The 72,089-nt window shown below is 35.4% G+C and overlaps 2 protein-coding genes, 2 long non-coding RNA genes and 1 pseudogene across 5 annotated transcripts; 2 read left to right on the forward strand and 3 right to left on the reverse strand.

The window, feature by feature from the left end:
- Window positions 1-16,539: 16,539 nt before the first annotated feature.
- Window positions 16,540-17,255, forward strand: LOC131607556 (uncharacterized). Its single transcript, XR_009285334.1, has 3 exons — window positions 16,540-16,567; window positions 16,662-16,970; window positions 17,055-17,255. It is a non-coding gene; the product is annotated as an uncharacterized LOC131607556 (long non-coding RNA).
- Window positions 17,256-19,103: 1,848 nt separating this feature from the next.
- Window positions 19,104-19,621, forward strand: LOC131607557 (uncharacterized). The gene is made up of 3 exons (XR_009285335.1): window positions 19,104-19,181; window positions 19,271-19,366; window positions 19,456-19,621. It is a non-coding gene; the product is annotated as an uncharacterized LOC131607557 (long non-coding RNA).
- A 2,720-nt stretch (window positions 19,622-22,341) lies between these two features.
- LOC131605607 (putative F-box/FBD/LRR-repeat protein At4g13965) lies at window positions 22,342-24,216 on the reverse strand (annotated as a pseudogene).
- Window positions 24,217-43,169: 18,953 nt separating this feature from the next.
- Window positions 43,170-45,097, reverse strand: LOC131605608 (putative F-box/FBD/LRR-repeat protein At4g13965). The gene is made up of 3 exons (XM_058877945.1): window positions 44,087-45,097; window positions 43,665-43,967; window positions 43,170-43,548 (listed from the first exon to the last, which is right to left on the reverse strand). The coding sequence occupies exons 1-3, from the start codon at window positions 45,095-45,097 to the stop codon at window positions 43,468-43,470; spliced, it is 1,395 nt and encodes a 464-aa protein (XP_058733928.1). The 3' UTR covers window positions 43,170-43,467.
- A 4,569-nt stretch (window positions 45,098-49,666) lies between these two features.
- LOC131602785 (F-box protein At4g22280-like) lies at window positions 49,667-52,624 on the reverse strand. 2 transcript variants are annotated; one of them, XM_058874974.1, is made up of 5 exons: window positions 52,372-52,624; window positions 51,219-52,183; window positions 50,799-51,101; window positions 50,504-50,679; window positions 49,667-50,225 (listed from the first exon to the last, which is right to left on the reverse strand). In XM_058874974.1, the coding sequence occupies exons 2-4, from the start codon at window positions 52,149-52,151 to the stop codon at window positions 50,575-50,577; spliced, it is 1,341 nt and encodes a 446-aa protein (XP_058730957.1). In that variant the 5' UTR covers window positions 52,152-52,183; window positions 52,372-52,624; the 3' UTR covers window positions 49,667-50,225; window positions 50,504-50,574. The 2 variants fall into 2 exon arrangements, with proteins under 2 accessions (XP_058730957.1, XP_058730956.1); XM_058874973.1 differs by having other exon boundaries at window positions 49,669-50,191.
- Window positions 52,625-72,089: the final 19,465 nt, after the last annotated feature.

The raw sequence follows: 72,089 nt of genomic DNA on the forward strand, positions 1-72,089 counted from the left end.
GTTGGAATACGTTTCCAGAGATGTTTCCATGTGGTGGACAAAACGCAAGTTTGAACTGCAAGTTTTGTGCTCAAAAATGACAAAATGTGAAGGATAATACATTCCGGTAAGTCACTGAGTCTGTCTTTATACAGATCCCCAGAGACACTTGTTCTCCCAAACTTTGTTCGAATCCTGCTATGATAGAGATGATCAGACAAGCCCATAAAATATTTTGAAGTATGAAGAAGAATAATAATTAATTTAGGGCAAAAAAATGAAATTCAGTTAGAGAAGGTAAATTAAATACCGTGCCATTGTCGTTGGTCGATGAGTTGAGACTTGACCGATGAAACGGAACGCTGCAGCACATAGTCACAATTAAATTTGGTTAGTACAAAATTCAGAATCAATCACGAAAACAACAATTGGGATTCAGCATGAATATTCATGTGAAGTGTATCCGAATTCTCCAACCAAAAAACAGTCTGATCATCATTGAGCTCGTCAACAGATTAACAAAAAAATTGAAGTAAAATAAAAATCATATCACAATCAACAAAAAAAGCTCAATCAATTGCAGCATATGAGAGTATATATAACCACCAAGTAAAAGAGCTAAAAAAATGATATAAGAAAATAGGAAATTAAAAATGAAGGATTGAAGAAGTGTACGTACATAAGAGAAGCAAGGAAGAATGTTGGCGAGGATAAGCAAGCAAAACACGAAAACAATGAGGAATGTGTCAGGGGGAATAAGCAGTTTGAGTTCGGCTTTTGTGTTTGTGTTTTACGGACAGTACCTTTTATATTCATTGAATTCAAAGACAAACAACCAACTCAATTAAAATGTATTTTTATTTTGTTAATTCCTGAAATGTCCTTGCGGGCTATGTGAAGAAGCTAGAAATGTTAAAATAGGCTCGCCCATCGGACCCACGAGAATTTACCCTCTCATCCTAAAATTTGAACGACCTCTCAATATTTTTATAATGCCAAAAATCTCCTAATAGAAAAGGATAAAATGATCGAATGAAATTTTTGGTAGCAACTTAAAATGTTTCGGTAAATTACAATTTTATTCAAAAATTTCAAAATGTGCAATTTCATATCGAAAATTTAGCACAAATTGAAATTTCTTGTAGTGTATGTACTCAAGATATTTTAACCTCATTTGGATTTTCCAAACCCATGAGGTTATCCATAATAACCGCGATCATTTGCAAGCACTCTTTGTCATCTTTGCCTGGTGGAGGTGGTGGTGGCGGCACGTCGTCAACCTACATTTCAGCCTTAGAAACCCCAACATGAGAAGGCACCCCGCATCAGAAGGCCTGATAGTAGGCAGTATGATGCGAGAGTATGATATAGTGAGATACCACTCCAGGTAACCATTCCCACATTGCGCAGGATGATGAACCCCCACTACGCTAGCTTTAATGGCCCAAACAGAGCTGATGATGTTACTCTGAAACCATCTGTAAAGGTCCGATGCTTGAGCATCTGAAACTGGTCGTCACATACCCTAGACATAACCATATTGTCGCAGACACCTCTCAGACAAGTGTCTAGCCACTAAGATTTTCCACCTCATATGACCTTGATATAAAGAAGACTCGTCAAACTCATGGCGAACCCAGTGAGCTGTGTATGGTATCCATATGACATCCCATACTCTCAGAGCATCCTTCAACACGCTGTAACACCACCTGGATGCACTTGTTTGGCCTTCAATCTCCTCACCTGTGAGCATCCGCTGAGGCATGTTGCACCCTCCTATCACATATATTGGGGAAATGCTCGTATATCCAGCACTAGAGAAATAAAAATTAATTAATGTCACAAACAACAATTAAATAAGAACAATTAAGAAATACTCGTATACCTGGAATAAACTTAAATAACCAACAAGTTGTCTAGTCCCAAAGACAATCGTAACTCAAAATGTTGTATACAACACGGTTAACGGAGCTACTCCCCAAGTCCAACTACTACTTTCGAGGATCCTGAACAACCATAAGTACCGAGCATTAATATAAATATGAGACTTATCCACAAAGAGAGTACATGCCTCTAGATGTGGCATGCATGCCCTAGCAGCATCCTCATACCTATGTGTCTCCACTAGCTCGTGATACTTATCCCGAAGCCAAGACAATCCGAAGGTGAGTTCCTTTATTAAATTCAAACTCCTCTAGCACAGACTCCTCATTGACTTGCAAATCCTCTACAACCTATAGAAATGTTTTCGCATGGTAAATGACAAGAGAAGTAAAGAATATACCGGTAATGGGGAGATGAAATAAGGAGGAAACATCAACCAAAGTGATAATCATCTTTCCAATTTGAAGATGAAAGGAAGATGTCAGCCCTTAACAAAAGCAGACAGAAGTGAAGCATCGAGCATGGTCAGTGAGCAGTTGGAGAACTCTAGGAGACTAAAATCAGAATTAATACGCCTAACCTACTCAAGCATCCAACTGAGCGGAAAGTTATTTATCTTTGAACCGTGGGATGTCACCTTCAGCGGAAGGCGGTCCTGTAACAAACAAAGTTAAAAATTTATCACCAAATTTTTAACATATCACAAAACAGTAATAAATAATTTGTAGTTACAAAATATAACATATTAACCTCTCACTGCCATAATCTTTATGCGACATGGTCACCATACTCTGTGAGCACTGCTCGGTCCTTGGTTCATCCCGAGAATGCTCCAGCAGTGTGAGCAAAAGCCCCTGTAGAAGTATCATCATCATCATCATCAACATGAGGTATAAGAGCCACCTCATCAGCAACAGGAACCTGTTATGTCGGCAAATGAACCTCCTCATCAGTAACCTCAACAACTTCAGTAACAAGAACCTCCTTAGCAAGAGGTACCTCATAAACAATAGAAACCTCCTCACCAATTTTATGATTGAATTTATTTCGGAAATGCATTTTCAGATAGTCTTCGGAAATGTATTTCCGAAGTCTACTCGAGCATAATGTTTATACTGACCTGCAATTCCCATGCCCACTCCACCTCTCACCAAGTTCAACATTAGCCTCTGTTAACTCTCATTAACCTTCGATAAACATTGAAACATCGCTTACGCTCGCACTACTATCTAAGACGTTGTTGCAAAGGGGGAGAAACTTGTTCTCTTACCTGTAAGCTTCTTTTTCAATGATCGTGTTTATGAAGTGATTTTGAATTTAATTGGTGTTTAGAATTAGGTATTTGTTAGTTGATTTGGAATAGTCTTTATGCGACTGAGAGTTTCCCTATGTATGTTGAGGATATTGATGTGGGTGGTGATGCTTCTCCTTCTACTTCTATGTTGTCTGAACTTGCTCGTTTGTTGAAAATCATTTGGACACACAAAACTAAACATGAACATTAGTAAGTTCCGAAAATGCATTTTCGAAGACTTTCTGGAAATACATTTGCGTAATAAATTTATTCATAAAATTAGGGCGTAATTTAAAAATGAATGAATTGTGTGTATATATGGTGCATCCAAAAATGTATTTCTGGAAACTGAGGGTCATTTTCAGATTTTTATAGGGTTCTTTTCTACCTCATAGGGTGGGATACTAAATTCGCTTAAAAAAAACTCTATCTTTTTGGTCCAACCCATCAGACCTATGTTTTTTATGTATTGGGTCGAGTCGGCCAAACATGCTTCGGGTTGGCCCATTAAAAATAAATTTATATAATAATTTAACTTAATTTAGGAGAAAAAGGTTGAGCTAAGATATGATTGTATAAATGTGTTTCAAGTGAAAAATAAAATTTGATAAGTATTGGAAATAATATTTAGTTACTTTATACTTTTACATAAATACCTTCGTGGTATTCATATATAAGGATTGTTGATTTTATCTATATTTTAAATTTTACTTAAATAAATTTGTTAATTTATGATTATATTCTACATATATTTAGGTAACTTTTATCCATTAAATATTTTTTATAAATTGAAAATTATAATATTAAAATAAGGGTTGACTTGTCCACGGGTGACCCATCGGGCCTTCAGACCTATTAAAAAATGGGTTAAACTCATTTTTTTTAGTCCATGATGTAACCTGATCGATCCACTTCAACCTTTTTATACTTTGGCATTTGGCCAGCCCATTTAACAACTCTAAAAAAATACTAACTGTATGTCCTGACCAACGGCGTCGTTTAGGATGGGTATTAGGATAATTTTGATATTATCTCATGTGAGCAATGTTCTTTGCTAGCCTTTCACTTTTTGAAAGTTGAATTTTTTTTTTATAGAAAACTATCTTCGGTTATTGACCCTTTACCTATTTTTTAAGAGATTGAATTAAATGAGACAATTTTTTTAAAAAAAGAACATATAAATATATATAATTTATTGACTATATAAAACTTTTTACATTTTTGAAAATTAAGGTTTTTTAATATATATATATATATATATATATATATATATATATATATATATATATATATATATATATATATATATATATATATATATATATATATATATATATATATATATATATATATTTTAATTTCAAAGAGTGACAATTATCCTATTATTTTTTATCGTAGTACTTTTTTTGTCTTCCAAGATTAATTTTGAAATTTCTTTTTGGTTTAAATTAAAAAAAAAGTTTTATATTAATCTCTCATCATTTAAAACAAATATTATAATAGTATTTTTACTTAATGACATAAAAAGTCTAAAAAAGTCCTTAAATTCCTCAATAATAAAAGAAAAAGAATAAAATATCTACTATCTACCTATAAAAAACAATTGTATGTTCTTCCTATTTTACCCTTTCTAGTCAAAATATTTACACTATACATAAAGAACTAATGAGTAATTAACAAATGTATCAATTAATTCACCATACCAAACATTCTAGCAATTTTGCAATTTTTTATTCAAGAGAGGCAAACATCTAAAACTTTATATTTTCCTTCTCTTTTGCAATTCACTTATTTTCAAATCTCTCTCACATTTTCTCACTTTCATTTTAATTTTTTTCATATTTATTTATTATCACTAAAAATATTAATAATATGTTTTTTATTTTAATATAATTAAAAAATTATTTATCTCACGAGTCATTATCAATACAATATTTATTTTATTTTAATCAACTATTATCTTAATTTGAGAGACAAATTCCTTATTTTTAAATATTCATTTTTTTTCATTTTATTAACTAAATCATTTCATATTTTGCATTTGAATCTAAATACATTTTATATCGCATCAAATAATTTTTTTATCTCACGGGTCATTATCAACACAATATCTATTTTATTTTAATCAAAAACTACCTCTATTTGAATGAAAATTTTTATTTTCAAATGTTAAATTTTTATATATTTCTCCATCTCACGAGTCTTTTTTATAAACATTAATATTTTTAATACATTAAATCTATTGTTTAAGTTTATATAAGTTTTTTTTTGTGTAAGCAAGATGGTATTAATAGGAGAACTAAGGGTTCTCAAACCTGTTACACAAAAGGCGGATAAAAACAAAAACCCACCGGAAAGAGATTACAAACCAAAATACAGTTAAGAGAGAAACAACAAAGGGTCTTTTGTAAACTCATAGAAACTATATATTGGATGCGTAATTTCTCCGCAAAATGACCACTTCCATAACAAAGATTTAATATTCCAAACCGTATTATCCACAACCCAACCTTCATTTCGGAAACAAAAACCGTTCCTAGTCAACCAAAATATCCACAAAATAGCCAACCATATCACACCACATTTTCCATCTTTGACTTTCTTTTTTTTACAAAAGAGGTACCAATCCATAAAGCTAGCTAAGCATTCTTCTTCCACGCCATTCTCCGGTTTCCCAATCCACACCGCTATTTCTCTCCAAACCACCCTCGCCTTGTCACACTTGAAAAAAGAATGATCACAACTTTCCGGAATAACCCCACAAAACGCACATAAAGAATTATCTATAGACAAAATAACGCCCCTATACGCCAATAAATCCTTAGTTGGTAGCCTATTAATTAAAAGCCTCCAACCAAACGCCTTAATTTTGAAAGGCACTTGAATCTTCCAAATTAAATCCTTTTCTCCCTCAAATCTATTGAGAGGACCACGTGGGTATGAATAACCGGCTATAAAATCATAACAAGAAGCCACGGAAAACATACCCTCAACCGTCCCACTCCACTTAACCTTGTCTCTACCTTCCTTCGGACCCTCACGGCCTAACAACAAAGAAAGAAGCAAGTCGAGCTCGGACCCCACTTCCGGATCAGTGTCCTCTCCCATACTCACCCCGAAATTCCCCCACTTCCAAAGACCGTCTACCCAACCACCCATACAAGCCACCGCCACCCTCTTCAAAGAGGAAACCGAATAAAGCTTAGGAAAACGAACCTTTAGGGTGAGATCGTCTAACCAACACGATTCCCAAAACGGGGTGGTACACCCGTTCCCAATCACTATTCTACACTTCACCTCTATCGGATCCTCCGCCGAAATGTTACCGATCGAAATAAGATCTTTCCACCACACCGAAGAAGAAGAAGAAGAAGAAGAAGATGGAATAGAAGAAGAGTTAATAGAAGAAGACATACCTCCACAAAAGGAATTCATAACCAAGTCACCATACCGAGCTTTTAAAACATTGTACCAAGGCGCTTCTTCACCTACTAAAATTCTCCACCTCCATTTGTTAAGAAGAGCAAGGTTAAAAACGCCAACATCTTTAATACCGAGACCTCCTAACGAAGTCGGAAGACAAACATTCTTCCAACTAACCCAATGAATCTTTCTTCTCTCTCCCGTGCCACCACCCCACAAGAAATTGTTTTGAATCCTCCCCACTTCCTTAATCACCGAAGAGGGCATCTTGTAAAAAGACATAGTGAAAATCGAAAGAGAGCTAAGGATCGATTTCACCAAAGTGATTCTTCCTCCCAAGCTAAGGAAACGGTTCTTCCAACCCGCTAATCTCCTTCTAATCTTCGTAACAAGATGGGCCCAAGATTCTTTCTTCCTCGGATTGCACCCTACCCTTATTCCAAGGAAAGTGAATACGCTCCCTTCCTCCTTACAAGACAAAACAAAGGAAGCCGCCTCCAAAAAGTATGCACTAACATTGATTCCGATCAACTTACTTTTGTGATAATTTATTCCAAGACCCGACACCAACTCGAAAGCCCGAAGCGCCACCTTAATCGCCCACACTTGTCTCCAAGAGCTTTCCCCCACTAAAAGAGTGTCGTCCGCAAATTGTAAAATATCTATAGTACAACCCCCACGAAAATCCAAGCCTTTGAATTCGCCTACTTCACTCGATTTCTTTATAAGACCCGCTAAACCCTCCGCCACCAAAACAAAGAGAAACGGGGATAATGGATCTCCTTGCCTCAAACCCTTCTCCACCACAAACTCCTTCGTCGGACTACCATTCACCAAAACGGACATAAAACTACGAAAAATCAACATCTCCATCCATCTTTGCCACTTTCCTCCGAACCCCATCCTCACCAACATATATCTAAGGAAATTCCAAGAAACCCTATCGTATGCCTTTTCAAAATCAACCTTGAATAACAAGCATCCTCTACCTTCTTGCTTCGCAAAATCAACTACCTCATTTGCCACCAAAACCCCATCTAGAAGTTGTCTTCCCGGAACAAACGCACTTTGGCACGAAGATATAATAGAGTTCAACACTTTCTTCAATCTCCCCGCTAAGAGTTTTGAAATAGCCTTATACAAACAACCTACCAAACAAATGGGCCTATAATCATCCAACCCCACCGAATTTGGAGATTTCGGAATCAAAGTCAAGAAAGAAGAAGAGATAGCCTTCGATAGTGTTCCACCCCCATGAAAATGATTGAAGAAACGCACAAAATCCTCCTTCAGAAAAAACCAACATCTCTTAATGAATAAGAAAGAAAAGCCATCGGGACCCGGACTTTTATCACTCCCACATCCCCAAATAGCCTCCTTGATCTCCTCTTCTTCAAAAGGCCTTTCTAGGGATGCTCTATCTTCATTGCTAATGCTCTTTAAAGGAATACCGTCTAAATTCAATCTATCTTCATCAAACTCGATGAATTTAGAAGCAAAATGATTATGAACCTCCTCCTTCACCTCCTCCACCTTCTCAACCACCCCTCCTTGGCTCACTATAGGACCAATATGGTTACGACTCCTTTTCTCTCTAACCACATTATGAAAGAACCGAGAATTAGAATCCCCATCGATCATCCATTTGAGCCTTGCTTTTTGGACAAGCATGTTTTCCTTGACTCTAAGATTTAACCACAACCTCTTGTTCGCCTTGCTTCTACCATTTAAAGTGTCTAGAAAATCCTCATCCGCCACTTCCTCCAACAACCCATCGCCCTTGTTCATCTCCTTCATACTCTCCTCCACATTCAAATTAATCTTGCCAAAAATCGAAGCATTCCACCATCTAAGTCTCTCCTTTAATCTTTTTAATTTTTCAACAAGAACGAAGTCGGCTCTACCTACCACCACCATCTCCTTCCATTTCGATTCTACAAAAGGGATAAAGGAAGACAAAGAGAACCATTCATTGTTAAACTTGAATGGTTTTGGACCCCAATTAGAGTTATCTTTCAACAACCAAACTGGGCAATGATCCGAAATGTCTCTACACCCAATCATTTGACCAACCAAACCCCATCTATCCACCACCACATTTGACACCAAGAAACGATCTATTCTACTCATTACTCTCCCACATCCACTATACCACGAAAACTTCTTCCCTTTACAAGGAATGTCCACCAAACCAATGTCTTCTATAAACTTCCCAAACAACTCCACTCCACTAGAAGATTCACTCTCCCTTCTTCCCTTCCTCTCCCTTGGATTTCTAATTGAATTAAAATCCCCGCCTATAATCCATTCACCATCACAAAAAGAATTCTTCAACAACACAATTTTAGCCCATATTTCTTTCTTTTTAGCTAGTAAACAAGATGAATAAACATTTAGAATATAATATATGTCACCCTTCCAAATAACTTTAATACCCAAAAAACCATCTCCTTTAAAACTAAGCAAAACCTCCACCGTATCCACCTTCCAAAGAGAAATCATACCTCCCGAAATGCCGACCGAATTCATGAAAGAAAATCCTAAATCCGTATTACTCCATAAACTATTGACTAACCCTTCCGTCGTATTAGAGAACTTTGTTTCTTGAATCAAAAGATATCCGCCTCCCCTTTTTTAATAATATCACTAATCCTCCTTCTTTTCAAAGCGTTACCTCCCCCTCTTATATTTAAGGTACCAATGATCATTTCGACACTATAGATATCTCCTTCTTAGACAACACTTTACACACCTCCATACTTTTTAATTCATCCATTTTCCTCGCAAAATGTTCCCTCCCTTTTGAACTACCCACCCCTAAAGCTTCGATCGCTATCCTCAATTTTGTATCATCCTCTACATTCACATGATCCCAATTTCTCGCATTATTTGCCGCAATAACGTCATTCTCGGAATGGTTTCCAAGAGACACCAAAACTCCCTCCTGGAGAGACTCTCCCCCCCTCTTACTGTCTTCCCGCCTCTGCCCTTTAAAAGTTGATTCCACCATTGGCTCGGATTCCACTCTCCTTCTTGGCTTAGAAGCTTTTTTCGGTTTCCCTTTCCTACATACAACCTTCATACGCTTCAGCAAATGATTTTTAGAGCAGCCCCCTAAATCTGCCAAGCCCCTGTATTTCACCTTCTTAGAATTTAAATCCTGCTTGTTGCACAAAGAACAGGGCACAACCGACTATGCCTCTTCCAGCAAACCCGGAGTAACAGCCACCGTCAAACCCTCTGCCCCATCTTCCTTTCCGCCAGCATTAACCGACTGCACAGCCCTATCAAAAGACCCACCATGTACACCTTCTTCTTTCCCAGAACCTACACCAGACTCTGCCACTGATGCTGCACCCACACGGCCCAAAGAAAAATCCCTACGCAACTCTGCAGAAGCAGAGACAGGGGCCAAAACTGCGCCCTCCGTAACCAGACGCTCAGACTCGAACTCCTCTATAGAGTCCCTAGGCTCACTACAACTACCTTCCTTCAACGATTGCTCTTCCCACGATTCAAAATCTTCAGAATTTAAAGATTCTGAAGAAGCAGACCATTCAGACCGAAAAGAAGAACCAGACAGAGATGAGACAGGCTGATGATCCACATAGATTACCAAATTAAAAAGGCTTACCGTCGAGCATCAGCACCACTGACTTAGGAACGGGAGTTTTGAAATCGACGCTAACCTGGATTCTAGCTACCTCGAATTGACACCCATTCGCCGTTGAATCGTCCACACTAATGAACTTGCCGAAACTGTTAGCCACTGACGAGAAAACAGACGAGTTCCACCCAAGGCAAGGGATCCCGAACACCCGGAGCCAAACTGTTCTCGACCCGTCAACGACGTCCTCACTCCACCTCTTCAACACTGTGAACCAGTCCTTCCACCACCCATCCTTCTCCCCCAAAAACTCAGCCAAAGCCCCTTCTATATCTTCTTCCACTAGACACAAATTGGCACCTAGAGGCGACGCCACGATGCCATAGAAACCCGCCTTAGAGATACTCTTTTGAATGCCGTGACCTGAACCGGGAACCCTCAGTTCCCCTATCCAAGCTTTAGCAAATCTACGTTTATCCTCCTCTTATGACAAACAACAAACTGGTTCAAGTATACCCACTACCTCTTCCCTCCTAGCCGATGATTTCAATACCTCCGCAAATGATCTGTCTCTTCCTGATGCACCAACATTGAATCTGTTCACACGACCGTTACCAGTGACAACGCGCGGACCAGCGTTTGAAAACCTCCCCCGTTGTCCTGACTTGCCATCTACAAAACTCTTCCTCTCAAATCTAGGTAAATTAGCATGAATCTTCTTCCCTTCGAAAGCCACGTTATCCAACTTCACCCCCAAAACCCTCGCATCTTCAACATCGGAAAACCTAGCGAAACCAAAACGCTTCCCATGCTTGTTCCTCCTAGGCGCTATTGATACCTCCACCGTATTTCCAATGCAACCGAACAACACAAAAAGATCCTCCGCCTTGCAGTTTTCGGGGAACTCAGAAATGTAGTAAGAAGTTACCCCTTCGACAGCCTTACCACTAGCTGGAAATACTTCCCATTGAGGGACCCAGTTCTGAACGGGCGGCGCACAGCTTGAATCCACCCTCCCTCTCGGTGGACGCCTCTACCCACCATAGGGGGCACCAGAAACCCAGATGAACGGTAGGGTAACAGGAGCGATCTGAAACAAAAGGAGACGAACCACTCCCAGCCAAAGAAAGCAGAAACACGAAGCAGCACCAATCTAACAGAAACAACAGACCAAAACGCAGAGAAAACAAGAGCCGACACAGCGAAAAGGGCTTAGGTATAAAAAGCCCCAAATCTACTCCTCTACCAAGGTCCCTGATCCTAAGATCAGGAGTTTAAACCGAAGATAGAGTAGAAGAAATGAGGAAACTAAAAATACATACGCCACCACAAACGACGGTCGCCCTAAAGAGGGGCAGCCACCGCAGAAGACACCGGCTCAGGGACCTCTACTGTCATGCTCAAATTTGATAGAGATATTTGGAAATGATACTACCTACTTTGAGGTTGATGGTTTCATCGAAAGTTTATATAAGTTATACTACATTTAACATGTGTAATTTAGTGGATAAATTTCTATTTTAAGTAATGAGATAAACTTAATTGTTATATCCTCCTTTCTAAAACAAGTGTAATATTTACAATTTTAAGAAAATATAATAAATGAACAAGAGAAAGAATATTTTTTGATAATAAGTTGATTTGGATTTATTTTGAGATCTATTTATAGGTAACTCGTAATTATGTCATTTGACAGTTACTATGGAAAATAATTTGTAATGTCTTCCCCGTAACAGGTGAGGACGTGTAAGAAGATTCTTATAAATCTCGTTTTTTCTTTTTTACAAACTATAACGTTAAGGAGATTAGCTTTCCTAATTGGATAGGCTAACAACTTTGCATGGGGCACTGTGTTAAGTTAAGACTTATGTTGTGTGAGTACAAGCTTGTGGCCCTTTAGGTTTATTATTGGTTCGTTGAAAATATTCTCATATGTTGTCTAGATTTTTTGTCATTGAAAAGATTTTCATGTTGCCTTTATGGTTTTCACGTCATTTAAAAAATTCTCATTGAAAAGACTCTCTCATCATAGAAAAGATTCTCATGTTGCCTAATTTTCATTTTTCACTTTTATGGTCATGTGTAGAATGAGTTTATTAAATGCATTTTGAAGACCATATTCTTTGTTAGTATATGATTTTCTCGTTACTTTTTATGAGGAGGCTTAAAATAGTATGCACTATTTTCTTGTTGTCCAAATTATGTATTGAAGGAAATTTATTGTACCATCATGATTGTGTGCGCCATGTCCTTTCCGTGATGTGAATGCTTGAGTCTCATTTCATTAGGGATGACAATTGAATCCATTAGAATAAAATTCATTTAATCAATTAATAAAAAATTCATCCAATTCATCCATCACTTAAAAAGTAAGTTAATGGATTGGACAAAATCAATCCATTTATTTATTTATATGGATTGATCCGATTCATCCATCATATTTTGATGATCCAATGGATTATTGTTATTATATATTTTAAATCCATTACATCATTTAAAAACTTGGTTTTAGTGTAATTTGTTTTAAAATCCAATTTCACTGTATTTTCAAAAAACTAGATTTTACTATATTTTTAGAAGAACTCGATTTTACGGTATTTTTGGAAAAAACAGATTTTACTGTATTTTTTTTTTTTTGAAAAACTCGATTTTAATGTAATTTCAAAAAACTTGATTTTACCATTTTTTCAAAAAAACTAGATTTCAATGAATTTTGTTTAAAAACCCCGATTTTACTGTGTTTTTAGAAAAAACACGATTTTATTGTATTAACTTTACTGTATTTTGGAAAAAATAATTTTTACTGTATTTTGGAAAAACACTATTTTACTGTATTTTTGAAAAATCAATTTTACTTTATTTTTTGAAAATAGATTTTTTCTAAAAATACATTAAAATCAAGTTTTCCCCCAAATGCGATAAAATCGTATCTTTACAAAAATAAAGTAAAATCATGTTTTTTTAGAAAATACAGTAAAATCAGGTTTTTTGAAAATACATAAAATCATATATATTTTTTAAAACAGTAAGATCGAGTTTTTTGAAAATACACTAAATTCGTGTTTTTTGAAAATATAGTAAAATCGAGTTTTCCCAAAATTACAATAAAATCAAGTTTTACCAAAACTATAGTAATATCAAGTTTTTCCAAAAATACAATAAAATCGAGTTTTTTTGAAAATTCAGTAAAATAAAATTTTTTCAAAAATACAGTAAAATCGAGTTCTTTTAAAATACAGTAACATCGAGTTGTATGGAAATACTGTAAAATCAAGTATTTCCATAATTAGAAAAAATTATTTTTTTTGAAAATACAATAAAATTAAGTTATCTGAAAATACAGTAAAATCTTGTTTTTTTTTTAAAATACAATAAAATTGAGTTTTCCTAAAATAAAGTAAAATCAATTTTTTTGAAAATTATAGTAAAACCAGGTTTTCTAGAAATACAGTAAAATTGAATTTTTTTACAAAGTTACAGTAAAATCTAGAAATTTTTCCAAAATAACTTTAAAATCAAGTTTTTTAAAAATATAATAAAGTCAAGGTTTTCAGGAAATTTAGGTAAAATCTAGTTTTTCCAATGTCACAGTAAAAAATAGTTTTTTGAAAATACAGTAAAATCAATTTTTTTCAAAATGACTGTAAAATCAAGTTTTTCCAAAATTAAAGTAAAATCAAGTTTTTTGGAAATATAGTAACATCGAGTTTTTTAAAAATACAGTATAATCGAGTTTTTTGAGAATACAATAAGATTGAGTTTTTCCAATAAATACAATAAAATCTTGTTTTTTGAAAAACGGTAAAATTGAGTTTTTCCAAAAATACAATAAAATCCAGTTTTTTTAAAATACAGTAAAATTGAGTTTTTCTAAAATTAAAGTAAAATCAAAATTCTCCAAAATTACAGAAAAATCAAGTTTTTTGAAAACGCTGTAAATCAAGTTTTTTAAAATATATTTAACTAAAATGATAATTTTAGTGGATGGATTAAATATATTTTTAGATACATCCACTAAAATGATCAAAATGGATGGATTGGATGGATTTTATTCTTAATGGATGGATTGAATTGGATATTTTTAAGAAAGTTTAAGTGGATTGTTAATGGACTAATGGATTGCTTTGATCCATCCATTAACAATTCAATCCATATCCATCTAATCCATTCATTTTGCCACCCCTACCTTTCACCCTTCTTCTAATATGAACGATTTTTAAATCACTACCTATTAGAATAAATGAACTCAGGTAATCTGTTGAGATGTTAACTTCAGTCGAAGGCGAGTTTTGTAGCAAAAAGTCAAATATTCCATAAGGGTGTATATTTAAATGCCTTTCTTAATTTTGCAAAGTTTATGTGACTTAGAATCGTCTTTCATTAAAATGTCATGTTTCATTAATCGTAATAGACACCCTTAATAAATTGGTATCAATTATATTTTCAATTACTTCAAGATATACAGTGAAGGGAGTTTAATCTCCAATAAATCAAGAACTAAGGGTTTGTTTGGTTCAAATGAGGAGGAGGGGAGGGATTTTAATGAAGAGAATGAGAGGGGAGGGAAGGGGAAGGATTTTTATTAATTATATGTATGTTTGGTTCAAACGAGGGGAGGAGAGGGGAGGGAAGAGATTTGGTTTAAAATGTGTTTGGTTCACGAGGGGAGGAGTCACTACTACAAATTTGTAATTTAGCAGCGCATCTACGAAAGCGCTTTTGAGAAAAGCGCTGCTATAGGTTGCGCAAAAAACAAAAATAAAAAACAAGGAAAAAAAGCGTTGGCAAGGGGGGGTACGAGAGAGCTTTCTAGAAAGTGCTGGTAAGGGGGGGTACGAGAGCGCTTTATAGAAAGCGCTGGTAAAGGGGGGTACCAGAGCGCTTTCTAAAAAGCGCTGGTAAAGGGTGGATACGAGAGCGCTTTCCAAAAGCGCTGGTATAGGGAAAATTAGGTATATGGTACGAAAGCGCTTTTAGAGAAAAAGCGCCGGTATAGGTATACCTATGAAAGCGCTTTTGAAAAGCGCTCTAGTAGCTCATTTTAAAATTAAATTTTTTAAAACAAATTAAAACAAACGCGCGTTCTGTATTTCATTCTTCATCGTTTCTTCATTGTTTCTTCACTGTTTCTCTTCACAAAGACAGTACCGTCGCCGCCAACCTCCACAGGGCCGTCATCGTTTTTCTTGCCAACCGCCGCCGCCGTCGCCGTTCGTTCTTCTGCTTCGTTCACAGCCGGCATCGTTCTTCTGATTCGTTCACAGCCGTTCCTTCTCAACATCTCCTCTCAGCAACAACAACTCTGAATTCGTTTGCAAGTAAATCTTCTACCATCTTTCACTATTTTGTTGTTTCTTGAAACCCTAATTCTGGAAATGTGAGGTTGAAGATGAAAGTGAGTTAGCAAGAATGAGAGTGTGAGGTTTCAAACTCGGTCCTGTTTTGCTTTGTTTGTATATTAGGGTCTGTGGCATATGTGAGTGAGGATTGAGCGGATTTAATGGGATTCCAAGGGTGGAAATTGTGTGCACCATGTGAGATGCTTAGTAATTCTTTATGGCCATGTACATACATATTGAATATGAATGTTAATGAATTCATTTGTTTTTTCAATTCAAATTTGTTTTATCTTGCTTTCAATTGTGATATAAAACTATGCAAATTGTGTGGACGCTAATGCCATGGATGGATATGTAGTAGTGATCATGTAATGGTGAATCATAAATGAATAAAGTTACATGTGTTTGGTGTGAATCAAATTCTACATTTTATTATCTTGTTTTATGTATGGAAATGTATGCATGTGATTTCATTATGCTATTCCCAAATGCTAGTTCACTTATGTCATGTGAATAAGTAAAAATAAATGAGCTATTAGAGTTAGTTAAAAGTGGTTCTGATAAATAGAGTTTGTTAGTATGAAAATATATTGTGTTAGTAGTGGTGTATTTAATTAACTGCATCGTGTGTGTTTAATTTTACAGTTACTTTGATAATGTACTAATGTGCTTTAGTTTGTTTGATACAGGTTCAATGGCTCCGGATAGAGATGCTCCACCTGAAAACTCACAAGAAAACTCACAAGAAAGAGATGCTCAAGAAAGAGATGCTCCGGATACAAATGTTCCACCTGATACTGAAGCAAAAGAGGTTGCACGAGGCATCACCATTATGAAGGGAATCATTCAACATAGAGACCAAGGATTAGTATACCGATTGGAATGGAATTCTGAAAATCAAGCAATTGGTCCTAATTCTGCAAAGTTGACAAGTTATATTGGTACACTTGTTCGTATGCATATTCCGGTCTCCGTAGCTAAATGGAATCTGAAAAGTTTAGAGTTGGATGCGGAAAAAAAGCGATTTGGGACGAGCTTCAGGTATATATCATATATGGTTAATTGTTGTTATTATCTTGACGATGAATTGTTTAAATTACTTATACTAACACACTATGCGTACGTTTTTTTGCAGAGGACTTTTGAGATACCAGATGATCGTAGACGCTACATACTTGGTTTGGCCGGCAAAAGATATAGAGGGTGGAAAGCTTTTTTGACAAACACCTACCTTAAGGATAAAGATGGAAACTTTCTTGAAGAGGCACCGGGACGGCCAAAAAAGTATGAGATCTTCATTGATGAAGAAGATTGGGCTGAGTTTGTAAAGCAAAGAGATGAAGATTTTCGGAAAAGGAGTGCCACGAATAGTGCGAGAGCATCCAAACCCGTGTATCCATACAAAAAAGGGCGTTTGGGATATGCACGCTTAGAGGATAAAATTGTAAGTAAATAGAAATGTGTTTTAATTAATTGTCTAAATGTGCATGTTTTATTTGACGATTTTATCATTTGTGTCAGTGCATAGTTAGAGGAGACTAAAAGTGAGGAAACTTCACTTCCTGTACATGTGTTGTGGAAGGAAGCTCGTGTGGGCAAGAATCAAGCTGTCGATCCCGATGTTCAGAGAGTTTATACTGAATGTGTAAGTATAATACTGTGTCTTTAATTAAATCAAATGTTTTTTAATATATAAATGATTTTTTATCTCCACTAATAATTATTGAAATGTAAATGAATTACAGGAGACCTTGTCGCAATCGGTATCCACCGGTGAGGGGAGCGTACTTAGTAGAGCACTAGATGCTCCTGAGTATCCCGGTCGGGTGAGGGGTAAGGGTCATGGTGTGACTCCAACCTCTTTTTACAAGAGTCCTAGGAGAAGATCAAATCTTACCAATGAAGAAGTGTTGCAAAAGTTGCAGGAATTGCAAGCACAAGTCTCTGAATTGCAAAGAGATAAAGATATGTATATGAGAGAAAAGTGCAACACTTCATCGGTGAAAGAAACTAGTGATAAGGCTAGTATCAACTGTCAAAGGAAATTTCCCGAGGTAATTATAAATTTTTTTCCTTACAAATTGTTCTATTTTATTAATGATAATGACTTTATATTTACTATTGGTTTAGGGCATTTCATCTTGCCAACTATACTTATCGTCACCGAATTATCGACTAGTTGGCAAAGGAAAAGTGCACAACACTTTGGGAGATTTACTTCACCATAGACCGCTCCCGGATGGACACCTGAAAGTATCGGTGGATGTTGTATTAGATCATGATGCGATGCTACCGGTACCTGACATGGTCTCAGAGACGACATTGCTGCGAGATGCAATAGGATCATTTGTTGCATGGCCCTCGGAGCTCATTACCATTAGTGATGAGGTATATTGAAAACGATTATGAATCATTTAGTTTTCGAATGTCAATTCTAAACCGTTTATTAATTATTTTTTACATTTAAATTTTAGACTGCTCCTATAAAACCCGCAATTAAGGGTAAAGGGATTTTACAGGAGGAGGAGTCTGTTGCATCACTAAAAGAGGTACATTTAAAGTGTTAATATATAATCTGAATCTAAATCTGCATGATTTTATATTTTACCTAACTTATATGATTTTTAGGCATCCGCTCGGGAGTCACAACAAGTGACGCAGCAAGTTCGTAGCGTACCACCCATTGGTCCTCCGAAGCCAGCGGCAAAAAAGGCGGTGCTTTTTTGCCTCGATACCGGGCGACGCTGGCAACAATGGTTGATATGTCCGATTTGAAGGATGGTGCTTTACGTGAAATCAATATGGATGAAAGTGTCTTCGGTATTGAATTCAAGTCACTTATTACAATTGATGACTTGGAAGAGATTTTTAGGCATGATCAACTAGGCGTCGGTAATATGCACTCATACATCCGGTAATATTCACTCATCCGATATATTATTTAATTAGTCCCACAATATAATTTATTTACACATTTCAATGAAAATAATCTAATGTTTATTATGTTTTTATTTAAGGTTGTTGTATGACAGAGTGTTGCGCGGGACTGCATTGTCTAACAGATTCCGTTTCGTGTCTTCCGCCCATTGCAGCGGAATGGCAATTGCTTCGGAACCGGAATCAGTTAGACAACGCTTAGTCGATAGATTCATGTCCACCGGCAATACAGAAAGTCTGCATCTTTGGGCGTATAATACCCGACCAGTAGGGTTAGTTTCTCATTCTTGGTTCATCTAATCTCTGTTTCTTTTGTGTATAGCAAAATTTTCATATAACCTATTGTTTTAATTTATAGAGCACACTGGTTGCTGCTTGCTATCAACCCTATAAGAGAAGTCGTGTATTATCTGAATTCGGTAAATGGTGAATGGACCAATTATCCGGCTATGAAGGAAATCGTTGATTTGTAAGTGGGATCGTTCTAAATATATATATATATATATATATATATATATATATATATATATATATATATATATATATATATATATATATATATATTCGTGTATATTTATATATTTACTTATTTGTGGGATTGATCTAAACATATGCTTTTATATATTTGTTAATTAGATCAATACAAGTGTTCCGAAGTCAACGGGACGCACAGGTATCCCGGACTAAATCAAACAACATTACTTGGATCCAAGTGCAGGTACATTATTTTTCACAATTTTGCTTATAATATTTATGCTACTTGATAAAACAAGACAACTATAGAATCTTATTTGTTTTTCTATGTAGTGTCCGCAACAGCGAAACAGTTACGATTGCGGATACTTTGTTTTGAGGTTTATGAAAGAAATCCTTCAGGCGAATCAATTAGAGATTCCGCTCACGGTATGAATTTATAACTTAATTAAGATAATTTCACATAATTTATTACATTTAACTAAATATATCATTCATATTATGTTTTTGTTTTGTAGTACCTTGACGAATTCCGTGCTGCTGGGTACCCGAAGCTTAAGTTGGAAGAAATCAAAGAGGATTTGTGTCAATTTTATATTAAGCAATTTTTCATGTAGGATTTGTGTCGATTTGAACTATAATATTATTGATGTTGTAATGATGTATATATATAATTTTGGATATTATAATGGTATTATATTAGTATATATATTGTCTTACTGATGGCTGAAATAATATCGTCGAAAATATATTACAGGTCGAAAATATTACAGGTTGAAAACATATTACAGGTCGAAAATATTACAGGTCGACTGAGAGGATTAAATTACAGGCTGCACATTAAAATACCTCATTTAGCAACGACAGCGCTTTTAAAAAGCGCTCTTAAAGGTCCACCTACTAAAGCGCTTCTTAGCAAAAGCGCTGCCAAAGATTAATAAAAAAGCATAAAAAATAAAAAAAACGCAACATACGAAAGCGCTTTTGGAAAAGCGCTCTTATAGGGGGGGCCTACCAGAGCGCTTTTTCCAGGAAAGCGCTCTTATAGGGGGGGCCTACCAGAGCGCTTTTTCCAGAAAAGCGCTCTTATAGGGGGGTCTACAAGAGCGCTTTCAGAAGCGCTTTTGTTACCTACGCCAGCGCCAGCTTTTACAGCGCTTTTAAGCGCTTTAAAAGCCCAAAATAAGCGCTTTTAAAGCTCCAGCGTGTTGTAGTGAGTGTTATTAATAATTTACATTTTTAAAGGTGGAAATTTTTAATGAAATTCAAAGTGAAAATTTCATAAAAAATTTTTTGGAAATGATATTTGTAATATTGAGTAATTAAAAATTCATAACTTACTACGTAACGTTAAAAAAATTGAATACACTTGATATGTATTATAACTTTCGGCGCAAAGGTGTCTATCTGTTGATAACAACTTTTGAATACATAATATATATATATATATATATATATATATATATATATATATATATATATATATATATATATATATATATATATATAATAAGCAAAATAAATGAATGGTTTAATTTTTTTTAATATATATATATATATATATATATATATATATATATATATATATATATATATATATATATATATATATATATATATATATATATATATATATATATATATATATATATATATATATATATATATATATATATATATATATATATATATATATTAGAATATATAATAAAATTAGAAAAAAATTAATATAAAAAAATAAAAAAATAAATATTATAATAAAATATTAAAAATTGTAGTCATTATAATTTTTATTAAATAAAAATAATAATTTTAAGGTAAAAATAATTATAATAATTTGATATAAGCAATAGAGAAAAATCATCAAAAAAGAAAAAGCAAGCGAAAGAAAGTAATATTTTTGAAATGATAAAATAAAATTGAGGGTATTTTAGTAAATAAATAAATTTATTAAACATCAACGGTCACATTCCCCCCTCCCCTCCGAATCCCTCTGATTCGGAGGGACGCAAAAAGTGTGATTTTGAGGGATTTTGCTTCCCTCCCCTAAAAGTTGAACCAAACAATTTATTATAAACATTTCCTCCCCTCCCCTCCCCTCCCCTCCTCTCCATTTACCTCGAACCAAACAACAATGCTGTTGTTGAGCATGGATGAAATTCTACAGAGTGTGAAGATGTTGTCGTGGTGGTGGTTGGTGATTGGAAACAAAAAGAAGGTTTCATACAATTTCTATGAATGGACTCATAGTCCTTTAGATTTCATGTAATTTTTGTGTTTGTAGATCTGTTGGTTTGGTGTATTCCACCATGTATATTATTCTGTTCTTGAGCATTTTCTGTGCTCAGCTATAATATTAATCTTACGAAATTGTGTTTTATAGGAGAAATTACGCACCCCATTTGTAATTTCTCTTTTTATTGGCGGCTTTACCCCGTTTATGTGTAAACAGATTTAGAGAACCCTCAGTTCTCTATATTAATATATTCTTTTATTTTTTTGACTGATGTTTAAGTAGGTACTTTCCCTTTCAAAGAAAGTTTCTTTGAATCTGTTTGAAATGTCGCTGCAAGTTTACTATGCAATTTTAAATATATGAATAAGTTCTTTAAGGATTTTGTAAATTCAAGTATTTCATTAAGTAATTTTGCTACACAATGCCAAGACTTTTTATTCTAAAGAAGTTTCAAAAAGTTATACGAAAAATGAGCTGTTTGGTTCTCTAATATATGATCTTCTATTGATGTTTCAACATACCTGGTTTACCACATTTCCAAAGAGAAACCTACCTACTATGTAACTCTTTCATATCACATCAAAAAAAAAAAATTGGAGTTTCACATGGTTGTATCTTCCATTTTTTATATTTTACAGTGCTGGAATATTTATGAAAAACAAATGAAAAAGTTATAGAATTGATGAGCGAAGAATTTACAAAAAGGACGCAATAGATTTTCTAGCACTTTTGGTTCATTCTATAGAAGTATTTGAAAGAAAATCACATGTACAAAATCTATGTGAGAATCGTGAAGATAAACCGAGACGAAGATGGAACAAAATCCTTCCATGACAAGAATGAAGAATAAATTTAGGGCAAAGAAAGAAATCAATCAATAAACACAGCCTATTTAACAACTTCCTTAATGCAAACATTGGTGGCATCATTGCAAACAATCGTGTTAATATGTTCCGCATGAAATCGAAGTGCTGTGGTTTGTTTGTTTTTAGAGAAAGAAAACCATTAAATTGTCAGGATCAGAAAACAAGATCCAGTAGCAATAAAATGATTCATAGAGTGAAAACACACATAAAAAAGGCAGATAATATGATTTTCATACAATACAATATGGCTTCAAAATGAAGAGTTCACAGAGAAAGTATACATGTAGCAAATCAAACAACACATTTCAATAAAGTCTGTCAAACTGATATTTTCAGTCACTTTTCTAACATCTTACAACAAAGGTTCATTCACAGAGAAGGCATTATAACTGAGAAGTCTCCACTGTCCATTATCATTTCGCCGAGACAGAGATGAAGATTGGGAGATGCAGCAGTGGCAGGCTCGGCGGCAGAAGCAGGAGCAGCATCAGAAGTAGACTGGGCAGCGCAGAGAGAGTCACGGAAGTCCGGAGGAGGAAGGCACAGAGAATCGCGAACGATAATTGTTAATCTTCGCACCCTTTATAGATTCTTCAATCTGTATAGCAACAACCAATTGCAAACTCTTATGGTTGTTTTATTTAAAACTATCTAAACCTAGATTCTCAAAAAAAATTACCACACACGACTCACTCATAGTTTTAAAATTACTACCTGCTTCAAATTAAAAGAACTCGGATATTTTGTTGTGATGTTAACTTCAGCCGATGGAGAATTCTGTCGCAAGAAGTCAACTATTCCATCAGGTATGGCGGGTGGTTCCAAACATGTTTCAAATGCCTCTCTTAACTTTGCAACTTCTTCAGGAGACTTGGCAGCAGCTTTCTTTAACATGGCATCTTCTATTAATTCTAATAAAGATCCTTCCTGAATTTCTATCAGTTTTACTTTCAATGTCTTCAAGTTATGCAAAGAACGGAGCTTAACCTCGAATAAATCAGGAACTAAGGAGAGAATCTAAGAAATGATGGTGAATTAAGATCAGCCTTAGGCAAGTCATTTGAATTTTAACAAAATTTAAGATACATAAAATCATTCTAAGAAAGTAAAAATAAAGACGAAAACATGATAAGTACCTGAAGAACAGTTGAAGTGACAGTCAATGACTCTATATTGACAAAGTTTAGCAGCCAGTTAAATAGAACCAAAGCATCCTCCATCGAAGCTGAAAATCGCCGTGATTTGATATTTACTTTTTTAACCAAAGAAAATCCGCTCCCACTAATTTCGTGAAAATGGTGGCTACCGGTATAATCAAAGGTACAAAGATTTGGAGCATATAGCTTGATTTTGGCAAGGAGAGATGAATTATAATTCATAGTTAAATTGACAAGTGTCTCGCTTGATATGGTGAGGATTTGTGCATCGATTACCTTACAATCATAAATGACCAAACTATTTAGCTTGGTAAACTCCAAAAAGGGCTCAGCACAACCACTTTCATCACCGCAAAAGGCAAAATGTGCTAGATCCAAGCTGGTTAGTAAAGGCAAATTCAAAGATTTTGGAAATAATATTTCTGTAGGATCACTCCATTTAGAGCGAAGTGAAAGCTTAAGAGATGTAAGAGCCCGGCATGAAGAAACACAGTTCAAAATGAGACCGGTATCACCATTGAGAGAGATTCGTAATTGTTGGAGATGGGTGTTATGGGAAGAAACATATTTTAAAAACTTTTTAAGCAGTCGAGGCTCAATATTACGACTACGTCTAAGATCAAATGCATGCAGTGCAGTTGAGGTATCACGGAGAGACAAAACCTTAGACAAAAATACAGAAAATATCTTCAGAGTGCTAAATTCAAAAGAATTCAACGTAAGAGTTGGAATTCGTTTCCAGAGATGCTTCCATCTGGTGGACAAAACACATGTTCGAACTGCAAGTTTTGTGCTCAAAAATGACAAAATGTGAAGGATAATACATTCCGGTAAGTCACTGAGTCTGTCTTTATACAGATCCCCAGAGACACTTGTTCTCCCAAACTTTGTTCGAATCCTGCTATGATAAAAATGATCAGACAAGCCCGTAAAGTATTTTGAAGTATGAAGAAGAATAATAATTAATTTAGGGCAAAAAATGAAATTCATTTAAAGAATGTAAATAAAATACCGTGCCATTGTCGTTGGTGGACGAGTTGAGACTTGTCCAATGAAACGGAACGCTGCAGCACACAGTCATAATTAAATTCGGTTAGTACAAAATTCAGAATCAGTCACGAAAATAACAATTGAGATTGAACATTAGTATTCATATTTATTCATGCGGTCTGTATCAGAATTCTCCAACCAAAAAACAGTCTCATTGAGCTCGTCAACAGATTAACCAAAAAAATTGAAGTAAAATAAAAATCATATAAGAAAATATGAAATTAAAAATGAAAATACGAAGTGTACGTACATAAAAGAGAAGCAAGGAAGAATGTTGGCGAGGATGAGCAAGCAAAACACGAAAACACTGAGGAATGTGTCAGAGAGAATAAGCAGTTTGAGTTCGGCTTTTGTGTTTGTGTTTTACGGACCGTACCTTTTATGTTCATTGAATTCAAAGACAAACAACACGCAATTTTTTGTTAATTCCTTAAATGTCCTTGCGGGATTTCAGAAGAAAATAGTTTTTTGGTCCAACCAACGGGCGTTTATAATGGTTTTAGAGTAATTTTGGTATTATATGATGTCAGTATTTTTCTTTGGTTATTGACCCTTTACCTTTTCTTTAAGAGACTGATATAACATTTTGGTTTAAATAAGAATCTAATTTCAAATTGATTAAAAATATGATTTTTTAACGTATATGCCACATTTTGAAATCAAAAATACTCAAATGCCATCTTTTGAATTTTATTAACAAAAATGTCATGTTTTTGCTGCACGCTCGGCACTCATTGGCCGAGCCATTGAAGTAGTTATTTTTTCTATTTTTATTATAATTTAAATATATTAATTAATCTAATTGAATTAACTAATATAATATAATTTTAAAATGTTTTTAATATTTTAAAAATATTAATATGATTCAAAAAATATGTTAATTAATATTTTAATTAATGTTTTTAATTTTCTTATTATGTGAATATTTTAATTAATAATATTTATTTTAACTTTTCTTAAATAATAAATAAAAAATGTTTGGAATGAACCAAAGATGAATTAAATCGGATGCATATTAAACTGAAAAATAAAAACCCTCACATCAAAATGAGCGGTGCATCAAAAAGTTCAATAAAAATATTTGAAAATATTCGAAATCGCGAATAAAAATGTATGGATAAACAAGCTATGACTGTACAAAAAGCGACTTCAAACGGAATCGAAAAAATAAAATAAACACACTTAACCTACGTGTAACGTAGATTCGTAACCCATTTAGATAAAAATCAAAAGTCAAAAGATTTTACCGGCTAATCTTGCGCACGTGAAGAATCGTCTTTACCGATCAGTCTATATTAATTAATATTCTATTCATATTAATTAATACATTTTATTTAAAGGTGATTTTATTTAAATTGCATATTAATTAATATAGACTGACCAGTAAAGACAATTCGTTAGGCGCGCAAGATTAGTGGGCAAAATATTTTGATTCTTGATCTTTACCGGATTGTTTTACGAATTTACATTTTGTGTAGGTCGTGTCGGCATGTTCATTTTATTTTTTATTCCATTTGCAATCACTTTTGTAAAATTATAGCTTGTTTATCAGGGCATTTTTATTTGCGATTATGAAACCCACTGCTCATTTTAATGTGTGCGTTTTTATTTTTCAGTTTAATACATGTCCGATTTAATTCATCTTTGTTTCATTCCTGTCCTTTTTTATTTATTATTCTTTATTTAAAAAAGTTAAAATAAATAATATTAATTAAAATATTTACATAATAAATAAAATTAAAAACATTAATTAAAATACTATATTAAAATATTAATTAATATATTTATTGAATCATATTAGTATTTTTAAAATATTCAAAACATATTTAATTTATATTATATTAATTAATATTCATTTATATTAATTAAAATATTTAAGTTATAACAAAAACAGAAGAGAAAAAAACCAGTGTTTTAAAAACCGGACCGGTCATCGAACCGGTGAGGGTATTGGGTCACTGGTTTATCTGTCGAACCATTGGGTCACTGGTCGAACCGCACGACCAAACCGGATTAAACCAGATAACTCGGTTGAATAGACCTGTCATTATATAGGTATAAAACCGGTCGAACCAGATGATTCAGTTTCTAAAAAAATATAACTAGCTTTTAAATTTTTAAAAAATATCATATCATAAATTCACAATTTCATAACTTAAATTCAAATTTTAAACAAATGTATCACACATAACAAAATAATAAAAAATTACAAAGTCTGATTACAAACAAAGCCTAATTACATTATAATATAAACAAAGTCTAATTACAACATAATCTAATTGAATAGTTTATAACAAAATAACTACAATGTGTACCAAATTTAATTCAAAATAGGATCCTCCTAAAAAGAAAATCAAATAAAATTCAATATATTTATCCTATTTAAGAAAATTTATTAGCAGAGATAACAAATACACAATAAAGTTTTTAATTGTACTAACGAAAAAAAACTATGTGAGAATGCTATTTAAGTAATACACTACTAAATATATTTAAAAAAAAGTTTAAAAAAAAAAAGTTTAAAAGAAATGTTAAAAAAAAAAGTTTAAAAAAAAAACAAAAGAAAAAGCAATTAAACCGTCGGTTTTTCGATTTTCCCGATTTTTCCGGTTTTCACCGATTCCCACCGATTTGATGACATATCCGATCTGACTATTGAACCAGACCGATTACCTGATCGGTTTCCAGTTCGATTGATCTGACCGGCCGGTCCGGTCCGGTTTTTAAAACACTGAAAAAAACTACTTCAATGGCTCGCCCAATGAGTGGCCGAGCGTGCAGCATGTGGCATTTTGGTTAGTAAAATTCAAAAGGGATTTGCGTACTTTTGATTTTAAAATGTGGTATACATGTAAAAAAATCTAAAAATATAGTAGAGAATTTTTTAATCTATTCCTTGATATTCTTAGATATCTGAGGCAATTAGATTAACGTCTCCCCGCTTCTAGAGATACATATCAAAAAGTATTTGTTTTCAAAATTTATTTTGTTTGTAACTATATCTACGAAAGAATTTTAAAATAATAAATGATAAAAAAATTTCAATTTAATTCAGTTCAAATTAAAGAATATATGCTGAAATTCATCATTAATATATAAAAAAGAATAATATAGTCTATTTTAAACCGTTAATATTCAATGATAATTTTGAAGTTAAGAGACAAAATTAATTCCAAATTTAAATATATAAAACAATGACTAATTTTTTTTTTTACAATGATGTATAAAAATTAATATTTTTAATCCATTCATTCTATTCTTTTAAGTTTATATAAGTTATACTAAATTTATGTAAAACATGTGTAATTTAGTGGATAAGTTTATATTCAGAGGAACAACAATGGTACGTGTACACCAATTCTTACACCTAATGTTGTTTACTATATTTAAATAGTTAACAGTGTTTTATATTAAAATAATATTAATTTAAAAAATTATTTTACAACATAATTATAAGGTTGTGTCATTAACCAACTTCACAATTATATCAACCACAAAAAATGTACGTGATTAATCCATTATTTTTTTATAATTTATTAACCACTTTCACTATTTTGTTAACTAATCGAATACTTACTATTATAATATTAGAAAATTTCTTCACCCACCTCCCAACCTTCTTGCCCACCCCTGGTGAATTTACCACAATACCCCTTGTTTCGGAAGTTCATTTCCGAAACTGTACTTTTTTTCTAAAAAAAGGTGTTTTCGGAAATGTATCTCCGAAAACGTGTTTTTTTTAATATAAAATATTGATTTCGGAGATGCATCTCCGAAATAAAGTTACTTTTTCAGAAAATGTGGTGTTTCGGAAGTTCATCTCCGAACGCACCCCCCTTGGGGAATTCGGAAATGAACTTCCGAAAATATGTCTGGACAGAAGAAAATGAAAAACAACAACAACTCGCTTTATTTAATCGGGTGAAGATTACAACGATAATATTACATATAATTAAAGTTACATATTGTTGATCACAGGTAGGTGGGGATGAGTCAACATTTTGATAACATCGTCCGCCGATCTTTGAAGTTTCGCGTCCAACTCGATCGGGCCTTTCGAAGAAAATCGGTCGAACGTTGTCCACAAAACCGCCAAATCTTCGTCGTTCTTGATCTCAAAAGGTGTGAACTTAATGCCTCCCTCGTCGTTAAGCGATGGCGAGCGGTACTCGAGCTTGACAACCTTTCAATTCTCGGGATAGTGCAAAAGCGTGTTGAGCGACGGTATCAACTCCGCAAACGGCGTGTCGCGCGAGAAGCAAAATTGGAACGGCATTGGATAGCCGGTTTCAAAGTAGACAAATGCTAGGTGGGGGTAGGTTTGTGTCATTTGTGTTTTGTGGTGTGGAGAGGATGAAGAAGAGTGTGTATTTATAGACTTATTGGAGCATTGATGGCCTAACAAACTGTATCCTGCCTCAGGGGACATTTCGGAAATGAACTTCCGAAAATAGGAGGCAGACTAGCATATTTCGGAAGTTCATTTCCGAATTATGCAGAAACAGACATAAATTTTGCATTTTGTTGATTGCTTAGTGTGTTGTCTAAATTGAACATATGGAATTGACATTAACCATAAATTAGACAAGCAAGTCATAAAACATAATTATATTATAAATGTATTGAATCGGTCCGATTTTACATGATAAACAACAATACATACAAAAAACGATCCGGAACAAACTAAAATTCACCGAACCAATCGGTGGATCCTAAGTCCAAAATAGGCTCATTCTTCGACCGCTCTCTATTTTGCTCGCGCTCTTGGCTCATCATTTCTTCAAACTCCGCCATTCTTGAAACAAAAGGATCCGGCCAAGTCTCCGCCTCATTTGAACGATGTGCGGTCCATTGACAACAAGTAGCCGGTATAGGACACCCCGGTTTCAAAAACACTTGGACGAAGTACCGCGATCGTAGATACCCGATGCATATGATTCGGCCCGACGAGTCCAATGGCGGTCGACTATGAAGTGGAAAGAAAGTCTCACATAGTCCAAACCTCGTCAAATCGACGCATACAATATCATATGCACTTGCTATGAGATGACCCATATCGGGGAATGACATCCACTTCGAGACCGGAGCGATACCGGTAAGTGGTGGAACAAGTGAATCATGAATTTTTGCAAACTTTTCTTGATTTTCATATAGTCGGCCGTAGATGTCCCGATACGAAGTCAACTCCGCAAGAAGTTCCCGTCGGACTAAAGTGTGATTATTTTCCCCTTTACCGAGCAAACCCGCAACGGCCCGATATCCACAATTGCCGTCTCCTCCAACATCAACGATGTTATCGATATATTTGTGCATAAAAAGTGGCATCTCATCAATGTAGACAATGGGTGATTTTTTTATCGGCGGTGTGCGAGGTGGCTTCGAAATACGGGCACCTTTGTTACCACTACACTTGGACTTAGGTGTCTCATGAATTTCCGGTAACGATGCATCAACATGTTCAAAGTAGGAAGGAGATCGTTTTGTTGATGTGTCATCTTGTGTAATTTTGGACTTTTTCGGTGCACCTTTAGTCTTAACCGGTTGAGATGGCGGTTTCAAATCGGTGGTCTCCGGAAATGCGATCTTTCGCAATTGTTCTTTTATATGCATTTTTGTTGTGTCGTCCGCTTTAGCAAACTTCTCCAATATCACTTCCAACTCGTCGGAGATGGTGATTTTGGAGTCATTTTCTTTCGGCGGGTCAAAATCATCAAAACGAAGTTTCTTCCAATGGTCGGCTACCTCATCCATGCGTATGGGTGAATTCAAATTCTTTTTTTTTTGCAAGTATACAAGCACATGGTAGGCCGTATGTCTTTCTAATCGTGCACCCACATAATGAACTATCCGGCCCCGTCGTCTCCGACCGCTTAGCTTCATGAAACAAAAAATTCAAACTCGTTCGAGATATGTTGTAAATCAATTGGGAGAATAGAATTTGCCCTTTAAACCGGTGTTCCATAACCGTCTTGCTCCGACCGAACGATGTTTGAATTTCATTGTGTTGATTTTCAAGCATTTGGTTCACGGTGTCCCATCCCCGACACAAATCTCCCTTGCTATCACCCAACCACCTCTTGAAGACCGCATGTGCGGATTCAACTCGGTTAGTCGTGGTGCAACCAAGATGTCTAACTCGATTTGTCCAAGCGCACACGACTTTTTCTCTAACTTTGTCAAGAATGGTGGATTCGACATAATGACAAAAAGTCTTAAGGGAACCACACAATGACCTAAAGTGTACCAATTTATCGGTATACACATCTTCGGAGTAGGCATCCAAAATTTCCCTCCATGCCGCCATTATCCTATCAACCACAACACCGGCTTTAACAACTTTACCGTTTTCATCCGGCCTATCTTTTGTCCCAACCGCGGGTTTCAACTTGCTTCTCACGTTGCAAGTTATGTGATACCGGCAAAGTAAAGCGGTAGATGTCGGGAAGACGGTATCGACCGCATTCATCAAAGCATTGTCCCGGTCGGTGACAATGACGTTTAGCATAATCGCTTGATCAACTAACAAAGACTTGCAAATTCCCAAGGCCCACGTAAAGTTGTCTTCTTCTTCACACTCCAAAAAAGCAAACCCCACCGAATAAGTCTTGTCCGTCGAGGTAACACCGACTATCTCTAGAAGCGGAAGCCTATACTTGTTGGTCTTGTACGTCGAATCCATCACAAGAACGGTTGGAAATGTGTTGAATAATTTGATACTTTCGGGATGAGACCAAAAAATATCACGCACCGTAACTTTGTCCTCGGAGGTTCGGAAGCTTGAAACATATTTGTTATCGCCTAGTAGTTTCAAAAGTTGTTGCATTTCCGACCGAGGACCCATATTCAACACTTTGAGATTGTGCCGTTCATTGTAAACTTGCTTGATATTTGAAACGCTATCCGGTTTCTTACGCTTCATATCGGCAAGTATGTTGCGAGGCGCCACTTTGACTATCGTTAAGTCGGATATCACATTCCTCTCTTCGCGGGACAAACGACACGCCATTGGATGTCCGTGTAACTTGACATCCAAGGCATGATTATGAATTCCACAAATTACGGTTAACCGCCACAAATCATCAACCCTCCGAGTAGCACGCAACTTAAAGGGACACCCGCACTTTCTCGACCCCGTGTCCTCGTGTTTTAGCACCCGGTTTGATTGTACATAACTACCACCCCGTTCGCAATTCAAAACAACGAAAGCTTTCCGCCTACTATTTCCGTTGTCCGACCTTAAAATAACAATTGCAAATCCATTTTTGTTAGCTTCCTTCCGAACCCAATCAAGCAATTGTTCGCGACCGCCGAAGCTCCGATCAATTGTAAAATGTTGCCGAACATCGACCGCATTGATCATAGGAGTAACGTCAATAACCGGATCGTTATTATCGTTGACAATTTCTGGAACTAATACTCCATCGTCTTGCACAATGTTGTCCGGATGCACCATACCTAACAAATGAATAAATTATCAAAAGTTGGCCAAAACTGTTTTTTTTTACTGTCAGGCCTATTTTCGGAAGTTCATTTCCGAAATATGTTAGGTAACATATTTCGGAAATGAACTTCCGAATTATATCAGTGTTCAGCAGAATTTTGTTAAATCAATGTAGTGAAATAGGGAATGAAATAAGTGATGTTTACCTGAAATTGTAGCTTTCTATGCTCCCTTTAACGTGATCAACGGTTTGAAACTTGATTTTAGGACGAAAAATGGATGGAGATTGATTGGGTTTTGGAGAGGGTTTGGAAAAGTGTTGGAGAAAAATGATGAAATAGTGAAGGAGGGAAATTTGTATATGCAGAAATATTTTCGAAAATGAACTTCCGAAAATATTAACGGTTTTGACATTTTCGGAGTTTCATTTCCGAAGACAAAAAAAATTCAAAAAAAAAAGCGCTTCGGAAGTTCATTTCCGAAGCAGGGGTAGTTTTGGTTTTTCGCTGGGGGTGACCCCCATAGGGAGGTGGCTAAAGAAATTTTCTAATATTATTCATATTCTGACGCTAAATTATAAATGTATTAACTAACTAACTTCTTTACTCTATTAACAAACTTTATTTTACTATTTAATTTTTTTTATATTTGAGAACTCATTTACTAAGGTATAAATTGTATTAACCAACTTTATACATAATATTAACCAAAGTCTGAATTGTATATACATTAATTTTTTTTTATTCTTTCTTTGTTAGAATATATATTAACTAAACTTTAAACTATATTAACTAAATTTTAATATTTCATTGACCAAAATAGTTTTAAAAAAAGATATTAAAAAATTAAAATAATATAAAAATATTGTTCACATATTTATAGATAGTGTATACAATCTGCCGTCAACGCCGGTTGAGCTTCGACAGAGACCTTAACAATAGAAACTCAGAACGGAAACTTTAAACGTGTAGTGTATTTTTCTTCTTTAAATGCCTTTCTTAACACAAAATCTTTACGTGACTTGGCATTGTCTTTCTTTAACATAGCATCTTTCATTAATAGTAATAAAGATCCTTCATAAATTGATATCAATATTATATTTTCAATTACTTCAAGTTATACAGTGAAAGGAATTTAATTTCGAATAAATTACTCCTTCCGTTTTTTATTATAAGTCGTTTTAGACTTTTCACATAGATTAAGAAAAATAATAATTGTTGTATGAAAATGAGAAATTATGAAGGCTTTTATAAAATTATCCTTCATTAATGACATGTGGAAGATAAATTTATATAATTGAAAGGAGAGAGAATAATAAATATTTAAGGATATAATAAAAAAAATAACATTAATTATTCATTGGAATTATAAAGCGACTTATATTAAAATACAATTTTTTTTCCCAAAACGATTTATAATAAAAAACGGAGAGAGTAGAAACTAAAAAGACAATCTAAAAAATGAGAGTGGATTAAGATCAAATTTATGCAAGCTATTTAATTTGAATAAAATTTTAAATAATTACCCAAAGAAGAAAGTAAAAATAAATTCTGAAAATATGGCAATACCTAAAATAGAGTTAAAGTCAGAATCCATGATTCTATATTGCCAAAATCTAGAACCAATTAAGGGTATTCACAGTGCAGTTTTGACGCTAAAAATCATCCGAACCGCAAAAGAAAATAACGTACAGTTCGATTGACTTTCAAAAATATAATCGAATCAAACCAAACCAAACCAAACTAATGCGATTTGAATTGGTTCAGTTTAAGGGTGACAATAAAATCCATTAAGAGAATATCCATCCAATCCATCCAATAATTTATCCATCCAATTCATCCATTTAACAAAAAGCAAATTTAATGGATTAATTCAATCCATCCATGAAATTACATGGATAGATTCAATTCATCCATCTCACTTTATAAATCCATTGGATTTTAGTTTATTATTTATTGTATTAATTTTTTACTAAAATATATGAAAAATCTAAAATTAAACAATTTCTTAACATTTTTGTTTCTCACACTATTCACAGCCATTGATTTTCTTTCCTTTATCATAATGTTAAAATAAAAAATATTGTTGTTTGTGATGTAAACATGAGATAAGGACATAAAACATCTGTTGTTTGTAATATAAACATGAGATCAGGACATAAAACTTGTTTCTTTATCAACAATTTTACTATTTTAGATACTAGTATACTATGTACATTTAATTTAATATGTAGAGAGTGGTTTGTTTTCTCCTTGAAAAAAAATAATGATGCTCAGAGTTATATGACCTTGTTTATATTTAATTTAATATTAACGTTAAAATTAGTTAATTGTTACGCATTGAATTTATTTAATTTTCTACCATTCAGTGTAACTGGTATGCATTGTGTTAATTTTCTTTTCAATAGAATTAGTTTATGGAGAAGTTAGTTGGTTCGAATTAGAAAGTTAATTAAAAAGTAAAGTTAATTAAGACATTAGAATAAGATACAAATATAAATATTTATAATTTAAAAATTTTAAAAAAAGTTTCATAAAAAAATTGTTTTTGTAAAATTAAAAAAAAAAATATTTAAGTTAATTTTACGGACGGATGGATGAATATCCATCCATTAGAAATACCTTAATGGATGGATTGGATGGATTATATTCCTTGGTGGATGAATTGGATTGGATTTTTCAAAAGAAAGTTTAATGGATTGTTAATGGATTAATGGATCGTTTTGATCCATCCGTTAACAATCCAATCCAAATCCATCCAATCCGTCCATTTTGCCACCCCTAGTTCAGTTGGTCGGTTTTTAAAAAAAAAAATATTGAGCCATATATATATATATATATATATATATATATATATATATATATATATATATATATATATATATATATATATATATATATATATATATATATATATATATTTGGGTTTAGTAGTTCATACATTACCATAAAAAAGTTTATAATTGTCAAAATAAGTTTATAATTTGATACATAAAAATGCGTCTTACAATTTTATCTTAAATCTAAAGAATGACATACATGAAATTGCATTCGTAAATAAATATTTTACAAAGAAAACGATTATTAGAAGATGAAGTTTTTATACTCTCAATATATGTAATATTTTGTTACCAAGTTTGATAGGTAGTTAATATAAGTTTGTTACACTTTCTGTTAGTACCTAAGTGCACTATATATAGTTGTAGCGGTTATGTTGTAAGTGTGGAATATTATTACACAAAGTGTATTTGAAATGAAATGCAGAGCATTCTATAATTCCAATATGGTATCAATCACCTTCGATCCTTTTTCTCTTCTGCTACTCTTCTTTTTCACCATTATAATCGTTTCTTGAACTCCGAGCTTTAGAGAAACTCTGTTCTTGATTCTGCAACCTCTTCCTTCGTCATCCATGGCGACTCCACCTGAACCAACCATAGTCCTTGGATCGTTCCCAAATTCCACAAATCACAGCATCTTCAGACCAAAATTATCCATCAAGCTTCAGGAGAACAACTTTCTTCTATGGAATCAACAAGTTGAGGGTATTATCCTCTCCCACAAACTTCACAAATTCGTTGCAAATCCACAGATCCCTCCGATTTTCAAATCCGATGAAGATCGTCTTGCTAACAAAGTTTCTGAGGAATATGAAACTTGGATTGTCCAAGATCAAGCTCTTTTCTCCTGGCTTCTTTCCACAATTTCTGAATCGGTGCTGCCTAGGGTTCTTTCTTGCAAGCACTTGTATCAAATTTGGGACCAAATCCACAAACATTTCAATACAGTGATGAAAGATAGGGTTCATCAACTCAGGGATGAATTGAATACAACAAAGAAAGCAAATCGATCGGTCTCTAAGTATGTGCTACGAATTCGCGCAATTGCTGATGCGCTTCTTGCAATTGGTGATCCTATCTCTGATAGAGATCAAATTGATGCGATTCTGCAAGGTCTCCCAGAAGAATATAATCCCTTTGTAATGATGACCTATGGAAAAGGTGATGTCTCCTCCATCTATGATATTGAAGCTCTGCTCTATGTTTAGGAAACTCAGTTGGACAAATATCGCCAAGAACTTGCTCTCACCACTGTTGAAAGTATTTGTGGGTAAATATTTTTCGGTAATATATCGTATCCACAGGGATTGGTTAATATCACTGTCGTTCTATAGTTGTTTATTTTGAGTGAGAAAACTATTTGAGTTTGTTGGTTTATTCTCAAGGTGCATATAGCAGAATAATAATTAAGCGATAAAAAAACGTTAAGATGATTAACAATGGTAAACGAATATGTTGAGTTCTAGGGTTCATCAACCTATTCCTATACAATTTATTGATTAAACCTTATTCGAACAATCATTTGAATTATTATCTTCACTTATCCTCAAATATGATTCCATGTCTGCAAACCAAATTAGATAAACTTTTACCGGTATGAGATTCGATCTCTCCAAATATCAATATCGATAACAGTAATTAAGAACGATAATTATGAAAACCCAATCACAATTCCATCTCTGCAAATTGAGATTGAATCAATATAGTAACCTAGGGCAAAAGTTAGAATCCTTTATTTCGATCAAAGACTCCACAATGATTTAATATAAAAACAAGGTTTCTTATTGATAATAAATTCAAACAATTGTTCATAAGAATCAATCAACGGTATTGTATATTCATAAGTTAACTACTACCTTAAACTCAACAAGAAGAATTTAGCTCTCCATAGACATGAAGAACAAACAAGGTTTCATGGATAGATTCATCTTCATCAAGGGAATGTCTTTGATTGATGTTGAATTCTCCGTCGGAAGTTGTTTGCTGTTCTTGATTAGGATTGCTCTCTGAATTTCTCTCACAATAAGTCTCTCTCCCCAAAAGTTCTGGTTTATGAGGATTAGGGCTTGTATTTATAGCCTTTTTCTTTATAACGCAATCACTGCGGCGCAACACGGGCTGGCGCGGCGCGAACCCAAGTCAGAAGGTTCTCGCGCGTCTCGCCCATGATTGGCGCGGCTCGCTGCTTGTTTTAGCTCAACTCTTGTGACCCCTCTTCTTCAGAGCTTCTCCACTTGCGTGTTCCTTCGTCTTTGCTTCTTAACTTCAATATCTGCACAATTAACACCCAAAGTGACGCAAGTCGTTCTACAATTAACATCGAACCTCGAAAGTTCAATTCTAACCATAAAACCCTTAAAAATTATAAGATATATTCATTTTTAGCTCAAAAGGTAGTTAATGTAACACGTGAAAATACCATTAATTCACTCCTAACAAACTCTCCCCAACTTAGAGTTTTGTTTGTCCCTAAACAAAATTACTTACCTCAACAAAACAACAAAAACATACCAACAATCATGCCACAAGTTTTTCAAAAAGGTTTTTCAAATGGCTCAATTCAGCAGCCAAATTAGCTATTCCTCATCTCCCTGCAACTCAGAACACATACATGAAACAGATTTTGAAAGAAAATTACCTCTAGAAGTTCAAAACACTACACAATTGCAATTGAATCAGCACTAATCACTCTCATCAAAAAGTATGATGAATAATAGAGAGGTTAAACACTCATCCAAACAATTAAATCAACAAAAATCCATATCATACGTTCACCATATTGTTAGCATCAAGTTCTATGGAATCTGAGAATCAGAAGGTCTTTCCAGGGTTGTAGTATGGTTTAAGATTCAAAGAAAAGAAGACAAACGAGGGTTGTTCCTATTCTAGGAAAGCATCCGAATCATAACTCCTCTCATTTTCCTTTATTCCTTTAACTTTTTCACCCCTTCTTCTTTTTCGTTCGTAGCTTGACATTTCCTCTTTTTTTTTTCAACAATTGTTTTCTTTCAAACATTGTTTTTCTTTTGTTGTTGTTTTTTTTTCTTTCAAGCTACGAATTTCTTTCGTTCTTTGCAAATTACCACCTACAGACTTACTCTTCTTTTAATTATGACTCTCCCCAACTTGGAGGTCAACCTGTATTCAAATTCTATGAATGCTCCCCTACTTTCTATGAAGGTAAAAAAAAAAGAAAACACATCACCAAATATTGTGGTTGATGGTCCAAAACAAATTTTTTATTGAGATCAAAACTCACCAGGTTTTTTTCTTGGTGTGTATGATGAAATTTACCTTGACCTCGGGCTCAAAGAATGGTTAGCAAAGGATCACACTCTCACAGAAGAAAATAAGTTTTAAAATGGAATCGGCTCAAAGAAACTCTCAGATTCAAACAATTGCCTAAATCCCTTTCACAGATTTCCACAGACGATGTGACAAACGGTTTAGGATGATACAAACAAGTTAAAACAATTGATGGTCTCCTGCATATAGTAAACAATGGAAGACTTTCCTCACAATGGTTAAGGCTAAACCGATCCAACAGAAATAATGTACCATAAAGAACTTCTGCCAGGTATTTACTAACAACCTATGTTTCATGCACACACTAGGAGTTTGAGTTCGAAAATTCATACCTGACTTGTCACTTATTGAAAAAGAAAGTGAAAACTGAATTTTTTTTTTGAACATTCACTCACTACCATTTTCACATGTTGCTCCATTGTTGGTACTTTCATTATCTTGCTTGGGATTTTCGTTTTGCTGTGGGATTACTCATTCTAAATTGGAAACATCATAAATAACTAAAATAAAATAATTTGCAAAATCAAGATCAACGATAAGCAAACAATATCACCATATCCGTTAACAAACATAGAATCAATCACTTCCGCTATCTCTTGTGCTGAGTTATTGGTTTCAACACCTGCACCCCCCTTACTAGACAAAGGTTGGATTCCAGCCAACCACAATATGTGCCTTTGCTTTCCCATGACGGGAGACTTCTTGCCTTAGGTGCAGCAGATTCACTAGTGCTGAATTTTCTACTGCCGTGGCTCGCATAGTTACACTCGTGGCGCGCCAAACTCTCTGTTTGGCCTCGCGGTGTGCCCCTTACTCACAGAGCGGTTTTGCGAATCAAAACTTATTTGCAAAGATATGATGATACATAAAATTAATAAAAGAAAAAAACGTTGGGTTGCCTCCCAACAAGCGCTGCGTTTAACTTCGCATGGCTCGACGGTCGAGATCTTTCTCTTATGTGCTCAAAAGTGAGATTGTGCACACCTCTCTATCAAATTCTCCCCCAAGGTAGTTCTTTAACCTTCTCCATTAACGGTCCAACTTTCTTTAGTCTTACTATCCTCAATAGTAATGGCACCATATGATTTGACTTCCTTGATTACGAACGGTCCAGACAATTTCGACTTTAGTTTTCCTGGGAAAAGCTTGAGTCTAGAGTTAAATAGTAGAACAAGGTCTCCCACTTTAAATTCTTTCTTCTTGATTTTCTTGTCGTGATACCTCTTCATATTTTCTTTGTACATCTTATTAGACTCATATGCTAGGTACCTGAATTCCTCAAGTTCATGGATTTGATTCCTCCTTTTCTTATAAGCCAAGCTATCATCTCTATTGAAGAATCGTAAGGCCCATAATGCTTTGTGTTCCACCTCTACCGGGAGGTGACATGCTTTACCATAAACCATTTGAAACGGAGATGCACCAGTCGGTGCTTTGTATGCTGTCCTATAGGCCCGCAATGCATCATCAATTCTTACCGACCAGTCTTTTCGGGATTCTGACACAGTCTTCTCTTGAATATTCTTGATTGCTTTGTTTGAGATCTCTGCTTGCCCGTTGATTTGGGGATGATATGGTGATGCTATATTATGGTTGATATGATACTTGTCCAACACTTTAGCTACCTGCTCGTTAACAAAGTGAGATCCACCGTCGCTTATAATCACTCTAGGCATCCCAAAACGTGTGAATATGTTTCGATTTAAAAATTTTAGCACAGTTTTGGCATCCGCCTTTGGTGTGGCGATGGCTTCTACCCACTTGGAAACATAATCTACTGCAACTAGAATATATTCATTAGCAAAAGATGGAAGAAAATGCCCCATGAAATCTATGCCCCAACAATCAAAAACTTCTACTTCAATAATGGTTTGAAGTGGCATCTCATCACGTTTACTTATCCCTCCAACTCTTTGACATTTGTCACAATTCTTTGCATGATGGTGGGCGTCTTTGAAAATAGTAGGCCAGAAAAATCCGGATTGGAGAACTTTTGTTGCCGTCCTCCATCCGTTGAAATGCCCACCACTAGGTGAGTTATGACAGTGCCACAAAACATAACAATAATGGCTTTATAAGAAGTCAGTAGTTATAGAAGTAGAAGTACACGACAAGACACAAACATTAAAAAGAATATCTCCTACAAGACACAAACACTAATATTGGCTTTATAGCTCACAAACACACATAGATATTTTAATCAAAAGCTAACCCAAAACACACATAACAAACTAAAGTTTGAACCAGATATACTAAAATTTGAGTTACTCACCTATATAGAATAACCGATTAAAGTTTCACGAGCTAGTTGGAAATTCAAAGATCGTAGCAATATACCTAGAAAACATCAGCCTGAAAAGACAAACACATCAAACAAAGCTAACAAATATTACTTAGATTGTAATGCAGTATAATTTATAAAAGTGAGAAAAGTTGACAGCACCTTGTGTTTATAACCAGAGTTATGCTGCTTTCTAACAGATGACTGCAACATTACCTAAAGTTAGCAACATTTGCATTGTCCGCTGTGGCTTACAATGAAAATTATAGTGAGTGAAACTCTCATTTATCAGAAAATAACTTACAAAATCGTGAGTCAAATAGGTATCGCAATAGTCACGGTAGTACCTGCAAGGGAAATTGAACAAAAATGAATGAAATGATGTGAATTGGATGAAAAGTGAAACATGAAGGTTTGATATTTTTGTTTGAGGGAGTGAATTGCATAACTGAGGCATTGGTGTTTCAGTGTTTCGTCGGCGAACTGAGTGGTGGCGTCGTCTTAGAGGAAAAGAACGAAATATTTCAAGGAGATATCCAAAAGGGTACGCAGATCTGACTCTGCTTTTTGAATAATGGAAAGAAATTCTTTACCTATGTGACTCATTTCCATCACGCTCATACCAGATCCACGCCAGTTGTAGAGCTCCGATTGGGCCTTATGGTGGACGTTTTCAGGGAGGACGGCAGGTCCGGCAGCAAAGTTGAAGACGCGATTTCAGGATTGAGGTTGGGTTTGGGTTTGTGGCTCGGCTTGGTTCGTGGCGGCGCTTTTGACGGAGATGGGTTGGTGTGTTGCAGAGAGAGAATGTTGGGGGATGGGGTTTTTGAGGACAAAATTAGGTTAAGAAGTACCAATGACACTTGTATCGTTTTCAATTCTTTTTCTTTTTTTAATTAAAAAATAGAAAATAAAATAATTAACGAGGGAGAATATAAAAAAAAAGAGGGAAGTTCTGGCGGACTATATTTTTTGGGCTTAGGCCACAGTTTGAAGTAAAAATTATAATGCCGCGGTTTTTATTTGCGGCTTAAAATATCTACAGCTTATTAACCGTGGCAAATGAAGAAAAGGCCACAGTTTCACACTCCAGATTCAATGTTTCAAAACATATGTCTACGATTTGAAAACTCTGACCAAAGCTAATATGTGGCCACAGTTTTTGAGTTGTGGAAAAATTTTGTGTGGCCGTAGGCCAAAAATGTTGTAGTGAGGAAAATCAAGTTTTTTTCAAAATTAATGTAAAATCAAGTTTTTCCAAAATTAAAGTAAAATCAAGTGTTTTTTTGAAAATATAGTAACATCGAGTTTTTAAAAAATACAGTAAAATTGAGTTTTTTTGAAAATACATAAGATTGAGTTTTTCCAAAAATTTCAATAAATTCTTGTTTGCTGAGAAACAATAAAATTGAGTTTTTCCAAAATTACTATAAAATCAAGTTTTTTGAAAACACAATAAAATCAAGTTTTCTAGAAACATATTTAACTAAAATGATCATTTTAGTGGATGGATTAAATATATTTTTAGTTTCATCCACTAAAATGATCTAATTGGATGGATTTGATGAATTTTATTCTTAATGGATGGATTGGATTGAGTATTTTTAAGGAAGTTTAAGTGGATTGTTAATGGACTAATGGATTGCTTTGATCCATCCATTAACAATCCAATCCACATCCATCTAATCCATCCATTTTGCCACCCCTACCTTTCACCCTTCTTCTAATATGAACGATTTTTAAATAACTACCTATCATAATAAATGAATTCAGGTAATCTGTTGAGATCTTAACTTCAGCCGAAGGCGAATTTTGTAGCAAAAAGTCAAATATTCCATAAGGGTGTTTATTTAAATGCCTTTCTTAATTTTGCAAACTTTATGTGACTTAGAATCGTCTTTCATTAACACTAGTAAGATACCCGTGCTATCGCACGGGTCTCATCGGGATTCTCATTACACGGCTATCAATTATAATTGATAGTGAATTTAAAAACTAATGCATTAAGTGTTTCTCTATCTATCATTATTGAAGATTTTGTATTTGAATGGAAAGCAATGATAGATCACTATGGGTTATGAGATAATAAGCCGTTAATATGGGGAGGATTACTGTTCTTTCTTACTCATATGCATGATGGAAAATTATTAATGATTAGGGTCAATGTCAAGTCGAGAATTAAATTGGATTTTGAGAAATTTCATAAAACATGTTGGCAACCAGGTTTATATTTATTTTTTGACTGATGTTTGAGTAGGTATTTTCCCTTTTAAAGAAAGTTTTTTTGCATCTGTTTGAAGTGTCGCTGCAAGTTTACTATGCAATTTTAAATATATAAGTTCTTTAAGGATTTTTTAAAAAGTTATACGAAAAATGAGTTGTTTGGTTCTCTAGTATATGATCTTCTATTGATGTTTCAACATACCTGGTTTACCACTTTTGCAAGGAGAAACCTACCTACTATGTAACTCTTTCATATCAAGTCAAAAAAGAAAATTGGAGTTTCACATGGTTGTATCTTCCATCATTTATATTTTACATTGCTGAAATATTTATGCAAAACAAATGAAAAAGTTATAAAATTGATGAGCGAAGAATTTACAAAGAGGATGCAATAAATTTTCTAGCACTTTTGGTTCATTCTATAGAAGTATTTGAAAGAAAAACACATGTACAAAATCTATGTGAGAATCATGAAGATAAACCGAGACGAAGATGGAACAAAATCCTTCCATGACGAGAATGAAAAATAAATTTAGGGCAAAGAAAGAAATCAATCAATAAACACAGCCTATTTAACAACTTCCTTAATGCAAGCATTGGTTGCATCATTGTGCAAACAATCATGTTAATATGTTCCGAATGAAGTAGAACTGCTGTGGTTTGTTTGTTTTTAGAGAAAGAAAACCATTAAATTGTCAGGATCAGAAAACAAGATCCAGTAGCAATAAAATGATTCATAGAGTGAAAACACACATATAAAAGGCAGATAATATGATTTTCATACAATACAATATGGCTTCAAAATGAAGAGTTCACAGAGAAAGTATACATGTACCAAATCAAACAGCACTTTCACAGAGAAGGCATTATAACCCTATAGGTGTGTCCACCAAATGCTTGTGAAATCAAACAACACATTTCAGTAAAGTCTGTCAAACTGATATTTTCAGTCACTTTTCTAACATCTTACAACAAAGGTACATTCACAGAGAAGGCATTATAACTGAGAAATCTCCACTGTCCATTACCATTTCGCCGAGACAGAGATGAAGATTGGGAGATGCAGCAGTGGCAGGCTCGGCGGCAGAAGCAGGAGCAGCATCAGAAGTAGACTGGGCAGCGCAGAGAGAGTCACGGAAGTCCGGAGGAGGAAGGCACAGAGAATCGCGAACGATAATTGTTAATCTTCGCACCCTTTATAGATTCTTCAATCTGTATAGCAACAACCAATTGCAAACTCTTATGGTTGTTTCATTTAAAACTATCTAAACCTAGATTCTCAAAAAAAATTACCACACACGACTCACTCATAGTTTTAAAATTACTACCTGCTTCAAATTAAAAGAACTCGGATATTTTGTTGTGATGTTAACTTCAGCCGATGGAGAATTCTGTCGCAAGAAGTCAACTATTCCATCAGGTATGGCGGGTGGTTCCAAACATGTTTCAAATGCCTCTCTTAACTTTGCAACTTCTTCAGGAGACTTGGCAGCAGCTTTCTTTAACATGTCGTCTTCTATTAATTCTAATAAAGATCCTTCCTGAATTCCTATCAGTTTTACTTTCAATGACTTCAAGTTATGCAAAGAACGGAGCTTAACCTCGAATAAATCAGGAACTAAGGAGAGAATCTAAGAAATGATGGTGAATTAAGATCAGCCTTAGGCAAGTCATTTGAATTTTAACAAAATTTAAGATACATAAAATCATTCTAAGAAAGTAAAAATAAAGACGAAAACATGATAAGTACCTGAAGAACAGTTGAAGTGACAGTCAATGACTCTATATTGACAAAGTTTAGCAGCCAGTTAAATAGAACCAAAGCATCCTCCATCGAAGCTGAAAATCGCCGTGATTTGATATTTACTTTTTTAACCAAAGAAAATCCGCTCCCACTAATTTCGTGAAAATGGTGGCTACCGGTATAATCAAAGGTACAAAGATTTGGAGCATATAGCTTGATTTTGGCAAGGAGAGATGAATTATAATTCATAGTTAAATTGACAAGTGTCTCGCTTGATATGGTGAGGATTTGTGCATCGATTACCTTACAATCATAAATGACCAAACTATTTAGCTTGGTAAACTCCAAAAAGGGCTCAGCACAACCACTTTCATCACCGCAAAAGGCAAAATGTGCTAGATCCAAGCTGGTTAGTAAAGGCAAATTCAAAGATTTTGGAAATAATATTTCTGTAGGATCACTCCATTTAGAGCGAAGTGAAAGCTTAAGAGATGTAAGAGCCCGGCATGAAGAAACACATTTCAAAATGAGACCGGTATCACCATTGAGAGAGATTCCTAATCGCTGGAGATGGGTGCTATGGGAAGAAACACATTTTAAAAACTTTTTAAGCAGTCGAGGCTCAATATTACGACCACGTCTAAGGTCAAATGCATGCAGTGCAGTTGAGGTATCACGGAGTGACAAAATCTTAGACAGGAATACAGAAAATATCTTCAAAGTGCTAAATTCAAAAGAATTCAACGTAAGAGTTGGAATTCGTTTCCAGAGATGTTTCCATCTGGTGGACAAAACACATGTTCGAACTGCAAGTTTTGTGCCCAAAAACGACAAAATATGAAGGATAATACATTCCGGTAAGTCACTCAGTCTGTCTTTATACAGATCCCCAGCGACACTTGTTCTCCCAAACTTTGTTCGAATCCTGCTATGATAGAGATGATCAGACAAGCCTATAAAATATTTTGAAGTATGAAGAAGGATAATAATTAATTTAGGGCAAAAATTGAAATTCATTTAGAGAATGTAAATAAAATACCGTGCCATTGTTGTTGGTGGACGAGTTGAGACTTATCCAATGAAACGGAACGCTGCAGCACAATTAAATTCGGTTAGTACTGACACCTAAAGGCACCAAGTACAAAATTCAGAATCAATCAAGAAAACAACAACTGAGATTCAACATGAATATTCATATTTATTGCCATAAGTTCATGTGAAGTGTATCAGAATTCTCCAAACAAAAAACAGTCTCATCATCATTGAGCTCGTCAACAGATTATCAAAAAAATTGAACTAAAATAAAAATCATATCACAATCAACAAAAAAAAACCTCAATCAATTGCAGCATATAAGAGTATAAATAACCACCAAGTCAAAGAGCTAAAAAATTATATGAGAAAATATGAAATTAAAAATGAAGGATTGAAGAAGTGTACGTACATAAGAGAAGCAGCGAAGAATGTTGGTGAGGATGAGCAAGCAAAACACGAAAACAATGAGGAATGTGTCAGAGAGAATAAGCAGTTTGAGTTCGGCTTTTGTGTTTGTGTTTTACGGACCGTACCTTTTATATTCATTGAATTCAAAGACAAACAGCCAACGCAATTTTTTGTTAATTCCTTAAATGTCCTTGCGGGATCTCAGAAGAAAATAATTGTTTGGTCCAACCAACGGCGTCGTTTATGATGGTTTTAGGGTAATTTTGGTATTGTATGATAGCATTTTTCTTTGTTTTCTTCGGTTATTCACCCTTTACCTTTTTTTAAGAGAGTGAATTAAAAGAGACAAATATTTCTTTTAGTAATATTTTTAATCCATTCATTCTATTCTTAAAAAAGTTTTTTTTTTTTATAAAAAATTAATTGCATTCAATGCATCGAACATTGAAATAATTGATTTTTCTAAAAAATACAAATGCATATTTTCTTAGATATACTTGTATTCAGTGCATCCAAAAATAAAAATAATTAGTTTATTTTAAAAATACTTTATTTGTTTGGATAAATTTAATAGTCATTTCCTCCATTCTAAAACAAGTGTAATATTTGCAATTTTAAGGCAGATTAAAAAAAATGGAATAAATGAAAAAGAGAAAAAAATTGAAAATGAGTTAATTTGTATTTATTTTAAGCTTTCATTTATAGATAACTCATAGTTATGTCATTTGACCGTTATTATGGAAAATGATTTGTAATGTCTTCCCCGTAATTCTTATAGTTTTTTTTTTTTTTTGACAAACTATAACATGGAGGTGGTTAGCTTTCCTATTTGGATAGGGTAGTCACTTAGGATGGGGAACTGAAGTTAGGTTATGGCTTATGTTGTGTGAGTACAAGCATCACACTCCTTCTAATATGAACGGTTTTAAAATAATTACCTATCTCAAATTAAAAGAATTCAAGTATTTCTTTAAATGCCTTTCTTAACTTTGCAAAATCTTTACGTGACTTGGCATCGTCTTTCTTTAACATGGCATCTTCATTAACAGTGATGAAGATCCTTCATAAATTGGTATCAATTATATTTTCAATTACTTCAAGTTATACCGTGAAAGAAATTTAATTTCGAATAAATCAGGAACTAAAAAATAAATCTAAGAAATGAGAGTGGATTAAGATCAAATTTATGCAAGCTATTTAAATTTGAATAAAATTTTAAATAATCACCCAAAAAAGAAAGTAAAAATAAATTATGAAAATATGATAATACCTAAAGTATTGTTGAAGTGCCGATCAATGATTCTATATTCGCAAAGTCTAGAACCAATTATGTAGAGTCAAAAGCATCAACCTCTGAAGTTGAAAATTGTGATGAATTGATACCAGATATATTGTGAATATGGTGGTCACGATATAATTTAAGGTACAAACACTTGAGCTTATAGCTCCATTTTTGCAAGGAGAGCTAAACTATTATGCATAACTAAATTGTCAAGTGTCTTGCTTGATATGATGAGGATTTGGGCTTCCATTACCTTACAATTATAAATTACCAAACTATTCAACTTGGTAATAGCTAAGAAGGGCTCAATACTATCATTTTCACCACCAAAAAATTCCAAATTCGTTAGATCTAACCTAGTTGTTGCTGGCAAATTCAAAATTTTTATAAATAATGTTTATGTATATTTTTAACCACTAATAGAAAAAATTGTGAGCTTAAGAGATGTAAGAGCTTGGCAAGAAAAAACACAACTCAAAATGAGATCAATATCACCAGTGACAACGATTGGTAATTCTTGTAAGTAGGTGTTATGGGAGCAAACATAATTTAAAATCCATCAATCCATCAATCCATCAAGCATGGGTTTTGCTCTAAATGTTGATTATGAGTTGTTTTAATAATATTAACTTCCTTTTTTTACAGGAATATTAACTAACTTTTTTAGTAAGAAATGAAAATTTAACAAACAAGTGTACATTTTCTTTGAACCAAAGTCTTTGATACCATTAGAATCTCTTAAAGAACCATCTATATCAACACTAGGAGGAGATAGTAACATTTACATATAAAAAAACTTAGTAGGTAAATACTACATGATGAGGGTTGAGAGATATGTATAAACATTTTCTCAAAAAATGGCTGAAGAACCTTAATCTTAAACTTTTTGCTTTGAACGATAGAAGTATTTTGCCTAACTTATGGTGTTTTTTTAGAACTGAGCTCCATCCCAATGTCTTATTAGGAGATCATTGGTAAATTATGTCATAAATGTTAGGAGATCATTGGTAAATTATGATCTATTTTCTATCAGACTTATTAGGAGATCATTGGTAAATTATGTCATAAATGTTGTCAACCAGTTTTTCAAGGGGGATTGGATTTTGCCTAACCACAATTCAAACACCATTGAGTTATTCCAAAGACAGCTAATGCTAGCAAAATTGAACACTAAAGACCCAATGCTCTTGCCAATCTCAAGCATAAAATCATCACCAAAATTCTTGCTGATAAATTGGCTTGCATCCTTCGAAACATTATTTCCAATGAGAAAAATGGCTTTATCCATGGTAGGAAAATCAGTGACTGCATTTTCCTTGCATCTAAAGCCATTAACCTTCCCAGCAAGAAAGCCTGTGCTGGTAATGTTGCTCTTAAAATTGACATCTCTAAAGCTTTTGACTATTATTATGTTAATTTGAAGGTCTTACAGACCAGCTCTTTAGGAATTATTTTAATAATGGTTACTTCCAAAATTCCATTGTTGAATCTTCTATTTCGTTTGAATCATGGGTAACAATATTATCATTTTATTTGCAATACTTTTTAAATTAAGAAGCATAATTTTATTTGCAATCTTATTTATATATTTTTTATATTAGGAAGCATAATAAATTAGAAGAGAGTGAATCTAGCCCTTGGTCTGGCTTTATTTGTAAAGAAAATTCTCTTCCAAGCAACATGTTTTTTCTCCCTTCTTGATTTCTCCTTTTCCCATTCTTGATTTTGCATGACAAGATGTTTATTTTTCAGAATTTGCTTGAGCATCCAGGGGATTCATCGATCCATTTCACCCAAAATTTGTCAGCTTTGGCTTGGAAATTCCAGAGCAATTTTAGCATAGTGGCTTTGTTCCATTCGATCAGGGAAGTAATATTCAGTCCTGCATTTTTTGGATCACAAATTTTGTCCCAGACCACAGATGCCTTCCTACTGCCCACCTCTTTGCCACTCCAAGGGAACATTCTGCATATGGCTTCAACTTGCTTTATCACTTTCTTTGGCATGGGAAACACTTGCATCCAATATGCAGTTACAGCAAACAAAACATACTCGACCAGTTGACATCTACATGCATAGCTTAGGAGCTTTGTTGACCAATGTTATATCTTAGCCACAATTCTATCGATCAGAGGTTGGCACTGATGGTTCCAAGGTATTTGAAAGGGAGGTGGCCCTCATCAAAATCAGTTGCACTTCGAATTTTCCTTTGATCCTGCAGATTAGTACCTCCAAAATAAACCTTGCATTTAGCACAGTTAGTTCTTAGGTCAGTTGAATCAGAAAATTGCTTGAAACCCCTCATTATAAGTTGCACAGATGTATCATCCCCTTGAAACCCCTCATAATGAGTTGCACAGATGTATCATCCCCTTTTGAAAACATAAGAAGATCATCTGCAAAACAAATGTTAGTAATCTTTTATTTGACACACTTGGGTGATAGTTGAAAATTGGATTATCTTGCAATTTTGCTAGTTGAAATTTGTACCTTTTTCGTCATTGGGATTTCATGATTATTTAAGATTAGATTCCATCATTTTTTTTTATAGTACATGATGATATTAGTGACTTGTTATATGAGTTTTGACAGTGCAAATCAAATCTTGATTTTGGTTTGCTTTTGTAATATGCATTTTAAGCATGAATAATTAGGAACCAAATTGTTTGATCAAAATTGGATTTTTTTTTTTAGAAAAATAAATATTGGTTACTTATAGTATTACCACACAACATATAGAAAAAGAAGGAAAAGAAAGAAATCAATTAATAAACACCACATATATAATAACATCCTTAATGCAAATATTGGTTGCATTATTATGCAAATAATCAAGTTAATATATGCAACGTGAAGTGGAACTGCAGTTTGTTTTTGTCTTTTGAGAAATTGTACACAAACTACGAGACTGTGACTTAAAAACGTAAGTATGATAATCGCATAAGTTCCGAATTTGCTACAAGTTATATTAAAGTCAAAAACAAATTTATATTAAAGAAAAACCTTGGAAGTGTCATGATCAGAAAACAAATTTATAGCAAAAAGTAAAAGGTGTCGTTAAACAAGATCCAGTAGCAACTAAATGATTCATAGTGACAGTCACACATTTAAGTGGCAGATAATATGATTTGTATATTACAGTATGGCTTCAAAATGAAGAGTTCATATGATTTGACCAAATGCTTGTTAAATTAAACAACACTTTCAGTAAAGTCAGCCAAACTGATATTTTCAGTCACTTATCTAACAGCTTACAACAAAGGTACACAGAGAAGGCCTTGTAACTTGTAGGCAATATGAGAACTCTTCACAGCCCATTATCAAAAACTGGAGAGTTGGTGTTAAGGTTGGTTCTCCACCATATCTACATTTGATGATTTATTATCCTAAAGGCAGGAAAAGTAACACTATCAATTGTCACTGCGGAAAAGTTTACAACTGGTATAAGAAAACAAAAACGAACAATAACTGAATAGAAAAGATTCAAAACTGATTAAAATATAAATGCCTCTGTCTTTCATTCTCGAATAATTTCTACTCAAGTAAATTGCAGACAACAGTTCCTAGTTATCTAATATGCTATCTCACTTTGAAATATCACAAAAAATGGAAACCTCAACATGAAAGCAAATGGCTCCCAAAAATTTAGTAATAGAAAGTCAAAGGGGAACCATCAAAATGCATGTCAGGAATGTTACCTTTTCCGTGAGACAGATGAAGATTGGGAGATGCAGCAGTGGCAAGCTCGGCGGAAGAAGCAGGAGCAGCATCAGAAAGCAGACTTGGCAGCCGAAGCAGATGCGACAGAGGAGGAAGGCACAGAGAATCGTGAACAATATTTGATAATCTTCGCACCCTTTATAGATTCTTCAACCTGTTTATTAACAACCAATCACAAACTCTTATTATGGTTGTTTCATTTAAAATTATCTAAGCTCAGATTCTCAACAAAAATGACCACAATCAGCTCACTTATGGTTTTAAAATAACTACCTGCTTCAGATTAAAAGAACTCGGGTAATTTGTTGTGATGTTAACTTCAGCCGACGGCGAGTTTTGCCGCAAGAAGTCAACTATTCCATCAGGTATGGCTGGTGGTTCCAAACGTGCTTTAAATGCCTTTTTTAACTTAAAAACTTCTTTACTTGACTTGGCAGCAGCTTTTTTTAGCATGTTTTCTTTCATTAATAGTCTTAAAAGCCCATCATCAAGTGGTATCAGTTCTACTTTCAATGACTTCAGGTTATACAAAGAAGGGAGCTTAACCTCCAACATAGCAGGAACTAAGGAGAGAATCTAAGAAACAAGGGCAATTTAAGATCAGTTTTATGCAAGTCAATTGAATAACTTTAAAAATCTAAAATGTTATCTTAGAAGAAAGTAAAAATAAAGCCTGAAAACATGACACGGTACCTGAAGAATAGTAGAAGTGACTGTCAATGATTCTACATTTGAAAGGTCTAGCAACCAGCTAAATAGAATTAAAGCATCCCCCGAACAAGCTAAAATATTTTGTGAATCAATATTTACTTGTTTAACAGATGAAAGTCCACCCTCGCATAATTTCGGAATAATGTCACCGGTAAATTCAAAGGTACACAGATTTGGAGTAGAAAGCTTGATTTGAATAACAGCATACGAATTACTATGCAAAGCTAAATTGACAAGTGTATCACTTGAAATGCTGAAAAATTGTGCATTCCCTCCTATCCTACAACTACGAAGGACCAAACTATTCAACTTGGTATAGGCCAAAAAGGGCTCATGACAGTTTTCACCACCACAAAAGTCGAAATTTGTTAGATCTAAGCTGGTCAATAAAGGCAGATTCAAAGATTTTGGAAATAATGTTTCTGCATAAACATTATCATTAACTCTAGGGTAAGCTTTAAGCCTAAGAGATGTAAGCGCTCGACAAGAAGAAACACAGCTGAAAATGAGAGAAATATCACCACGAAGAGAGATTCCTAAATCCCGGAGGTGGGTATCATGGGAGCTAACATAGTTTGCAATCTTTTTAAGGAGTTGTGGCTCAATATTACCACGATGTTCAATGTCAAGGTCGAAAGCGTGAAGTTCAGTTGAGCTATCACGCAGAATAAAAATGTTAGACACAAATGTGTCAAATTTCTTTAAAGAGGTAAATCTTGAAGAATGCAAGATAAGAGTTGGAATACATTTCCAGAGATGTTTCCATCTCGTGGATAAAACGCAAGTTTGAACAACATGTTTGGTATTCAGAAATGATAAAATGTGAAGGATAATACAGTCTGGTAAGTCACTCAGCCTATCTTCATTTTCATCAGTTTCTTCATTTTCATTCTCACTAGGCCTTCTTTTCTTCATCTTTTCGCGAATCGTGGTTTCTTCAAGATAATCTAAACAAGAAACAAATGAACAATTATAAAGCAAGATCTTTACCAAAAATAGAATAATAAAGCAAAATTTGAAGCCAAAGCAAAGTTGCATTCGATTTCAAATGGAAACAATTGGGGAAATCTGAAGCAGGATAGTAATTTAGGTAAATAGAAAAATGAAATTCAGTCGGAGAATGTAAATAAAAAACCTCGCCGCCGCCGCCGTCAAGTTGTGAGTTTTCCGGTGATTTGGAACGCCGGGAAGATCAGAAAAATGGATTGAAAGGTGTATATTTATAGTTTCTAGGGTTCGTTATTTCAATTTTGTACGAAGGAACGAAAATTTGACGATGAAAAAACTGGTGCGAACTGCTACTGTTTGTTGGTGGGAACTGCTTTCTTCTCTTAACTTATGGTGCGAACTGCTTTCGTTCCTTAACGAAGGGTTTAGTTAATTTGTTTTAAATTAATTTAGTTTTTTCCATTATTTTTTTCAACCATCAGTATGGTTCACTGAATTTAGTTTCTTCTGTTTACTTTTTTTATTTCTTTTCCTCACTAGTATCTGCCTATCCGGTGTAATTAATTTTTTTTCCTCACTAGTATTTGCCTATCCGGTGTAATTAATCTTCTAATTTGATTTAAAATTAAACTTTGATACCAAGTAGTTTCAATTATCTCATAGTTACAATTTTAACTTCAGGTGATTTTAGTTTTCTCCAAATCACAAGTACATAGATCTAACACTCATCTTCTTATCAAATCCAACGATTTACCATCACTTTTATGAACCTTCGTGATTTAAAATCCAACGATTTCACTTTTATTATACACAGAAAATAAATTATAATTGAAAGTTCTTTTGATAATTTACTAATACATGTGTTTGATTGGAAAAGCTTAAAAATGAAAAGAACAATTATAAGACATGTAAATTATTAAGTTGTCAATACATTAGCTCACATGTTTTCTTTAGATATAGACGTGTGACAAATCTAAGATTTAGCTATTAAGGAATAAGTCAATATAAGAATACATATGATGTAAACAGGGAGAAATCATTGTGTGTCTGGTGTAAATTCTGAATTAGGTTCTTTTAGTAATTAGTTTTTAAATAGGAATATGATGATATGTATTTGTTTATTTATTTGGATACGTTTTTTTTATTGTGCTTGAGTTTATTCGTTGGTCTTTATTTATTTGCAAAATATCCTTTTTCGTCTTCTAACTTTCACTCGGGTCCATTTTGGTCCCATAATTTTTAAAAAGTTCAAATAACTCGTTTATCTATTAAAAACGTAGCACGTAAGTCCTTTCCGTCTATTTCAGGGAAACGAATGTTTGTAGATGCTTGTGTGGCATCTTACGCGGACGTTGATACTCATATCCTTCGTTAAAAGGGAAAAAGATTCGTTAAACCAAATTCTTCACAAATTGGGGGCTAGGGTTTGTTTGATTCCAGAAATTTGAGCTTGGGAAGAAATTAGGGGCTAGGGTTTTGTAGAAAGACACATTCACAAAGTCGTCTCAATGTTCGTCATCTATGTTACAAGGTAGCCATGAAAGTTTGAATTATGAGAATTGTAGCAATGCGAGTCTGCTATGTAATGTTGTGGTTTTCCATTGTGGAGCTAAAGCCATTCTACGAAAGTCAAAGACAGCTAAGAGTTTTGGAAGACAATTTTGGGGATGTCCTCATTTTAAGGTATGTTATGTCTTTAGAGATTGTTAGTTTTCTGAGTTAATGGTAATTTAACATTAATCTATGGCACATGTAAGGACCTGTGCATCCTTGGTGTGGATTTTTCGATTGGTATTTGGAGGAAGCGAAAGATAAGGACGGGCATAGTATGCAGCCTATGGTGGAAAAGCTTGGAAAGAAATTTGAAGACTTACAAATGGATGTTGTCAAAGTTAGATTGTCAATTGAAGAGATAAAGAAGGAGACTGATCAAATTCAAAGGCAGTTGAAAAAGATGATGAAATTGGAAAAATATTGTAGCTTGCTGATTGTGATCATGTTATTGGTTATGTGTTATTTTAAGGTTTAGGTGTTATTTTAATGTTTAGGTCTTATTTTATGGTTTAGGATATATTTTGTTACTTAGTTGATGTACCTTTGAACAGTAATGAAAGCAGTGGTTTGGTTAGTTTTGATGAAAGCAGTGGTTTGCGTCATTTTGTTTTGTTATAATGCACTAAAGTTGTAGTCATTTATACTAGTTTTGATCTACCAGCCAACAATTATAATTTTGAACAACACTGGATCAATCATTTTGTTTAGTTATAATGGACTCAATTTGAAGTCATTTTTATCTTTATTTACAAATTCAAAGATTGTACATTGAACAATATCAAACATGTGTGCAACATTCAAAGATTGTAATCTTAATAAAACCATACATGTTCAAAATGACACATGTTCCAAATTGACACTGACAAAAGATGAAACAAACAAAAGTCTAAATAATGATCAAACTCTAAACAGTCTAAACATTCTTCTTGGATGAGTTTCTCTTTGTAGGAGTTGTCCTTCTAGTTGTTGGGCCAATTCTTGATGCACCTAATCTTGTGGTTGGTCCAGGTGGTACCCAAGGAGTTGGTGCCCTTCTCACACCCAATTTCTTTGTCTTCTGAGCAGCAAGTTGTCTATTTTTGGATGTCTGAGAAGCTTGTGTTGACTGTTGTTGACTAGCTTGTGTTTACTGTTGTTGAGTAGCTTGTGTTGAAACCTGTTGAGCCGTTGGTGTAGTCTGATGTAGAGTAGGCTGAGTAGTCTCCATTGAAGTAGGTATTGTTGGCCCTGTCACCTTACATTTGGCTTTGTTGTGCCCAGACTTCTTGCATCTATTGCACTTCACAATTAGCCCGGTTCTCCTAAGTTTTTGTCAGACCCATATGTAGGATCAAGCGCTTACCACTGCGCTAAAAGCAATTGCTGTTACTGAGGGCACAACTTTATTCTTATAGTATTAGCCCTCAGGGGTTGCACCTAAAGCGAGGTTTGTAAGCTCTCTCTAGGCGCCATGGGTTGGGATGTTAAGCCCATTCGAATCTCTAAGGGTGACGCTAGATTTATTTATCCAACAATCCCCCCCCCCAGTGTCAGCCGGGGGGATTCGAACCCATGACCATGCTCTGATACCACTTGTAGGATCAAGCGCTTACCACTGCGCTAAAAGCAATTGCTGTTAGTGAGGGCGCAACTTTATTTCCTTATAGTATGAGCCCTCAGGGGCTGCACCTAAAGCGAGGTTTGTAAGCTCTCTCTAGGCGCCATGGGTTGGGATGTTAACCCCATTCGAATCCCTAAGGGCGACGCTGGATTTATTTATCTAACACCATATATATCTCCTTGTTCCAGATTCCTCTTCTTCTTTGATCTACCGGACATATTTCTGTACTTTGGAGGATGCACATCTGGATATTGTGTCTTTGGCCATAAGTTAAGAACACCAACAAATTCAAAATAGCTCAACGTATCTACATCTATTTTCAAAGACACAATTTCTCCTTCTTCATAGTTAGTATTGTCACTATCAATGAAGACACCAGTATGGTGAATTATTAGATAAAGAAACTCGTCCATTACACCTAATTCAAATTAAAACCATAAATAAAAACCCTAAATCATAAAAAACCCAAAATTATAATCATGCATTAAACCCCTAAAATCAGAGAGCCGTGATTTAATAAACCCTAAATCAAAACAATCAGAAACCTTAGATAACCCTAAACACGAACCCTAATATGAACGAGCGAACATTTACATAACCCCTAATACGAACAACCAAAATCCTAACAAAATCCCTAATACGAACGAACATGAAGAGAACCCTAAAAACGAAATCAATTCTCAACAATCAGCACCATTTAGAGGTATAAATGACATACCTGTGATTCTTCAGTGGTTGATATTCTTCACGCGTTCGATTTCACGGTGTACACCCAGAACTTCTCAGCTTCAACTTTGAGCTTTGAGATTCACTAGAACCCTTCAATTATTGCTAAGTATGAAAAATGAGCCTTCTAAAGGATAAACGTTTAGGTTTAGGTTAATGATACACGTGTGGATAATACACATCAGCATGTTAAATGCCACCTATATAAAAAAATAATAAGACAACTAACAGAAGCAAACGGAAGGATAAACGTGATACGTCTTTAATAGATAAGGGAGTTATTTGAACTTTTTAAAAATTATGGGACCAAAATGGACCCCGAGTGAAAGTTAGAGGACGAAAAAGGGTATTTTTCCTTATTTCTTTTCATTTTTAAAATGTTTGGACTTAAGACATGTTAAAGTTCTATTATGCGCAATTAAAAAATATATTTTGTCGACCTCTTTGATAATAATTAAAAAAATGGTAAGTTATGTAGTAAATTAAATTGTAAATTGAAAAAATTAAAAATTGGCAGGCCGATCCGCCAACCCGCTAACTCGTTACTAAACGGGGTGGGCTAGACTTTTGAGTTCGGACGTCTAAGTTGGCCCTGCCTGCCCCGCTTTTAGACAGGCTTAAACGGAGCGGGCCTAAACGGGATGGGCCGCCCGCTTAGCCACCCCTAGTCTGACGTATGGAATGAATAGTAAAAGTTTTGGTTTATATTAATTTTTTTCATTAAAACTATTTTGGGTCGGCTAGAGGCCTAGTAGTGATAAGACTCAATGATCGGCTCAAAGTTATAAGTTGTTGAAGGTACAGTGTACCTGCGATCTCTAGGCATGTTTTTGATCCACACCAAAGATCATCATTTATCGTTTGATACCATCCAACGATCATCTGCATACCACTCTAGAAAGCAAGTGAGTCTCTAACCGCTCCTCGTATATACGAGATCATACGTAGAAACTGAGGTATGTTCTAACCATAATTTACTCACACATTATCTTTTACTCAAGAACTGACTTGGATGTTGAAGTTATAACCTTGTAGGTTAGTTGCCTCTCCTCCATGTTGGAAGCTTACTCCACAGCATCAAGGCATCGTTACTCTTTTATGATTCCACCACGTAACATTGACGCCATCTTTGGGAATGAATTTTGATTCCTACGAAATCCACGATTAGATCTATGTGATTTAAAAGTCACGAACTAATATAGCCAGCTTACGGGAAGAAGATGACGATTGACGCAATTTTTTAAAATCACAATAGGTTACCCAACCTTAATATCATTTTTTCTTTGTTGATTTGATAGATGACGGTTCCCCCATCAAAGAAAAGTGACAAACATATCTTATGGTTTGGAAATAGCAAAAAAATTATCAAAATCCTTATGTGACACTTCCACTAGCTATAATCGCCACCATAGCAAACCATACATTGGAATCTTCAAGAGATTAGGGTTAGGTGATCGAACTTTAAAGTCGTATGAAGGTAGGAGCTTGTTAGCAATCGACGAGTCATTCACCCTTCCATGTGGAATTATTGAAATGTCAATATCTTTCGAGGAAAAGGAGGATTAAAGAACCGAGAATGTGTATGACCTTGTGATTCCATGTGAAAACGTCTATAGCATCATCCTTGGGAGGTCATTCCTTGCTACATTGGACGTGGTGGCCTCCCCGGTCCATTTGAAGATGAAATATCATAATAATGCAGGAAAGTTGGTTGTTGTTTAGGCCCATCTTCGTGGGGCCCACCTCATTCATGAGGCCAGACTGAAGAACCCCCCTGTGACGCTCTTCGCCTCCGAGAAAGAGAATAGAAAGATCTGCCAAACCTTTAGTGCGGTCAACCTTAACGTGCGAAAAGGAATTGTCAAACGAAAACTTCGAGATCGTCCAACGTAATGACAATCCAACACGATTTATCCATATAGGAGTTGATATACCATCCATTGTAAAGAAATTGATCATCTAATGTCTCAAAGTTAACGCCAACCTCTTTGCAACTTCCCCTGACAAGATGCCTAACATAAATCTTTAGTATGGCTTGCCACCAATTGAGTATCGACCACTTTATATGTTATGTGGAACATCAAAGAAGGGAGCAATCTCTTAAGAAAGTCAAAGAAACAAAGAAGACTGCCCAGGGCTTATTGGAGGTCAGTTTCATATATGAAGTAAGATATATTGAATGGATATTATTCTGGACTAGGCCGAGCGGCCCAAGGACGGGCAGGCCCAATTCAGGGTCTAAGCCCAAACGCGTCTGCCTCCCTTGGTGACCGTTAAACTTCAGCCCCACGTGCTCCACGAAGAGCACGTGGTCACCCATCAGGTGGAATCTCGTTCATCACCTCTGAACCCTACAGTCGGTTCAACTAGGATATGAGTCATTTGCTGACTTTGCCCTACCCCGTGGCATCTTGGTTGTTTCCTTTGTTTTGGGCATCCAACAATCCAGCCCAAAATAGGAAAATATTGGTCCTGCGCTGGGGGCTATAAATACCATCTTTCACTAGAGATCAATGTATTCATTCACTCTCACCTATTCTCTGTACTTGCACTCCTTTGCTCTGTTTCTTACTTGGGCATCAGAGCACCTTGCAAGTACATCCCTCATTCACTTAAAGTCCAATAGTTGAAGGCCATTGGCGATCCAGACAGATCAGGTACGATCAGATATCAATGTCATACCCCAAATTTGTCCTACCCCTAATTTATTTCTAACTGGCTATACTTTTCATTCCATGTACATCTTTCCATTAGGGCATTAACATAACTCATGCATCATTAATTAATAAAGTTGGCTAGTTATGCTTTGAGTATGAGACTGTAGAAATTGGGTTCGAAGTATGGGCATTATGGATTCTTCCCCTTCCAGTCACAAGGGTTGCGCTTCGTACAAATTCACCGTGGCTAGGGATTAGGATTTATTTTCCTAACCAAGGTCGTTTAAGGGTTCCTCGTTACTTGCTCTATACTTCTCAAGAGATTTAAAGGTATCATCCTTATGGTGTTATCTTGGTTAAAAGCTTGCTTTGAGATGTTTCATGTGAAGGATTAGGATTGTCTTTACCATCCGTTTGTTGGGATTACCTCAAGAGAAAGATGGTTAGTATTTGGACACAAAATGAGGATTTTCCTGTGCAAGATTCATTCATGATTAGTTCTTGGAAATCCAAGTCACAAGGCTAAGACATAATTGAAAGTTATCTAAATGGCATTCAAGGTTGTATTCATGATCTCGAATGATCCCTCTAAGAGCTCGAAATTCGAATTCAAAGTCAATTCTCTTGGTCATCCTATATGACCATCAATATCATTTGGCTTACAATCCATTCAAGTGTACAAGGTCATTCATTTTGATTGCAAGAGTCAACCTTCAAGGAAAAGATTTCAAGAGCCAAGACTTCGTTACAAAAAGTTCAAAATACAAAAGAAGACATTCAATACAGGATCTGAATAATACAGCTATTAACAATGGAGAAAGATTACAAGTTTTGACCAAAGTGTCTATGCTAATCCTAGACCCAAAAGCCAAGCTATAATAAGCTCCAACTCTGTTTCCAAATTCTTCGTGAGCCAAGTAATTCCACAACCTTGCTCCATAAAATCATATTCAGCCCTGCAATAAACCAACATCACAAATCAGTTCAATTCACACCAAAGACTCCATGTCCATACTGCATTCTATAATATCAGAGCAAAAACCAATCAAGTTCATTTCATAAACAGTTGGCTTCAAACCATATCCATACACAAGCATCATAAACAAAACAAAAAAAACAGTGCACTAACTTCATAACACCATACAGAACCCGCATCCAACAAATTCAAAATCAGCCCCTGTACCACATTCAAAAGAAAACCGCTTCAACTACCGAAAAATCCAGCAAATACAAGTAGCCATACATCATTACATCAGTCAGAATTAAGTGCAAAAAGAAAAGCCAGCCATGTATATTAAATCAAAACCATTCACATTCAGCCATAATAACAAGCATATTTCTAGCCATCCTATTTCAAACCTATTAACATGTTAACAGAGTTCTTTTCATTTTTAGCTTTTTCTAACAGCCACATAGTAGAAGTTATAACCCTGTTGCTATCAAAATCCATCAATAAAAAAAACCCTCATTCAATAAAATCCCTGCATAACGCTTAACAGACACAATTCCAAGCTTCTCTACACCACAAAGCTACATAAACGATAAACCAACCCTGCATATAATAGCCCCTAACTAGCTCTGCAGCATCCTAACTGTTTCCAACTAATTTTCCTATAACAGTTTCATAACCAATTTCCCATAACCTATAACTAACTTCCATAACAGAATCTAACAGAAAAGTTCCAGCTCAGCAAACTCCTATAACTAACAGTCTAACTGACTCTAAACAGAAAAAACAACCTTTAACAAACTTCTAACCGTCAAATCTCCACCCTCTGATCTCATAACCGAATTTCAATCCAACGGCTCTCAATCTTCACTCTCTAACTGCAAACTTCATCCCTCACATCTATATAACAGAACTACACACGCCATTTTCACCCTCCACAATTCACACACTCGTCTTCTTCATCACCTCCACCCTCTCTCAACAGAACTCATCTCCTTCTCGATTCATCTTCATTTTTCTCTCACCTTCAATCTTCTCTGCAACTTCAACATCCTCATCACTTCTCCATAACCTTCAAATAACATCAATCTTCATCATCCAAGAACTCTCATCACTGAATTCACTAACAGTCTTCAAGAACTCACCATAATCGGAACTTGAACTCTCTCTTTGAAACTTCATTCTTAAGCTCTGAACATCATCTTCTTCAGCAGGTGAATCGCAACGGTCAACCACACTCTGAATCTCTCTCTCGTTCTCACCGGATTCACTTCTCGCAAGTAGAGTAGAAGAAGAGCGATACGATTGAAATACAGAAGGAGAAGATTCACGAAGTATTGAAGGAACAAGGCATTACCTGAAGGACTTCTGGTATTTTCTTCCCTATTCGAGCGTCGCTAAGAGTCGTCGTTGCCGGTAAGTCTCATGATCATTCGTTCTTGCGCCTTGTTTTCAGATTTTCGATGTCAACGTATAGATTAGACCTCCATGTGTGATTTCTGTGCAACTTAATTCCATTTCTAGAATTTAGGGTTACGAAAGGGAATTCTTCGATCCTGCCAGATGAAGGAATTGCTGTGTAATCTGTAGATGAAATTGAACTCAGGGATCGATTCTAGGTTAGGTTCATATTTGAGTTACCGGTGCAAGGTCGTTTCGCGGCGGCGAGAGCGGTGGTGTTTCCACCGGAAATCGCATACGAGAGGGAGAAAGAGAAGTGAGTCTGAGAAAGTGATGAATCCGAATCGCCACAAACTTGACCCTATCCAAACTAAAACGCACCGTTCCTTTCATTTTCTTTATTTTTTATTTTTTTAATTGTTAATTTCGTTATTTTCTTTTCACAATAAAATCTGAATAAAATCCTGGTGGATCAACACAAATGCTATGGGCCGAATTTAGATTACACCCCCATCAGGCCCAGGCTATCAACATCTTTTTTGATAAACAAAATCCTGCAAACACTACAAAAAACCACCCTCTCGGGCCAACCTTGGGCCTGCGCCAGTTTACTGGCTACACCTTTACAATTCAACTTAGCACCCCCCTGTTTCACATATGATTGATAAATTTTAGGTCCTTTTACTTAGTTCTTGTTATTATTTTTTTTAGATAATAAAAACACGATAAAATTGCTAATCTTCTTTTAGGCTTTAATACTCATTTTGACACAAAAAATGTTCATAAAAAAAATATTAGTCTTTTGAGGCTTATTGTTTTAGTCTCTCTTTTTGCTTGATTTAGAATTCAACTTCTCTCATAAAAATCGACATAAAAATAATAGTACTTTTAATTCACTTTTGTGCTATATTTTGACTTGTTCTATTTCATGCTCTTATGCTATTTTCATATACTCCACTTTTTGCTTTATTTTTCATGTGTCTTTTATTCCTAACCTTAGGTAGAAACCATGATAACATTAGGTAGAAATTCCCTTCATACTTAGGCTAGTTTCCTTTTCCTCTCTCAACCATAAACCATCTAATAAATACTTGAATAAAAATCCCCATAAAAAATACAAAGAAAATACTTAAAACACTAATAATCAAAGTGAAAATTCTTAAAAAGGGAATGGAACCTTGAAACATCCCTTGCTTAAGGGAATGTTCGAGTGCTTGGATCTCCCTTGCTTAAGGGTCCCATTCAGGCGTAAGTTCCCAACTTCTAAAAAATACAAACCGAAGAGTAACTCGAGTTTCCCTTGCTCAAGGGATTTCCTCGAAACACTCAAACTCTCTCTCTTTCCCTCCTTTCTTAAGGGCATTTGTTATCTCCTCTCCATTGCATCCTAGGCTGTCCCCTTATGCAAGAGTGCGAGCGTTAACTCCGCCCAACTAAAAAACACAAAAACAAACGAAACTATGGAGCCGAACTACGGCGCTCTGATTCCTGAAAAGGATACGTAGGCATCAAGTCGCGGGGCTTGAACGAGCACACTTGTAAATAATTCCTTCTTTTCCCCGTATTTCCTTTGCATTCATTCGCATGTAGACATAGACATTAGACACACCCTTTAGATAGAAACAAACATAGGTGGATACCATCGAGTACGATGGGCGTGAGGGGTGCTAATACCTTCCCCTTGCGTAACCGACTCCCGTACCTTGATTCTCTGGTCGCAAGACCCTGTTCCTTCCTTTGTTAGGTTTCCTGGTATTCCTTTCCCTTATGGGATAAATATATTGGTGGCGACTCTGTTCATTTTTCAACTTGGCAAACCATTTCAAAACCGAACCCCGATGTTGAGTCTTAGATCGTACGAGGTCTATTCTGTCCTGAAGATCGTACGAGGTCTTCTCCCGATGTTGAGTCTTAGATCGTACGAGGTCTATTCTGTCTTGAGGATCGTACGAGGTCTTCTCCCGATGTTGATTCATAGGTCGCACGAGACCTTTTCCTTTCAGTTTTGAAGATCGTACGAGGTCTTCTCCCGATGTTGAGTCATAGGTCGCACGAGATCTTTTCCTTTCAGTTTTGAAGATCGTACGAGGTCCTCTCCCGATGTTGAGTCATAGGTCGCACGAGACCTTTTCCTTTCAGTTTTGAAGATCGTACGAGGTCTTCTCCCGATGTTGAGTCATAGGTCGCACGAGATCTTTTCCCTTCAGTTTTGAAGATCGTACGAGGTCTTCTCCCGATGTTGAGTCATAGATCGCACGAGATCTTTTCCTTTCGGTTTTGAAGATCGTACGAGGTCTTCTCCCGATGTTGAGTCATAGGTCGCACGAGATCTTTTCCTTTCAGTTTTGAAGATCGTACGAGGTCTTCTCCCGATGTTGAGTCATAGGTCGCACGAGACCTTTTCCTTTCAGTTTTGAAGATCGTACGAGGTCTTCTCCCGATGTTGAGTCATAGGTCGCACGAGATCTTTTCCTTTCAGTTTTGAAGATCGTACGAGGTCTTCTCCCGATGTCGAGTCTTAGGTCGCACGAGATCCTTTTCTGTTTTTGTCCTGAAGGTCGCACGAGATCTTTTCTTTCCCCTTTTGTTGTCGAGTCGATGTTGAGTTGTAGATCGCACGAGATCTATTTCCTTTCAGTCATTGTTTCATACAACCATCCTCTTTGAAAACTTTGTGTTGGCACCATTACCACGTTACATACTACCATCATTCCAATCCATTGCTCACTGTAAATATTTCCACCAGAAAAACAAAATTCTCTTTTCCCAGCAGATATCAAAACAAAAAGAAAAATAAGGATAACACTTAGACCATCTTCCTTTCAGGACAAATTTCTGGTACTGTGATATTTAATCTTCTTCCACCTTGAAGGTTCGAAAGACTAGCATCAATCTCACCTTCAGGTTTAAGACGATTAAATAGGGGCAGCTGTCATACCCCAAATTTGTCCTACCCCTAACTTCTAACTGGCTTAGACTTTGCATTCATGTATATACCTTCCATTAGGTCATCTAACACACATCATGCATCACTAATCAATAATTTGAGACATGGGATCAGAGGTCTTCTAGTGAATTGGGGTTTTATTGGTTTGAGGCTTCTACTTCATATAAACTTGTTTCAACTGGTTCTTCTGTGTGCACTGGATTATGGATTAAGGGTTTTCATCATCAAGACTGCAAGGCATATTCAAGAGAAAAGATTGGAAACATGAAGGGACTTATGAATCATTTCGAGCTAGAAGATACTTGACAGAATTGTTACTTTTTATCAAAGTCAATCATGGGAGGTTGACTTCTCAACCGTGGCTTATCTTTAAAACTTGAGGTTTTCTATCCATTCAAGGTTTTAGAAAATAAAATAAAAAGGTTGATCATGAGATTTGAATTTTGGGAAGGAGGGAAAATACATGTCCAATCCCATTACAAAAAGCCATACACTTACATCATTCAAAAGTTCCTGAATCACATTGTACATATTATTCCATCTCAAATTCCACCACAAGTGATCACAAGTTATTCTGGATTTCACAAAAAAAAAAAGATAGAACAATTCTCTAGTTCAATTACAATGTCATTGCAAATCCACCATACATATTCAATTGTCCACACTCCACAAATATCCAACATCCATTACAAAAGAGGAAAATTAAACCATCACATTATCATCCAAAAATCCATCACTCTATTACAAAATCTCACAAATACAATTCAAATCCAAGACGTCTATTACAAAAACTCATTACAATTACACAAAAAAAAAACAGTCTTCATGACATAATCCATCTTCATCATGCTGTCCAAAATAGATTTGCAATAATGCCCCAAGCTTTGTACCATGAACCGCAAAAATACCACCTTCATGCTATGCCAAATTGCTTCTACCAAAATAAAAACCTGCCACACATAAAACCAGTTCGGTTCAAACCAAGTCAACATTAAATCGAAACGAAAAAACAGCAACCATATCAAACCATATTCATCCTCACCTTTCTAAACCTCCTCACCCATCAGCTTGTAACTAACAGTTAACTAAACCTACTAATTACCCTGCAGAAGTGACAGAATAACCAATTACCTAACAGAAATAACCCATTTCCTAAGCCTCCTAACTGAACCTGCACATCAAACATCACCACTCAATTCAACAACATATACGTACATGTACTATGCGTGTTCAAGGCTACTGCATCGAAAAAACTCAAAACAGGATTTCAAGGCTTCATGGCATACTAATCTGATTCAGTCACTAACAGTCCAATGCACATACAGCCATACAACAATTCACATACATTCAAACATAACCAACAAAACCAGCTGCATAAACAGAAGTCAAAAAAAACCAAAATTCCCACCCACAAAACAGTCCCATTTCGCATCATTTTCAGACTAATCCATCCTAACTTCTAACAAAAATAGAGTTTCAGAATCAGCCCCTGCATACGTATTACTTACCATCAACTTGCAGCCGTTTCTTCACTCGTTAAAAGCAGCTACATAACCACTTCTTGAAAGAAAATCCTGCATATAATAAACAAACACAATTCACACTTGTACATCGGAAACCCAGATACTCTGCATAATTAAAAAGGGAAACAGAATGTGAAATCTCATCAATCCACCTTCAGCTTCACTCACTTTGCGCCTTTAACAGCCTCGACCTTCGACGTACACCACTCAGCATGTCGGCCCTGCATTCAAATCAATACATCATCATACCAAAATCAGTCCTCTTATAAATTAGAAGCAACTCAAAGAAAAGAGAAGGGACTGGAAAATCAGAACAGAGTTGTAATAGTGTTTAGCCATACTCTCTGCCTCACCAAGAGTATAAGGGTTTTTGTGCCAATGATTCAAAGTCTCCTCAGAGTCTTCGTTACCGAAAAGTTTGATGATGACTCTGATTCAAACCAAAGTCCGCCAGCCTGCATCAAACTGAAAGCAGAGTTCTGTCGCACGCTCGCGAAAAATGAACAGAGTCGCCACCAATATATTTATCCCATAAGGGAAAGGGATATCAGAAAACCTACAAAGGAAGGAACAGGGTCTTGCGACCAGAGAATCTAGGTACGGGAGTCGGTTGCGCGAGGGGAAGGTATTAGCACCCCTCGCGCCCATCGTACTCGATGGTATCCACCTATGTTTGTTTCTATCTAAAGGGTGTGTATCTATGTCTATGTCTATATATGCGAATGAATGCAGAATGTAGGGAAAATAAAGAATTGTACTCGCACGGGCCCTACCCCGCTGCCTACGTATCCTTTTCAGGAATCAGAGTTACCGTAGCTCGGCTAAAGATTTTCTGTTTGTTTTTGTGTTTTTTAATTGGGCGGATTCAACGCTCGCGTTCTTGCACAAGGGGACAACCTAGGATGCAATGGAACGGAGATAACGGTGCCCTTAAGAAGAAGAAAGAGATTGGTTTGTGTCTTTTAGGGTAGATGAGTGATGAACAGTTCCCAATACCGGGCCACTCACCACTTTCTCTACTTTGCTTTAGTCTGAACCATTGTTAGGTGTTTTAAAGTGTTTTTGGTTGTGTATTTTTTAAGGGGAATTTGTTTGCGAGTCGAATCACATAAAAATGTATAATGTTTCGAGAAGCAGATTAGGGAATGAATCCCACTCACTTCTATCCCATTATGTAATGTTTGAGAAACAGATTAGAGAATGAATCTCACTCATTTCTCTCCCATTAATTAATGTTTGAGAAACAGATTAGGGAATGAATCCCACTCGTTTCTCTCCCATTAAGTAGTGACCGAGAAACAGATTAGGGAATGAATCCCACTCGTTTCTATGCCACTAAGTGATTGAGAAATAGATTAGGGAATGAATCCCACTCATTTCTCTATCACTTGCTTAATGTGATTCGCATCTTCCGTTTATTAATGTTTTAAAGAGTTGAAAAAGAAAAAGAATGCAATAGGGAACTAATCCTAAATTCTAATCTAAGTTGTTTACAAGTCTTAAATCCTAATGTTAACATACTAATGGTATTAACAAGGTAGGCCAAAAATATGGCCAAAAGCTAAGAAACAAAATCACAACAATTATACAAAAATTAACATGTAAATGATACAAAAGCAATTCAAACATTAGTGCAAAAATAAACTAAAACATACTACTATTTTTAGGAGTTTTTTATGTGAAAGATATCCAATTAAAGGGACTAAAATTAATTCTCAAAAGTGGCCTAAAAATCTAACAAATTTTATTGATTTTATGTTTCTAGAACCTAAAAATAAAAATGGAAAAAAACTAGAGAAAAATCTAATTCTAATTTGGAATTTATGAGTCAAGGGGGGTGGTAAACTAAAGATGGTGGTGTAATAAGCAAGCTGGGCGCGGGCCCAGCCAGAGAATGAGGCCCAGGATGGTGTTTTTTGTTTCAATTCTTAATTCAGCACAAAAAATGGTAATTGGGCCATGGGGGTGCGCTACAGAATCTGGCAACAAGGCCCTGTGTTCGTTTGATCCAATTCAGCTACTGTTCAATTCATTCTCAAATTAATCATCAGATTTTTATTTCAAACTTTATACCAATTCAATTTCCATTAATTATCCACTTAATGCCCAGATTTTCAACAATTAATCAATAATTAATTCAATTAAAACTATAGGATAAAATTATAATGGAAAGGGGATTAGGGTTACCCTGAAATGTGACGATTCATCTTGCGTTCAATGAGAAACCTCTTCTTCCCTTTTCTCGCTCGCGGCGGCTGTAATGGTCTTCCTCTCCGGCGAATCCCACCGAGCACCGCCGTGAATTGTTCGGCCACGACTACTTCTCCTCACATCTCTCTGTTCGTCCCTGATTCGTTCAACCCTCTCAATCGCTCATCTCCGTCTAAGATCTCCTCCCTCGCTCAATCTCAGTGGCGACCGGATCCACTCTTCGATGATGCTTCTTCTGTCGTGAACCAAGAAGCAAGGCAAGCTCCGCTCACTTTCGTCTTTTCTTCGTCTCGGTTCTCAAACTCTCTTTCATCTCGGATTTATTCTCTCCGATCTCCTTCGATCCAAATCGGAGAACACCAACTCAAGGCGATCGGAGATTCGTCCTCATTGTGTTCGCTCCGTTGAAGCTTACGCGAAGATGTTGTGAATTCCTTGTAGATTGATGACGGTGACGCGGCTGATTCTTTGGTCTTGAGGAGATGAGGATGATTGGAGATGAATCTTTGAGTGATTGTGCTTTTTCTGTTACAATTTTCTGCAGGTTCTTAGAGCAAGAAGCGAACTCAAGATTAGATGAATGATGGATGGAGATCGCAGGGAACGGTTATGGTTCGAGATTGATTTTTCTGAGTTTTTCCGATGTGTAGAGTGATGTAGATTGAAGATGAAGAAGATGGAACTTGCAGAATTAGCGTGCAAATGGATGGAGGTCCTACGAGGACTGAAGTGAAGAACCGTGACTGAATTTGTGAGGATTGGAGCGTTCTTGAAGATCGAAGAATTCGAAGATTGGAGAAGAATATCAGTTTTTCTGGTTTTTGTGATTGTTGTGAATGGAGTGTGATTAAGGATTCAGAGATTGAAGGTTGGAGGTTAGAGGAAGATGAAGGCTATGGTGAATGGTGTGGTGAAGATGAATGAAGCTGTGAAAGATGAAGGATCGGGTAGAGTGGTTCAAGGTTAGCTCTGATTTTTGATTTCTCTTTCTTTTCTCTTATATCGAATTCTCTCCTCTTTTTTGTATTTCCTCTTGACATAGTGATGGACTTTTTGTAATGGGTTTTGAATGGAATTGTGAGTTTGTAATGAATGATGATGTTGAATGAAACTTGAAAGGGTGTTGGTGCTCTTGTACTTCTTGTGACCTCGATGATCCATTTTCAATACGCAAAGCGTTTCTCTTCTTTTTGCGATCCTTTGACCGATACCTTGTTATTTTATTTTCAAGAACTTGCACACATCGATGCTTAGGAACATTGATTCATTTTGATTATCTACAACTTTAGATTCACTTCAAATCTCAACGAATGAATTCCAATCACCTTGCATCTTAAGAAAGCTTGGTTCACCTAACCAGTCTTCACCTTCAAATTTTAATGACAACTCTTGAATCTTTGACTTTATTTCTCACAGCCCAAATTAACTTGCTATTGAAGTAACAAATATATGATGAGAATTAGAAATTGTGTTGAACAACTCTCTCTTCTATTTTGTTGCATTTGTAATTCAATCCCCCCATAACAATAACGCTTCGAAGGAATCCTTGAAGAAGATAATAATTGAGCATAGAAGAACGCCTTAACACGAAATCCAATGAACTCAAATGAAACAACAATCTCAGACACCATGCGTAAGTAGCTCTAATCTCTTGATGCACACGGAGATATAGACCTTAAGCCTTCGAACTTGGTACGTCTTGAGATATAGTACCCCTGTACCCTTTGAATGAATATGAGAGCCTCAAAGCGGTATAGGAACCCTAATTCTTCACAATCCTTAATCCCAATGCCCGATTTATTGATTAATGATGCATGAGTTATGTTAGATGACCTAATGAGAGGTATGTACATGAGATTATGAAATGCATAAGCCTAAGCCAGATAAAATTGAAAGGGTAGGACAAATTTGGGGTATGACAGCTGCCCCTATTTAATTGTCTTAAACCTGAAGGTGAGATTGGCGCTAGCCTTTCGAACATTCGAGGTAGAAGAAGATTAAATATCAAATTACCAGAAATTTGTCCTAAAGGGAAGATGGTGTAAATGATATCCTTATTTTTATTTTGATATCTGCTGGGGAAAGAGAATTCTCTTTTTGTTTTTCTGGTGGAAGAATTTACAGTGGGTAATGGGTTTGAATGGAGATAGCTTATAACGTGGTAGCGGTGCCGACACGGGGTTTTCAAAGAGAATGGTTGTATGAAACAATGATCGAAAGAAAAAGACCTCGTGCGATTTATGACTCAACGTCAGGACTGAAAGGAACAAGATCTCGTGGCGATCTATGACTCAACATCGAAAGAAGATCTCGTGGCGATCAACTCGTCAACAGAAGAAAGGGAATAAGATCTCGTGGCGACCTTATGACTCAACATCGAAAGAAGATCTCGTGGCGATCAACTCGTCAACAGAAGAAAAGGGAATAAGATCTCGTGGCGATCTTATGACTCAACATCGAAAGAAGATCTCGTGGCGATCAACTCGTCAACAGAAGAAAAGGGAATAAGATCTCGTGGCGATCTTATGACTCAACATCGAAAGAAGATCTCGTGGCGATCTATGACTCAACATCGAAAGAAAATCTCGTGCGATTTTCCACACTTTGGAAAGGAATAAGACCTCGTGGCGATCTAAGACTCAACATCGACTCGACATCGAGGGACAAAAGAAGACATTGTGTCAGACACTCATCAGAGATTGAAAATACCTCGCATCGGCACCGAGGTTGGAAGAGATTTGAAATGTGGTAGCAGATATCAATCGGAATTTGTAAGGACAACCTTTTTTGTGAGGATGTGTCGTCGTCTTGATTGAGTGTTGATTTGTATTATCTGGCTTATGCTTTGTATGCATGTTTGAATTTTTCTATGGCGTAATGCTCCATTCTGATGGATATGCTACGCCTTTGAGGATGCAATGCTATATGCAGTGAATACTATATGCAGGATGCCAAATAAAGGCATTACTGAAGTAAGCACCAGGGAGAATCCCCTTAGTGTTAAGGACCATGCGGAGGTGCCAATAGGTATTGGACTTTGACTTGTAAGATACACCTTCTTTGACTTGAAGAATGGCTTCTGACTTCTCACCATGTGCCACCACTTGGAGGATTTTCAGCTCGAGGAGATTCCCTCGATTCACTATGTTGGGGATGAGAAGTCCAAGTAACGAGCCTTGGTTAGGGAAGTAGGACAACTCCTAGGAGAAATAAACTCATATGCTTGAGGAATGGAACAAACTCTCGGGAGAAATAAACTCCGTGCTTGGGGAGAGACCAAGTTTCCAGGAGAAATAAACTCCTATGATTGGGGGGGCAAGATTTTGCCCCAAGCTTCATGACCCATGGAGGGATTTTCACTAACGAATCCTTAGAGAGATTTGTCAAATCTCGACGTAACTGCCCCAGATTGGTTGAATTTGAGGGAGATTCCTTGACGTGATTGCCCCAGATTGATCAAAGCTTGAAGAGATTTATCGACATGATTGCCCCAGATATGTTGAATTTGAGAGGTCAAACCTCGATTCAATTGCCCCTGATTAGGTACATCTTGCTAGAATCCTCAGGCTGTCTTTGTTTTGAAGTCAAACAATCATGGAAACAACTTTACCACGCTCAACGGAGTCTTCAAACTCTTCCCCTTTAGGTAATCAAAGAAGGCATTAACTGTTCATGCCCAACAGAGTTTTTAGAGAATCTTGCCCCTTGATAGTCAACATTTGAGATGATTAGCTTTTCCTCCTCGGAGTTCTCAAGTCTCTTGTACTTTGACATGATCAAGTTATTCACTGATTCTCACCATGGTAATTTCCTTGATGTTAAGCACATATTTGTATGCAAAAGAATGTTAATTCTAAGAATGATAATTCTAATGCAAAGCCTATGTTAGTCTTGAAGTTGTAAAACTTTTTTATTGAAATGAGGTTGCGACCTCTTGTGAACGATCACTAGTTGACACAACCTCGATTTTTGCATATAAAAGATAAAGCAAACATACGATACCAACATGGATATGTGTCACGCCTCATTGGGAGTCAGTTAAACGCTATCTCATCGGAGTGTGCTTTCGAAATAAACCCTACTTCAATTAGGACTTTTAAGGGTTGTAACTTGGCCGGGTTCACGGTTTTCAGAAAACAAAGGATTTTAGGCTCAAAATTATTTGGTACCCACCCCCTTCGTGATGTTCTCCAATCCTAGGTTCAATTAACTCGACATGAGTGTTCATTCCTCACAAGGCATTTGGAATGGTTGAGGAATCAATGAGGTTTTTTGGACATGGCAGTCACTCACTTTCCTATTCTTCCGATTGATCATCACACAACTTTGTTCCTTTG

The sequence above is a fragment of the Vicia villosa genome, linkage group LG5 (genome assembly GCF_029867415.1).
Source record: "Vicia villosa cultivar HV-30 ecotype Madison, WI linkage group LG5, Vvil1.0, whole genome shotgun sequence".
NCBI lineage: Eukaryota > Viridiplantae > Streptophyta > Magnoliopsida > Fabales > Fabaceae > Vicia > Vicia villosa.

Coding starts and splice junctions, on each gene's coding strand:
- LOC131602785 (XM_058874974.1), bottom strand. CDS start 52,151: ATGAAGAAAAGAAGGCCTAGTGAGAATGAAAATGAAGAAACTGATGAA. Junction 51,102..51,218: donor TCACTTCTACTATTCTTCAG/GTACCGTGTCAT, acceptor CTTGTTTCTTAG/ATTCTCTCCTTAGTTCCTGC. Junction 50,680..50,798: donor GTTCTTTTAATCTGAAGCAG/GTAGTTATTTTA, acceptor GTTAATAAACAG/GTTGAAGAATCTATAAAGGG.
- LOC131605608 (XM_058877945.1), bottom strand. CDS start 45,097: ATGAATTTCAATTTTTGCCCTAAATTAATTATTATCCTTCTTCATACT. Junction 43,968..44,086: donor TCACTTCAACTGTTCTTCAG/GTACTTATCATG, acceptor ATCATTTCTTAG/ATTCTCTCCTTAGTTCCTGA. Junction 43,549..43,664: donor GTTCTTTTAATTTGAAGCAG/GTAGTAATTTTA, acceptor GTTGCTATACAG/ATTGAAGAATCTATAAAGGG.